General features: G+C 43.1%; 4 protein-coding genes across 4 annotated transcripts; 1 reads left to right on the forward strand and 3 right to left on the reverse strand.

Moving 5' to 3' along the window:
* Positions 1–21109: 21109 nt before the first annotated feature.
* Positions 21110–23425, reverse strand: LOC134658481 (uncharacterized). Its single transcript, XM_063514166.1, has one exon. It carries the CDS (start codon positions 23423–23425, stop codon positions 21110–21112), a length of 2316 nt encoding a protein of 771 aa, XP_063370236.1.
* Positions 23426–25705: 2280 nt separating this feature from the next.
* LOC134658482 (acyl-CoA Delta(11) desaturase-like) lies at positions 25706–31009 on the reverse strand. The gene is made up of 4 exons (XM_063514167.1): positions 30814–31009; positions 30138–30300; positions 26374–26547; positions 25706–26183 (listed from the first exon to the last, which is right to left on the reverse strand). The coding sequence occupies exons 1-4, from the start codon at positions 31007–31009 to the stop codon at positions 25706–25708; spliced, it is 1011 nt and encodes a 336-aa protein (XP_063370237.1).
* A 5981-nt stretch (positions 31010–36990) lies between these two features.
* Positions 36991–39172, forward strand: LOC134658483 (acyl-CoA Delta(11) desaturase-like). The gene is made up of 4 exons (XM_063514168.1): positions 36991–37194; positions 37561–37723; positions 38104–38277; positions 38710–39172. The coding sequence occupies exons 1-4, from the start codon at positions 37008–37010 to the stop codon at positions 39170–39172; spliced, it is 987 nt and encodes a 328-aa protein (XP_063370238.1). The 5' UTR covers positions 36991–37007.
* Positions 39173–48744: 9572 nt separating this feature from the next.
* Positions 48745–50536, reverse strand: LOC134658484 (uncharacterized). The gene is made up of 5 exons (XM_063514169.1): positions 50380–50536; positions 50083–50277; positions 49624–49731; positions 49142–49237; positions 48745–48812 (listed from the first exon to the last, which is right to left on the reverse strand). Exons 1-5 carry the CDS (start codon positions 50495–50497, stop codon positions 48745–48747), a joined length of 585 nt encoding a protein of 194 aa, XP_063370239.1. The 5' UTR covers positions 50498–50536.
* Between the last annotated feature and the right edge of the window lie 21553 nt (positions 50537–72089).

Here is a 72089-nt window from a genome sequence, read left to right on the forward strand (position 1 = left end):
CCTAACCTAACCTAACCTAACCTAACCTAACCTAACCTAACCTAACCTAACCTAACCTAACCTAACCTAACCTAACCTAACCTAACCTAACCTAACCTAACCTAACCTAACCTAACCTAACCTAACCTAACCTAACCTAACCTAACCTAACCTAACCTAACCTAACCTAACCTAACCTAACCTAACCTAACCTAACCTAACCTAACCTAACCTAACCTAACCTAACCTAACCTAACCTAACCTAACCTAACCTAACCTAACCTAACCTAACCTAACCTAACCTAACCTAACCTAACCTAACCTAACCTAACCTAACCTAACCTAACCTAACCTAACCTAACCTAACCTAACCTAACCTAACCTAACCTAACCTAACCTAACCTAACCTAACCTAACCTAACCTAACCTAACCTAACCTAACCTAACCTAACCTAACCTAACCTAACCTAACCTAACCTAACCTAACCTAACCTAACCTAACCTAACCTAACCTAACCTAACCTAACCTAACCTAACCTAACCTAACCTAACCTAACCTAACCTAACCTAACCTAACCTAACCTAACCTAACCTAACCTAACCTAACCTAACCTAACCTAACCTAACCTAACCTAACCTAACCTAACCTAACCTAACCTAACCTAACCTAACCTAACCTAACCTAACCTAACCTAACCTAACCTAACCTAACCTAACCTAACCTAACCTAACCTAACCTAACCTAACCTAACCTAACCTAACCTAACCTAACCTAACCTAACCTAACCTAACCTAACCTAACCTAACCTAACCTAACCTAACCTAACCTAACCTAACCTAACCTAACCTAACCTAACCTAACCTAACCTAACCTAACCTAACCTAACCTAACCTAACCTAACCTAACCTAACCTAACCTAACCTAACCTAACCTAACCTAACCTAACCTAACCTAACCTAACCTAACCTAACCTAACCTAACCTAACCTAACCTAACCTAACCTAACCTAACCTAACCTAACCTAACCTAACCTAACCTAACCTAACCTAACCTAACCTAACCTAACCTAACCTAACCTAACCTAACCTAACCTAACCTAACCTAACCTAACCTAACCTAACCTAACCTAACCTAACCTAACCTAACCTAACCTAACCTAACCTAACCTAACCTAACCTAACCTAACCTAACCTAACCTAACCTAACCTAACCTAACCTAACCTAACCTAACCTAACCTAACCTAACCTAACCTAACCTAACCTAACCTAACCTAACCTAACCTAACCTAACCTAACCTAACCTAACCTAACCTAACCTAACCTAACCTAACCTAACCTAACCTAACCTAACCTAACCTAACCTAACCTAACCTAACCTAACCTAACCTAACCTAACCTAACCTAACCTAACCTAACCTAACCTAACCTAACCTAACCTAACCTAACCTAACCTAACCTAACCTAACCTAACCTAACCTAACCTAACCTAACCTAACCTAACCTAACCTAACCTAACCTAACCTAACCTAACCTAACCTAACCTAACCTAACCTAACCTAACCTAACCTAACCTAACCTAACCTAACCTAACCTAACCTAACCTAACCTAACCTAACCTAACCTAACCTAACCTAACCTAACCTAACCTAACCTAACCTAACCTAACCTAACCTAACCTAACCTAACCTAACCTAACCTAACCTAACCTAACCTAACCTAACCTAACCTAACCTAACCTAACCTAACCTAACCTAACCTAACCTAACCTAACCTAACCTAACCTAACCTAACCTAACCTAACCTAACCTAACCTAACCTAACCTAACCTAACCTAACCTAACCTAACCTAACCTAACCTAACCTAACCTAACCTAACCTAACCTAACCTAACCTAACCTAACCTAACCTAACCTAACCTAACCTAACCTAACCTAACCTAACCTAACCTAACCTAACCTAACCTAACCTAACCTAACCTAACCTAACCTAACCTAACCTAACCTAACCTAACCTAACCTAACCTAACCTAACCTAACCTAACCTAACCTAACCTAACCTAACCTAACCTAACCTAACCTAACCTAACCTAACCTAACCTAACCTAACCTAACCTAACCTAACCTAACCTAACCTAACCTAACCTAACCTAACCTAACCTAACCTAACCTAACCTAACCTAACCTAACCTAACCTAACCTAACCTAACCTAACCTAACCTAACCTAACCTAACCTAACCTAACCTAACCTAACCTAACCTAACCTAACCTAACCTAACCTAACCTAACCTAACCTAACCTAACCTAACCTAACCTAACCTAACCTAACCTAACCTAACCTAACCTAACCTAACCTAACCTAACCTAACCTAACCTAACCTAACCTAACCTAACCTAACCTAACCTAACCTAACCTAACCTAACCTAACCTAACCTAACCTAACCTAACCTAACCTAACCTAACCTAACCTAACCTAACCTAACCTAACCTAACCTAACCTAACCTAACCTAACCTAACCTAACCTAACCTAACCTAACCTAACCTAACCTAACCTAACCTAACCTAACCTAACCTAACCTAACCTAACCTAACCTAACCTAACCTAACCTAACCTAACCTAACCTAACCTAACCTAACCTAACCTAACCTAACCTAACCTAACCTAACCTAACCTAACCTAACCTAACCTAACCTAACCTAACCTAACCTAACCTAACCTAACCTAACCTAACCTAACCTAACCTAACCTAACCTAACCTAACCTAACCTAACCTAACCTAACCTAACCTAACCTAACCTAACCTAACCTAACCTAACCTAACCTAACCTAACCTAACCTAACCTAACCTAACCTAACCTAACCTAACCTAACCTAACCTAACCTAACCTAACCTAACCTAACCTAACCTAACCTAACCTAACCTAACCTAACCTAACCTAACCTAACCTAACCTAACCTAACCTAACCTAACCTAACCTAACCTAACCTAACCTAACCTAACCTAACCTAACCTAACCTAACCTAACCTAACCTAACCTAACCTAACCTAACCTAACCTAACCTAACCTAACCTAACCTAACCTAACCTAACCTAACCTAACCTAACCTAACCTAACCTAACCTAACCTAACCTAACCTAACCTAACCTAACCTAACCTAACCTAACCTAACCTAACCTAACCTAACCTAACCTAACCTAACCTAACCTAACCTAACCTAACCTAACCTAACCTAACCTAACCTAACCTAACCTAACCTAACCTAACCTAACCTAACCTAACCTAACCTAACCTAACCTAACCTAACCTAACCTAACCTAACCTAACCTAACCTAACCTAACCTAACCTAACCTAACCTAACCTAACCTAACCTAACCTAACCTAACCTAACCTAACCTAACCTAACCTAACCTAACCTAACCTAACCTAACCTAACCTAACCTAACCTAACCTAACCTAACCTAACCTAACCTAACCTAACCTAACCTAACCTAACCTAACCTAACCTAACCTAACCTAACCTAACCTAACCTAACCTAACCTAACCTAACCTAACCTAACCTAACCTAACCTAACCTAACCTAACCTAACCTAACCTAACCTAACCTAACCTAACCTAACCTAACCTAACCTAACCTAACCTAACCTAACCTAACCTAACCTAACCTAACCTAACCTAACCTAACCTAACCTAACCTAACCTAACCTAACCTAACCTAACCTAACCTAACCTAACCTAACCTAACCTAACCTAACCTAACCTAACCTAACCTAACCTAACCTAACCTAACCTAACCTAACCTAACCTAACCTAACCTAACCTAACCTAACCTAACCTAACCTAACCTAACCTAACCTAACCTAACCTAACCTAACCTAACCTAACCTAACCTAACCTAACCTAACCTAACCTAACCTAACCTAACCTAACCTAACCTAACCTAACCTAACCTAACCTAACCTAACCTAACCTAACCTAACCTAACCTAACCTAACCTAACCTAACCTAACCTAACCTAACCTAACCTAACCTAACCTAACCTAACCTAACCTAACCTAACCTAACCTAACCTAACCTAACCTAACCTAACCTAACCTAACCTAACCTAACCTAACCTAACCTAACCTAACCTAACCTAACCTAACCTAACCTAACCTAACCTAACCTAACCTAACCTAACCTAACCTAACCTAACCTAACCTAACCTAACCTAACCTAACCTAACCTAACCTAACCTAACCTAACCTAACCTAACCTAACCTAACCTAACCTAACCTAACCTAACCTAACCTAACCTAACCTAACCTAACCTAACCTAACCTAACCTAACCTAACCTAACCTAACCTAACCTAACCTAACCTAACCTAACCTAACCTAACCTAACCTAACCTAACCTAACCTAACCTAACCTAACCTAACCTAACCTAACCTAACCTAACCTAACCTAACCTAACCTAACCTAACCTAACCTAACCTAACCTAACCTAACCTAACCTAACCTAACCTAACCTAACCTAACCTAACCTAACCTAACCTAACCTAACCTAACCTAACCTAACCTAACCTAACCTAACCTAACCTAACCTAACCTAACCTAACCTAACCTAACCTAACCTAACCTAACCTAACCTAACCTAACCTAACCTAACCTAACCTAACCTAACCTAACCTAACCTAACCTAACCTAACCTAACCTAACCTAACCTAACCTAACCTAACCTAACCTAACCTAACCTAACCTAACCTAACCTAACCTAACCTAACCTAACCTAACCTAACCTAACCTAACCTAACCTAACCTAACCTAACCTAACCTAACCTAACCTAACCTAACCTAACCTAACCTAACCTAACCTAACCTAACCTAACCTAACCTAACCTAACCTAACCTAACCTAACCTAACCTAACCTAACCTAACCTAACCTAACCTAACCTAACCTAACCTAACCTAACCTAACCTAACCTAACCTAACCTAACCTAACCTAACCTAACCTAACCTAACCTAACCTAACCTAACCTAACCTAACCTAACCTAACCTAACCTAACCTAACCTAACCTAACCTAACCTAACCTAACCTAACCTAACCTAACCTAACCTAACCTAACCTAACCTAACCTAACCTAACCTAACCTAACCTAACCTAACCTAACCTAACCTAACCTAACCTAACCTAACCTAACCTAACCTAACCTAACCTAACCTAACCTAACCTAACCTAACCTAACCTAACCTAACCTAACCTAACCTAACCTAACCTAACCTAACCTAACCTAACCTAACCTAACCTAACCTAACCTAACCTAACCTAACCTAACCTAACCTAACCTAACCTAACCTAACCTAACCTAACCTAACCTAACCTAACCTAACCTAACCTAACCTAACCTAACCTAACCTAACCTAACCTAACCTAACCTAACCTAACCTAACCTAACCTAACCTAACCTAACCTAACCTAACCTAACCTAACCTAACCTAACCTAACCTAACCTAACCTAACCTAACCTAACCTAACCTAACCTAACCTAACCTAACCTAACCTAACCTAACCTAACCTAACCTAACCTAACCTAACCTAACCTAACCTAACCTAACCTAACCTAACCTAACCTAACCTAACCTAACCTAACCTAACCTAACCTAACCTAACCTAACCTAACCTAACCTAACCTAACCTAACCTAACCTAACCTAACCTAACCTAACCTAACCTAACCTAACCTAACCTAACCTAACCTAACCTAACCTAACCTAACCTAACCTAACCTAACCTAACCTAACCTAACCTAACCTAACCTAACCTAACCTAACCTAACCTAACCTAACCTAACCTAACCTAACCTAACCTAACCTAACCTAACCTAACCTAACCTAACCTAACCTAACCTAACCTAACCTAACCTAACCTAACCTAACCTAACCTAACCTAACCTAACCTAACCTAACCTAACCTAACCTAACCTAACCTAACCTAACCTAACCTAACCTAACCTAACCTAACCTAACCTAACCTAACCTAACCTAACCTAACCTAACCTAACCTAACCTAACCTAACCTAACCTAACCTAACCTAACCTAACCTAACCTAACCTAACCTAACCTAACCTAACCTAACCTAACCTAACCTAACCTAACCTAACCTAACCTAACCTAACCTAACCTAACCTAACCTAACCTAACCTAACCTAACCTAACCTAACCTAACCTAACCTAACCTAACCTAACCTAACCTAACCTAACCTAACCTAACCTAACCTAACCTAACCTAACCTAACCTAACCTAACCTAACCTAACCTAACCTAACCTAACCTAACCTAACCTAACCTAACCTAACCTAACCTAACCTAACCTAACCTAACCTAACCAGTCGCGCGCCAAGCGCTCAGAGCGTACGCATCGTTTCCACGCCGCTCCGCGGTCGAAAAATCAAAGTTGTGGGTTTTTTAAACCAAATCATACTGTGTTATATATCAAATTGTGCGCGCTGACTCCATCTATCCTCTCGTGAAAGAATTTCGTAAATCGGACAACTTAGTGAAGTGTGGTGAGCGAAATAGTGCCCGACAACTTGATGCGGCCAAGGAAAACCCTTATAGTGATCATAATTTTAGTGCTAGGATTAATATTTTTGTTTTAAAATACTCTATAGTGATTGTGCTAACTAGTGGTAATAACAGTTTTAATCGGACACATACGACGTAAGTACATTCACTCTCTAAATCTCAAGTGCCGAATAAAATCAGACTAAAACGCGATTTATTGATAAACAAGATCTATAACATACTATAAACTATATATTGCCGTGTGTGTTTTGTTTAGTACTATAATCTGTGAAATTTTGAAAATTTTCCCATGTAAACCTATTGAGTTATTCATGAAAAACCGTAACTGCGCAGTTATTGAAAAACCCACTTCCCATATCGTGCGGCATTTTCTGGCAGTGCCATTACATGCCTGTGTTCATAAGAACTATAAAACAATTGTTAGAATATAAATAGCTACCATAGTTTAGATTTTATCCAATTTTTCCTGAAGTCATTGTCAAATTTCCGACAATAGTAATTTTGCACCTGTAATTTCTCGAGATTTTCAGCGACGACATATAGTTTTTCATACACCTTTCGATTCGTCGTTTAATGGACAATTAGTGTACCAAGTTTCAGATTTTTAGATAAGATAGTTTTTGTGTTAAGTAATTATAAGTAAAACAAGTCCCTTAAATTGCCCGATTTCTATAATTACGTCTTTTGAAACTTGACTTTTTTCCTATGTACATTTTCTAATATTTTTTGTTCTATTCTTGTGTATTATTGTTAAAAAATAGTTTCTGCACTAATTTTGATATTGTAAATAGTTTAGTTTTAGCACAAATGACATTTTAATTTTCAGACAGTAAAGTTAGCTTTTTGCTTTCAAAATCGAACTTATCACTAATTGTTTGTATATAATACTGTATAAGATACCTATTTCTATACTTTGCTATTATTCCTAATCTGTATATCACATAACCTAGACATAATTTGTGACTTTTTGTAAACTTTAACTTTGACCCCCATTTACTCGCAAAAAATAAGTGACGTCATATAGTTTCATACACCTTTCGATTCGTCAGTTAATGGACAATTAGTGTACTAAGTTTCAGATTTTTAGATAAGATAGTTTTTGTGTTAAGTAATAATAAGCAAAACAAGTCCCTTAAATTGCCCGATTTCTATAATTACGTCTTTTGAAAATTGACTTTTTTCCTATGTACTTTTTCTAAAATTTTTTGTTCTATTCTTGTGTATTAGTGTTAAAAAATAGTTTCCGCGCTAATTTTGATATTGTTAACAGTTCAGTTTTAGCACAAATTACATTTTAATTTTTAGACAGTAAATTTAGCTTTTCGTTTTTAAAATCTAACTTATCACTAATTGTTTGTATATAATACTGTTTGTTCTACCTATTTCTATATGTTAGTTATAATTCCTAACCTGTATATTGCATAACCTAGAAATAATTTGAATTTTGTAAACTTTGAAGTCTGACCCCCATTTGCTCGGAAAAAATAAGTGACGTCATATAAATTCAGACGCCGTTAGATCTGCCATCTAATGGACAACAAGTGTGCCAACTTATAGATTTTTTGGTCTAATAGTTTTTGTGGAAAGTAATATTAAGTAGAACAAGTCTTAAAAAACCATGTGATTGACGTAATTATCATTCTGAAATTCACTTTTTTATCTGTAAACTTTTTTAATATATTTTGATATAATTATATGAATACGTACTAAAAAATAGTTTTAAGCTACTTTTGAGTATATGTTAACCAATTACTTTTTGATTTATTTCAAACTAAAGTTTCTTGTAATTTTAAAATTTTTAAAAGTTTGTTAGATTCATTTAATTTGGCAAAATGAGTGACTCTGACGATGATGATGGTGTTGGAGACTTCGGAGGTGATTTCCTCAACTTAGACAAAGAGGCGTCGCCGCCACCCATTCTGGCTCCCCCGGACTTGTTCACGGAAATAAAGAACCTGTTACAGGAATACAAGGATGAGCTCGAGATGGCCGTAGACATGATTGACGAAAACCTGAAAACAGATAGGCAGCACAAAAGCGTCACTGTGGAAAATAAACGATACATCACCACAGCGGGCAAAAACATCAGGTCTGTAGCTTTAGACTACACGGACAACATTATAAAATTGTGCTCCAAGCTCAACCCCACCAAGCAAAGTAATTTTGGTACACAAACCGATTTTACTCCGCCTCTAGAACAAAGTCAAATTGGAAATAGTGACAACCACGTGTCTGCTGTAAGCGGCGTAACTAATCAGACAAGCGACATCAAAGCCATAATAACTTCGGTTATCAAGAAAGAAATTAACAGTTTAAAACAAGATTTAAAACTTACTAGCCAAAACACTACCACTAAGCCTTCCTACTCGTCGCTGGCAGCAAAGCCTAAACAAACATTGAACACTCCCATCACAGCCACTTATAAACCGGCAATAATTATAACTCCCAAGAAGGCCGACTCTGGTGCTGCGGCAACATTGAACGTTTGGAGGAAATCGGTAACCTTCCGAGACACAGATTTTGCTCCCATCTCGACGAAATTCATCTCTAACGGCAAGGTGAGAGTTGAATTCAACAACGTTCAACAACGAGACATCGCCCTCAGCAAGACAAACGACACAAACGCAGAAGTTACTGCGGAGACCTCCAAGACACTTCGGCCAATGGTCATACTTAAGGGCGTGTCTGCAGATGTCCCTGTAAACGAACTCACAGATATTATCATCAATCAAAACCAACCACTTCAAGATACAGTTAAGAACAAAACAGATTTAAAATTTCACTTTAAACGTGGGAATTACAAAAATACTCACCTCTATAATGCCGTTTTGATGACCACCCCGGACACTTTTAAAGTCTTACTAAAGTGCAACAAGATAAATATTGATCATCAAAGAGTGCATGTGGAGGAGTACGTCCCTGTTCTCCAATGTTACAAATGTTTGGAATATGGACACACTCGAAAACACTGTACATCACCGGACACCATATGTTCGCACTGTGCGATGCCTAACCATGAATACAAGGACTGCCCACACCGCCAAAATAACAATAAAGTTAAATGTCACAATTGTGACAAGGTAAATAAAGGAAACCAGCAAGAAAACAAATACAATAGTGCCCATAGCGCTACATCAAATTACTGCCCGAGAATGGTCTCCATGCACAACAGAATCAAGTGCCGCATCGATTATGGACAATAATAAACTACCGACTTATTTGCTATACATTGTAACTCTGCTTATTCTGTAACTAATTTGCATTTTATACTTTGTTAAACCTAAACAGTAAACAGTATTTTCTTTGTTTAACTTTGAAAATTTTGTGAATATGATTAGACTCTTAATTGTATATTGCAACTTGTAAGTTGTGAAATCAAAATTAATATTAAATTTCCATTATTTGCTCTGTCACTCACTCACCACATGAACACGTAAAAATAATTATTAATTACTTTATATTATCACCAATCTCTTGCAGGGGGGCGGTGGTCGGGCGACCGCCCGCACTCATGGACTTTTGTAATGAGGCGGGCGGTCGGGCGGCAGAACTAACCCCCCTCAAAATTCTTATTTAGGATAGCTGGCCAGATGTACACCATTAGCGTCTGACAGATATCCATAAATCCAAACCACAAACACCCCAGCAACACTAAACACACACTAAATCACTATATATCACACTATACACAAGTGGGGGAGGTTTTAGTCCGTAGGCGGCTGGGCTCCATTCCCAGCTGAGTCGGACATAACTGTCGGCCCGGGCTGACGGTATACATGAGTATTTCCTCCCTCACCGAAAAAAAAAAAAAAAAAAAAAAAAAAAAAACCTAACCTAACCTAACCTAACCTAACCTAACCTAGTCGCGCGCCAAGCGCTCAGAGCGTACGCATCGTTTCCACGCCGCTCCGCGGTCGAAAAATCAAAGTAGTGGGTTTTTTAAACCAAATCATACCGTGTTATATATCAAATTGTGCGCGCTGACTCCATCTATCCTCTCGTGAAAGAATTTTGTAAATCGGACAACTTTGTGAAGTGTGGTGAGCGAAATAGTGCCAGACAACTTGAAGCGGCCAAGGAAACACTTATAGTGATCATAATTTTTGTGATAGGATTAATATTTGTGTCTTAAAATACTCTATAGTGATTGTGCCAACTAGTGGTAGTAACAGTTTTAATCGGACACATACGACGTAAGTACATTCACTCTCTAAATCTCAAGTGCCGAATAATATCAGACTAAAACGCGATTTATTCATAAACAAGATCTGTAACATACCATAAACTATATACTGCCGTGTGTGTTTTGATTAGTGCTATAATCTGTGAAATTTTGAAAACTTTCCCATGAAAACCCACTGAGTTATTCACGAAAAACCGTAACTGCGCAGTTATTGAAAAACCCACTTCCCATATCGTGCGGCATTTTTTGGCATTGCCATTATATGCATGTGTTCATAAGTACTATAAAACAATTGTTAGAATATAAATAACTACCATAGTTTAGATTTTATCCAATTTTTCCTGAAGTCATTGTCAAATTTCCGTGAATAGTAATTTTGCACCTGTAATTTCTCGAGATTTTCAGCGACGACATATAGTTTTTTATACACCTTTCGATTCGTCATTTAATGGACAATTAGTGTACCAAGTTTCAGATTTTTAGACAAGATAGTTTTTGTGTTAAGTAATTATAAGTAAAACAAGTCCCTTAAATTGTCCGATTTTTATAATTACGTCTTTTGAAACTTGACTTTTTTCCTATGTACCTTTTCTAAAATTTTTCTTTCTATTCCTGTTTATTATTGTTAAAAAATAGTTTCTGCACAAATTTTGATATTGTTAACCGTTTAGTTTTAGCACAAATAATATTTTAATTTTTAGATAGTAAATTTAACTTTTTGCTTTCAAAATCAAACTTATCACTAATTGTTCGTATCTAATACTGTATAAGCTACCTATTTCTATACTTTGCTATTATTCCTAACTTGTTTATAATATAACCCAGACATAATTCGTGATTTTTTGTAAACTTTAACTTTGACCCCCATTTGCTCGTAAAAAATAAGTGACGTTATATAGTTTCATACACCTTTCGATTCGTCATTTAATGGACAATTAGTGTACCAAGTTTCAGATTTTTAGACAAGATAGTTTTTGTGTTAAGTAATTATAAGTAAAACAAGTCCCGTAAATTGTCCGGTTTCTATAATTACGTCTTTTGAAAATTGACTTTTTTCCTATGCACTTTTTCTAAAATTTTTCGATTTATTCTTGTGTATTATTGTTAAAAAATAGTTTCTGCACTAATTTTGATATTGTAAACCTTTTAGTTTTTGCACAAATAATATTTTAATTTTTAGACAGTAAATTTAACCTTTTACTTCCAAATCAAACTTACCACTGATTGTTTGTAGATAATACTGTATAGCTACCTATTTCTATCTATAAAAAATGTCAACAAAAATATATCGCACAGACGGGCGTTTCACGCGCGGCGAGCCCGCTGCCAGCCCTAGCACTTGTAATTCTAGGAACAGGCTTACTGAGCCTTCTGAAACGGACGGGCGTCGCATGAGCGGCGAGCCTGCTGCCAGCCCTAGCACTTGTAATTCTAGTAACAGGCTTACTGAGCCTTCTGAAACGGACGGACCTATTACGAGCGGCGTGCCCGCTGCCAGCCCTAGCACTTGTAATCCTAGTGCCAGGCTTAAGACAATGATAAGACGAAAAGCTGAAAAAATATACAGCATTTTTAAACATAGCAGAAGTGTCACCAAGGGTAATAAGGCTGAAATCATCGAATGTGTTAAGGAAATGCAGGAAATTGTAAACCAGCACAGTCTGGAGTGCGAACTAGTGGGCACAGAACGCCTGTTAGAGTCCAGTTTTTTATCTAGAACCAACAATCAGCCTGCGGTCAACAATGATGAAAACAGAAGCTCTAATAAACTCGATAGTGCGATTGCCAGCATACAAGAAGAACTAATAAGGATAAGAGAAGAACAAACCAAAATTGGCACCCTGGTCACCTCTGCGACGAGTGGCGCGCACCGACGTTCCGACGCCGATCTTGACTTTAACCTTGGCGAGGCTACTCTCGGAGAACCTGCTGAGCGCCCAACTAAACCCACGCATAACGAAACAGCCAAAAAGCCAACTTTTGATGTACCTAAAAACAACCCCGCCATGGTGGTTACAGTTGCCAACGCTCAAACCGGGCTGGAGGCGCTTTCCACGTTCAGGAATGAGATTTCCTTCAAGAACACAAACTACGCCCCTCAGAAAATCAAACCGATTTCCAACAATAAACTTCGCATAGAGTTTCAAAATAAAACACAGTTAGACGAAACGATCAGCCGAATCAACAACACCCTTAACATCAAGGCGGAACCTGCCCGACGCTTATCGCCCATGATTATGCTGAAGGGGATTCACAAAGATACCCCCTCGCAAGAGCTCGTGGATATCATCATCACACAAAACCCTACTTTGAGAGACGCAGCAATGAGTCATGATGCGATACAACATGTGTATTCAAAAAATAATAAAAATCCTAAGCTATATAACGTCGTACTTAGATGCTCACCTGGGACCTGGAGCGCGATGATGCAGCTCGGCAGAATCAACATAGAGCATCAACGAGTGCATGTAAGCGAACACTCACCATTCAAACAGTGCCTAAGCTGCCTGCAGTTTGGACACACAACAGTGCATTGTAAATCTATGATCAAGCCCTGCTCTTACTGTGCTGACCGCACCCATACTTACAAAACCTGTCCGAATAAAAGTCAGACTCCACAATGCTACAACTGTATTGGATGCAACCACAAGCACTCAACCAAACATAATGTTAATCACACAGCAATCAACCACATCTGCCCGTTGATTAAGGCAGTAAAGACTAACCTAAGACAAAAGATTGAATACGTCTAAGAACAATAAGTAGAGCATGTAATAATTGTTCGCCTGCCATGTGCTAAATTCAAATTCTGTTTATTGTAAGATGTTCATAAAAATAATGGTGATTATCGTTGAATAATATTGTGTAATAATTCTCTGCGCCAATTAATGCTCCAAATTGGAGCACGCCAAACTCTGCAAAGTTGTACTTAAATAATTTTTCTGTCTATTGTAACTTGATTATATTAAGAATCCTGATTATTGTCAATAATATTGTATAATATCTTGTAATATTCATCTACCTTTATGTCTGCTCGCCTGCGTCTGTTAGTCGGGACACTGGACTGGACTATACTTTTCCGGTGTCCCGGCGAGCAGACTGCAATTACTAATCATATTCCAAACTAAACTTTCACCTTCCCAAGCCGGTAAAATAAATCGCCCTAACAGTAATTTCCCACTACCTCAATCAACCGATCCATCATTCATCATATCCATCTTTTTCCCTGCAAACAAATCTTAACTCCTTGCTCACCCATATGTTGTACACAAAGCGTATACCGTTAGCGCTGCGTGTCCAATATATTAAACATCCTATACCCAAAGGGGGAGGTTTTAGTCCGTAGGCGACTGGCGATGGCATTCCATCCTAGGGCGGGATGCCATCTTCAGTCGAGTCGGGCATGCCATCAGGACCGGCCTGGTGGTATCCAATGAGGATTTCCTTCACCTTCGCAAAAAAAAAAAAAAAAAAAAACCTAACCTAACCTAACCTAACCTAACCTAACCTAACCTAACCTAACCTAACCTAACCTAACCTTTTTTTTTTTTTTTTTTTTTTTTTTTTTGTTGACGGAGTGGGGAATGCGTTTACGCATCCCTCCCCGGCCGTGGGGCAAGGCCATAATGGGGAGGGTATGTGGGACTCCCTCTCTCGACTCCCTCTCCTAGCGAGAAGGAGCGAAAGAGAATACCCACTAAACCCCACTCCGTTGTCCCCCTCTCAGACGTTGTATGGGGGCATCATGGGCTCGCGCATTCATTCCTCCATGATGCCCCCCGTCTTTTCCCGGTGTCCCCAGGGAACCCGCACTTTGGGAGGGGAGAATCAATGACCATTCTGATTCTCCCCCCAGACGTAGGGCCTAAATATCCATATTTTGTCCCTCACAGGCCCGTTGGTCGATATTACTCACTGGTGGGGCTCTTTGGGTCTTCGGAAGAGCCTCTTTGCCTTTTGCTGGTGGGGGCGTACAGGAAAAGCCACCCATTATGTGTCCCGCTGGGCGTTTGGCCGCATGACATACCGAGCAGAAGGCAGTCTCCGCCTTGCAGTCCACCCTCTTGTGGTCCGGCCTGCTACACCGGAAGCAGAGCCCGCTCCTGTCTACTGGCGACGGGCATAGTGCTCTGGTGTGCCCCGTGCCCATGCACCTGAAGCACCTCATCGGTGTTGGGTCCAGCGCCACTACCAAAGCCGAGGACCATCCTATTTGCAGTCGACCCGCTGCGGTGACCCTCTTGGCTGCCGTTATAGGGCACTGTGCCAGAGCCGACGCTGTCCCATTATATTGGGCCCTGATTGATCCCACCTTAACTTCATTCATTGAGCACTCTCCTAATTTAGCGATTGCTCCCGCGATCTCTTCCTGAGTGGCTGCCTCATCTAGGCCCGAAATGCGTAAGTCCGCCATTTTGGTGGGCCTGTATACTCGGGCTTCCTCTCCGATCACCTCCGTCATTTTTCGGCAGAGTTCGTCAGCCGCCCTACCATTGTCGGACCCGGACACCTCAAGTATCCTGGCTCCAGCAGCTGTTTTGCGGACCTTGACGTGCTCTACACCCACATCAGCAAGCTTCACCGATTTGGTGACCTTAAACAAAATTGAGGCGTATGTCGCCTCAGACTCCGGCTTCAAAGCCATCACGATCGCGGCCGTGGCGGGCACAACCAGCTTCCGTGGGCCCGCTGGTGCCGGTTTCCGAGCCGGGGCGGCAGGGGGGGAAGGGGTCTTGGCGGATTTGCCATTGCCCTTCCTGACAACCTGCGTCCAAGACTCAGCAGGCTCTTGTGTTTTTGTTGCCGGCTGCGAGGGTGGAGAGGCACTAGGCTCCTTCACCGTCTTCTGCCTAGGAGCAGAGTTAGCCCTCTTCTTGGTCGCTGGTGCCGAAGGCTGGGCCACAGGGGCCTTAGGCTGCCTTGTGGGCGGCGCACCTGTCACTGCCCTTGAGGGCGGCGCCCCAGAGAGAGGTTCCGGCTGGTTCGCAATCGTCTTATTCCTGTCCGCAGCGAGAGGAGGGCGGGGGACCGGCTCAGGGAAATGGCCCGTGCGGGCCGAGATCATGTTTCCCATGGTAATTGTAAGGTCCCGCTTCAGATCCTCCTTTAATTCCTTGAGGGCCTCTTTGAGGGCCTCAGAAAAGTCCGTCGCCTGGTCGCATTGGGCCGTCGGGGCCTGTGGGGGCTGGATCGTCCTCTCAGAGAAGGCTCTACGAAGGGCCTTCATCTCGGACTGGCATTGGGCAAGTTGCTCCCGCATTCGGTTATTATCCTCCTTTAAGGCCCGCAACTCCTCGTCCTCTACTCTATCCGCCAGAACGTCAGTCGCCGCCAGGATGTCCCGGCAGGCCTGGTTCAGTTTGCCCCAGACTTGTCCATTTAGGTTGCCGGATTTTCCGGCAGCCTCTAGGATAATATGGGTCGCCTCCCGCACTATTTCTATGTAGTCCGTCCCTGTGTATAGGGGCGGACTGCTTTCTGTCATTTCTTGACTTGGAGAAGGGGACGGGCTCACCATCCACGGCTCCTTATCCCCCTTCTTTTTGTTGTCCCCCTGGGACCTTCTCAGGAGTAAAGGGGGGACCACTCCCTTTCCCTTTCCCTCCTGGCTGTCCAGCACCTCCAAGAGCAAGTCCTCCTTATAGGCCTTCAGTCTGGCCTTGGCTGCTGCCAGGCCGGTAAAGTGGCCTATGGAGGCTTTCTTCGCCATGGCCTTGGCCCTACCCCTCAGCGAGGTGCTAACTTTAGGCCCGCTCCCAACGTGAGTCTCATAATCCAGGACCCGGTTTCCCTCATGGGGCCTCTTCTTGGAGGCGGCCTCAGCCCTGTCCTGGCCCTCCATAGGTTCCTCCCAGTCGGGCGAGGTCGAAGAACCCGCCCCTGAAGCCCCTTTATGGGGCCCAGTGATTGGAGCCATCTCCGGATTCCACCCCTGCGCGGGGTTATCCATATGAATACTACGCGAAGACCACCCCTTATGGGTGGAATTCGCCTAAAAAAGGTGAAAAACCAAAACACCTAACCTAACCTAACTATTTTGGTCAAGTGCGACTCGCAGCAGAACCAAAACAGCAAAAACAAACTTAAAATTATTTTATGCGACGGGCTGTAGCGTCACTCCTGGTTGAGCTACAAATCTCGAACCAAGGTCAAAAAAAAAAAAAAAAAAAAAAAAAAAAAAAAAAAAAAAAAAAAAATAGCTCTAAGTATGTGCTATTTACCACTAATTTTTTAAACTAAAAATATTAAATATTTTACAATTTATAAAATTTCTAAGACGAAAACCAACTTATGTTTGCGTTTACCGACGCCTGATAAACAGGAATAGCAATCCTTTAAAAAATTAATAACTACTAAACTATACCCTCTAAAAATATAATTCAAACGGATTTGAATTCCCTACAACTAGCTTAATCTAACTAACCTACTACAAAGAATTTATTTACACAAGAACAGAAGATATGATTTTTTGAAAGTGAAATCTCCTAACGTCGTCAACCGCAAATGGGGTAAACCTTTTACCGAACTCGTGAGATTTGAACTCCAATATCTCCCGAACCAGAGGTCGGATCGATATGGGGTAAAAAGCTCCGTGTAGAGCAAAATGCCGACCCAATTACAAAATTAACAGACGTAGGAAAAACACAAAGAAAAAGAAGATGTGAATTTTTCAAAGTGAAAAAGCGCCTGAAGAAAAAAGTGAATTTATATGTAAAGTGAAAGAATTTAAAAATACTATAGAAATCTAGGGAAAGGCTGGGAAAGAACAACGGTATAAAATAGAACTCAATTAGCTTTATCTCGCCACAAAAATTCGCAAAATTCCCTCAATTCTACCTCTCAAATTTACCTCAACCTTTTTTTTTTTTTTTTTTTTTTTCTCGTTGGAAAAATGCTTTATGCATACCCGCACACCCGGGGGAGGAGATGCGGGTTATGTGGGACTCGGCAAAGGTGCCGCTACCCACTAAAAAACCAACGGTATGCCTGCACGCCGCCGGTGGGGCGTGGCCACGGGTTCTCTAGAGTACGCAACCGCAGCCACGCCGGCGCCGCCCGCCTGTGCAGCGGGCCCTTCTCTTGTGGGGGGCTAGAGTGAGGCTTCTACCCCTGCCTTCTCAGAAGGCGCGTGGGCATACCACGCGCGCCCTCTCTGCGAGGCCTATGTAATGGGCAGCGACGCCCCCGCGCCGCTGCCCAGACCTCGCTAGGTGGGGGGGAGGAGATGGGCATACGCTCTCCTCCGGGCCCCTGTGCGCTTGCGGCGGATCGGGTGCGAGGCTGGGTTGGCCTCCCTTTCCCTCTCCGCCGCCTCCTTCTGCGACATTACATCCTCGCAGAAGGAGAGGACCGCTTTCCACGACCTCTCGTCGGCAACCATAGCCTTAACTACGGCTGGCAAGGAGAGGTCGTTCCCCACCACTGCCGCGAGTTCGCGGCGCTGCCCCTCCCAGGCTGGGCATTCCTCCAGGGTATGCTGCGCCGTGTCCTCGCCGCAGCCACACTGGTGGCACTCCGCCGTCTCCTCCCGTCTTGCGTACCGGTGCAGGTAGCTCCCGAAACAGCCATGCCCCGTGAGCACCTGCACCAGCCGGAAGGTTAGCGAGCCCCGCTCTCTCTCCAGCCAGTCTTGTAGGACCGGCCGGACCGCCTCGACAGTCCTGTGTCCTTCCTCGCGTCCAGCCAGTTGCTCCTCCCATTGGAGGACAATGGACTGCCGGACGAGGAGCTTTTGCGCCTCTACCTCCCTAGGCGCAGGATGGAACTCCCGCAGCCGGAGCTCCCTGCGCCACTCGTACAGAGACGCCTGGGCCTCCGCCTCCAGATCCCAAGGAGGCGTTCCCGCCAGCAAGCACGCCGCATCGTATGAGGTGGTGCGGTACCCGCGTACGACGCTGATGGCCATCGCCCTCTGAGCCTTTCTCAGCAGGGCGATATTTCGGGCCGCCAGATTCTCCGCCCAGATCGGCGCCCCGTACAGGGCCATCGATCGCACCACCCCCATATACAGACGGCGGCTCGCTACCTCCGGCCCCCCGATATTGGGCATCAGCCTCTTCAGTGCGGCCGATGCTGCCATTAGTCGGGGGGTCAGGCGGGCAAAGTGCTCGCGGAAGCTCCATCGGGAATCGAGGACAAGTCCAAGATATCTCATGTTGGACTTTACCTCGATTCGGGTGCCACCAACGATGATGCTGGATCCTGCAGGCGGCGCCTTCCGGGCTGCGTGGAAGCAGAGCGCCTCGGACTTGTGTAGCGCCACCTCCAGACCCAGCATCGTTATACGCCTCACCACCTGTGCCACCGTCACGGTGGCGAGGCGTGCTGCTTCCCGGTACGAGGTCCCCCGGGACGTGACCAGCGTGTCATCTGCGTAGCAGGTCACACTTGACCCCGGGAGAAGCTCCCCCCGCAGCACCCAGTCGTACCCAATGTTCCACAGGAGCGGCCCTAAGACCGAGCCCTGTGGAACACCGCACGTTGTCTCCCACCTTGTAAGCCCGCCACCCCGGACCGGATACTCCACACACCGCTCCGAGAGGTAGGACCCGACTATTTGGCACAAATAGGGAGGCACTTTGTGGTATTTCAGCGCCTCCCTAATGCACGACCACGGCAGGGTGTTAAAGGCATTGGCGATATCCAGGGACACCGCCAGGAGAACCCCACCGTGGTCAACCGCCTCATCCGAGAGGGCTTTGATGCGCGCGACCGCATCTACGGTCGACCTGCCCTCTCGGAATCCAAACTGATGCTCGGACAGGTCGGGTCCCACACCTCGGAGGTGCTCGACGAGGCGACAGCAGATGATGCGCTCGAAGAGCTTGTCAGCCTCGTCGAGCAATACGATCGGACGGTAGGCTGATGGAGATTCCGCGGGACGCCCATCCTTTTTTAGGAGGACGAGCCGGCCGGTTTTCCATATGATCGGAAATTGGCCGGACTGTAGACAGGCGTCCAGTAGCCCGCGGAATCTCTCCCCTAGGGACCGCAGCGCCAAAGCCAGGACGCGTCCTGGGATCCCATCTGGACCCGGTGCCGTGTTTTTGGCTTTTAGCCTCCGCACGGCTGCGTCTAGCTCTGCCTCCGTTACCGGAGGCACCCCGACTTCCGCACCCTCGAACCCTGCGAGCTGATGGGGAGGTGCCATTTCTGGGGGCTGGTGTTCCGGTCTGTTCGGAAACAAGTTGGAAACAACCACCCCCAGTAGTCGAGGCTCGAGACTCTCTGTCAAGGGGGGGGCCCAAGGGCGTAATTTACCCCTGACCGTCTTGTACGGCCTCCCCCATGGGTCTCGGTTTAGAGTCTCGAGAAGCTCCGCTCTGGCGCTCGCCTTTGCCTCGCAGATGGAGAGCTGCAGCGCCTTGACCGCCTCCCTGTAGGCACCGTACAGCCGCGTCTCCTCTTCAGCGTCTCGGTGTCTGCGTCGACGGGACCGTGTGTACTGGCGTCTCGCCCTGTTGGAGCGGGATCGGAGTTCCTCGATTTCTCGCGACCACCAGTACACTTGACGCTTCGGAGGCCGTGGCTTGGCTCGTGACATGCCTGCGTCACAGACTTGTGACATGGCTTCGCGGAACCAGGCTGCCTCCTCCTCGGTCTCCACAGGCCCAGGAGATGTTGTCCAGGCCTGGACGAGGGACGCTATCTCCACCGCTTCACGATCCAGGCTGTTCAGGGCCCAACGAGGGTAAGGGGTCGCAGCACGGCCATTCGGACGACGATCCGTGTCTGTCGTGCCTCCGGAGGAGGTGGAGACATCAAACCGGATGTACAAATGGTCTGATAATGTCTCCACCGTCTCCAGTACTCTCCAGCCCCGGACGCGGGTCGCGAGTGCCGGGGTCGCGAAAGTAACGTCCACTATGGACTCTCCCTGCCAGCGCACGCAGGTGCTGGCCGACCCTCGGTTCAGAACCGACATTCCGGTCATCGTCGCCCATTCCTCTAACAGGTCTCCGCGAATGTCGGTTGCGGGACAGCCCCAGGCCATGGATTTGGCGTTTAAGTCACCTGCGACAACTACCTGGCGCGGTTGGGTCTGCCCAACGAGAGCCGCCAGCTGGCCGAGGAAGGCTTCGAACTCGGAGACTCTTCTGTTGGGGGAGAAATATACCCCGATCAGGGTAATTTCGCCCCAGAGGACAGCCACATAGCCTCGACCCCTCGACAACGTGGAGGGGGGCGGTATACCCTCTACCCCTGCTTTTGTTATAATGGCCACCAAGCCATCCAGGTCCGCAGCCCAGTTGTGGCTGGGGGGGACGTAGTACGGCTCGGCGACCACGGCAACATCTATCGACCACTGCGCCATGGACTGCAGGAGGAGATCTTGCGCCCCGGCGCAGTGGTTTATGTTCGCCTGGAGGATCCGATTAGTTGACCTCGTCATTTGGCGCATTGCTAATCGGGCCCTCTTGTGCGGCCAGAGGCGCCGCCACTCCAGGAGTACCTGGTTTGCTGGTCGCCTTCCGGGACATGCGTTTTGGGGCTTTAGCCCCCATCGCGCAGGTACTGCTGCCGGCACTGTGGTCAGCAGGTTTGCCCGCTGCAGTGCACAGAGTGCAGTGGGGCGCGGCGGTGCAGTCCCTGGCCCGGTGACCGGATTGACCGCATCGGTAGCACTGGTCACTGCGGTCGATTTCTGAGGTGCACCCCTTCCTAACATGGCCAGGCACCAGGCAGCGGAAGCACCTCAGGGGTCGGGACTCCAGCAGCTTCACGTTTGCCGAAGCCCATCCGACGAGGAGTCGCCCCTCAGCCACTTTCTTGGCGGCTGCTACGGGGCAGCGAGCCCACGCTGTGCCCAGGCCTGTTGGCGTGCGGGAGATCCGGCCAACTTTCACTGCCTCTAGGGCACACCCTCCAACTTTCGCCACGGCAGCGGCGAGCTCTTCCTCTGTAACCGAGTCATCCAGGCCGGAAATGCGCATCTCCGCGCATTTTACCGGCCTAGAGATGCGGACGTCGGCCACATTAAGCGTCTCCCTCAGCTTGGCAGCAAGAGAGTCTGCTTGGTTGCCGCTGGTGGTGTCTGGGCCTGGGATCTCCAGGATTGCCGCCCCTGTCACTGCCCTACGGAACCTTAGACCGGTGATACCGAGCCCATCCAGGGAAATTTTGGACTTGGCCTCCGTGATCAACGTTCCGTAGGTAACGCCCCTCTCTTCTGCTCCCGTCTCCAGGGTGAGGACTACGGCGGCTGACCGCGGGGTGCGCAGTAGCGCCTTGGTCTTATTGCGACCCTTCCCTTCTTGCGCTTTCCGCGGTGCCGCCGGCTGTTGCGGCTTCGCAGTCGTCGCTGCTCCAACGGGAGACTTCTTTTTGTTCTTCTTACCCCGCTTGACCACAGTCGTCCATTCCTCTTCCGAGGCAGGCACTGTTGTCTGCAGCCGAGGCTGCCGGACTTGGGAAGCGGGGCCAGGAACACCCGTAGGACGCTTTTTGGGCCCCTCCTTCTTTTTATTCTTTTTCGCAGCCCGCTTCGCACCCGCTGGGTTGGTAGGAGCTGGAGTGTGACCGGGGGGAGAGCTTCCTGCTTTGGAAGGTGTGGGAGCAGACGACACATGAGTAGGTTGCTGTGGGAGCAGTTTCTCCTCCAGGGCGCTCAACCTTGTACCCATCATTTCAGTCACCTTGGCCACGATATTGCGCTCTAAGTCACCTTGCTCCCGAGCAGGTGATGTCGTCGTCTCTTGGCGCGTCCCTTCGAGGCGCTGCCCAAGGCTATTGCGCAAGTCGCCCATCTCCTTACGGAGCTCGGCCATTTCCGCCTTAAGGCGAGCGTTTTCGGCGGCGAGCCTCCTCGTCTCATCGGAGACAGTCCGGCCCCTCATCTCACCGACAGCTTCCCTGATCGCAGCCACAGCCTCCTTCAGGATTCGTTGGTACGTGCCCTTTAGGTTTTTGGACTTGGTGGCCACGTCCTTGATAAGCCCCAGACTATCACGCACCTGCTGGTTTAGGGCCAGGACAGTGCGGTTTTCTTCGTCGTCTGACCCACTTGTCGTCCCAAACGAATCCGGATGGCGGGCAAGCCGTCTTAGCGTCACCATTTTGGACGCGGCCATCAGGTCCTCTTCAGTTTGCAGCTCGAGCTCCCGGCGCTTAGCCTTTTCCTTGGTTAGCCCGGCGTGGCGCGCCGTGGATGGTTGGCGGCCTGTTCCTCGCTTGGAGGGCCCCGAGGCAGACTTTCCTCGCTCCGCAAGATCGGAAGCCTCGCCGCTCGGCGATGCTCCCGTGTCGCTACCACTGCTTCGCTGCCTCTTCCGTCCTGCGGCCATTTGGGCAGTTAGCGAAACGTCGGATTCGGCGGTTTCCCCGTCGGTTGGCACCGGAGAGAAAAATACTCCGTCCCCAGGGAGGTCACCCGTGTCTATTCTCATGGGGGAGAAGAACTCCTCCCTGCCAAGAGAGGGGACCCTTTCTGGCATGCGTTCTATTCGCACTACGGGTTGCCGTCTCTCACTAAGCCCCCTAGCGGGTTTGGGTGGGGAGCGTGTAGAATCCTCCGCTGTCCCCGGAGGCACGTCATCAACATGGAACACCCAGCGCCCCTGGGCGTCCAGAAGTGGCCGGAATCCATCTTTGGGGTGGCCAGTGGAGGCTCCTGCCTCCGCCGGACTGCTATTCTCCCCATCACCCCCTCCTTGCAGCCTCAATACCAAATCACTCTGCAAATCGGTGTCCATGAAGTGTTTGCTTGTGTTGTCGTTTCGGGATCGTGAGTGGTTTGCCCCCCCAGAATACGGAAGGCGGCATGTCGCCACAGCATGGGCAATTGCCCGTCCTGTGGCGACATGGAGGATTGGAACCTCCTGGGGTAGTTCTACATTTTCGTTTCCACTCATTTTGTGTGCTATTTTGAGGAGGTATGCCCCTCCCTGACGTTTGTGACTGGACTCCCTCCAGCCACGCATCCCATCGGCACGCCAGACACACCTTGGGATTGGGGTGATTTTTATAGTGGTTTTCTTCCACTTTTCCATCCACCGCGCTTGGTGGCCGGAGCCATCCCCCCTCCTCCCCCCGCCAGAGGTAATTTCTAATAGGGGACCTATTAGAAATTCCCAACAGGGACTTTGCAGCTCACACTGTGCCCTCTGCTATTCAGAGGGACACGCGGAGCCACCCGCCCAGCCACTCCTCAGGGTATCAATCAAGGAACTGCTCCTCGGGCAAAGATCCGGAATGTGACCCCCGGCAGCCGTCATTGGAAGCCAAAAGCCCCCCAGACGCACAACAGATCCGCGCGGCATCCGGTGCGCGATCCTCCCGATCCGCTAACACCGCCGACCCGCCCGGAGAAATAGATCTGCAATTGGGTTTCACAGAAGCCCAATGCACAATCCTTCCAGACAGCTAGGCAATGTCAGAAAAGCAGAAGGCTCTCCAATCCGGCAACCACCCACATCCACGACGCGTCAGGGAGCCCTCAGCCTCCTCCCCAGACGTCCGCGCGCGAAACAGTGACTTAATTGACACTACATACTACTCTCATAGCTCCTCCTCTTTGCTCGTCCACTGCGCCGTCTGCTTATTCAGAGGGACGCGTGGAGAGCCATTCTCGGGCACAGAGCCCCCCAAATCCCCCCCTGGTGTTTGGTTCGCGGGACTACGTCCTACCCCAGCACGACAACGGGCCGGGGCATTCCCCTATCCACCACCTGGGGACGCGCCACGTCGGGGTTCACCTCCCCGCCCACTCGGACACCCGAGCAGGTCCGTGGAAATTTACCTCAACCTAACCTAACCTAACCTAACCTAACCTAACCTAACCTAACCTAACCTAACCTAACTCAAAACCAACCTAACTCAAAACCAACCTAACTCAAAACCAACCTAACTCAAAACCAACCTAACTCAAAACCAACCTAACTCAAAACCAACCTAACTCAAAACCAACCTAACTCAAAACCAACCTAACTCAAAACCAACCTAACTCAAAACCAACCTAACTCAAAACCAACCTAACTCAAAACCAACCTAACTCAAAACCAACCTAACTCAAAACCAACCTAACTCAAAACCAACCTAACTCAAAACCAACCTAACTCAAAACCAACCTAACTCAAAAAAAAAAAAAAAAAAAAAAACCAACCTAACTCAAAATCAAAACTAACCTAACTCCGAACCTTACCTAACCTATGTATCAACCAAACGACCAGGCAATTTGTGGGAAAATCTTAACAGCGTGATCTCTTTTCGCTGCGTCTATAGGTCAGTGCCATCTATCGTCCTTATTGTTATTTAAGGGCGGCGTTATATATTTAGCCAAAAATTTGAACTATTTCCTTTGAAAATAAACATATCACACCTGTAACAAAAAAAAAAAAAAAAAAAAAAAAAAAAAAAAAAAAAAAAAAAAAAAAAAAAAAATACTAACTAGATCTCGTACAAACCAATTTTCGGTGGAGTTTGCATGGTAATGTACATCATAATTTTTTATTTATTTTTTTACTTTTATCATTCCCTTTTTTAGAATTTACAGAACAAAAATAAATTTTGAGTTTCAGTTCGAAGTATGGGAACCCCTATAATTTATTGTTTATTTTTTTATTTTATTTTTTCTATTTTTGTGTGAAAATCTTAATGCGGTTCACAGAATACATCTACTTACCAAGTTTCAACAGTATAGTTCTTATAGTTTCGGAAAAAAGTGGCTGTAGATCTCTTCTATACCGAAGATAATTATTTTCGCACCGGTTGCGGTGTTTCTACTCGCTAGGTGGCAGTAGCAGTACCTCTGTTAAAGAATTACAATAAAGAAGAAACTCCATAATAAAGTGTATGTACAATTTTTTTACTGTTTAATTAGAACAAACACAATGCCGGTGTACAAACAAAGTGCTCCAAACTGGTAGCTTAGCCAAGATGACAATCTTATATTCAAAAACGCTCGAACAGTTAAAATGTATCGTCATAGCTGTGACGAAAAGTCATATCATAATATGTGTCAACATTTTCATACATTATTTAAGTTTCAACCGTCCTTCGCCAAGACCGTCCTTCGCTGTCATAGGACACGGACGCGATCCATCTCCGGTCCTATGCGCTCGCTTCGCGACCATCTCGGGACTCGCCTGTTTCAAGTCGTACGCCCATCCGATCCGAGCGAGCAACTCGATCAAAGCCGTCGTATAATTTAAGTGATTCATTCCAAATTCAGAAAGCCGATAGTCGGAGGGGAAAGCATGGTGATAGTTATGGTGTCCCTCCCCATAGGTGAGCAGGTACAGGGCCGTGTTCTGCACGGGCGTGATGGTGGCGTCGTAGGGCCTGTTGCCGCGGGCGTGCGCGAGGCTGTTGACGCAGAACGTGACGTGCGAGCCGACCATCAGGGACAGCAGCTGCACGTGGTGCGCGTGGCTCCACCACTCGCCCCAGAACACCACTGGTATTAATACTGGTAGTATGAACGCTAGTAGAATGTTCAGAGGATAATAGTATCTGAAACAAATAACTATGTATTCAACATGAAGCCGCAGGACACGATTGAACACAACATAATGTACGTAGGTACAATGCGCCACTTTAGGAATAACTGATTTGCAAGACCGAAGTAATACCGTGTTTCGTGAGGGCTCTCTCTACTGGGACTGTGTTGCCTGCAGGACATCAATAACCTATAAGATCTTACTTCTTTTGGAACTGCAGCACCGGATTTCGTTGTAGATCTGCCATGTCTATCATGTCCCCCCTCCTGAGGACCTCGGGATGTTTCCGGAGCAGCAGCCAGCCGATGTGGGAGAAGAACAGGCCGCGGCGCGCGCTGTACGGGTCCGCGTCCGTGTCCACGTACTTGTGGTGCAACCTGGACCGAAACGTTCATTCATACTTATGTCATTTATCTACATGATATGTGTAATGTGTTCAGAAATTATTTATTTATTTACATTAAAAAAAAAAACCATTTACAAGTTAAAAAGGGGAATTAGAGTTAGCAGTAGCAGTGTTTACACGCACTTGTTTGAACACCTCACCCGCTTAGTGACTTCTGCTAACTGTAATAACAATGTTTACAATCAGTGACAATCACACACCTGGTCTAGGAGAAATGCAAGACTACTATCGCCATCTACCGTTGAGTAGAGGTAACACCATATTCAACACAACAAAAGTCAGAAATTAATAGAAATCTGGACATAAAACAATGAGACTGTAGGCGCGGCCCGATAGACACGAATATTCACTGAATGAATGAAAACTCTGAGCGCTAGCGACCTCCGGCGCCGAGTAGCGGAACTTCAAGTACATCTGCCGGGCAACAGGTGCCGCTAGCAATCCCCGTGAGCAAAGAGTTTTTGATTGTATTGTAATTCAGTTAAAAACTAATAGCCGTAACACACTACCGCACCGCACCGCACCAAGGTCGCGGCTTTAAGAAAAAACCATGCCTTCTAGTTTGACAGCAGAAGCAGATGGCGCAATACCTCTAAATGTCAACTTTTGAGAATCATAATTACCGCATGAGCCGTACACAGCGTCATCTCGTTACTCGTCTCGTAAACTGCGAAATTGGAACTTTTTAAGTTTTCTGTAAGTAAATATCACAAAACCTCGAAGGTGGGGTTCAAAATCTAAGTCTCAGTCAAGGGGAAAATTCTAATATCGTCAAAATACATAAACAGTAGGTACCTACTTAAGTTATTATTAATTTGCCCTTGTCTGTCCCAGTAACATTTGCGTTTGTTAGAAAGAGACAACACATAGGTACTTGTGGCTTGTGGTCGCGGACCCAGTTGATGACGCAGTGCTGGCACGCCAGGGTCTGCATGAGCACGAGCAGCGCCTGCAGCGGGCGGGTGGCGCGGTAGGCGCGGTGCGACCACAGCCGGTGCGACACATAGGTACCTACCTGTGGTCGCGGACCCAGTTGATGACGCAGTGCTGGCACGCCAGGGTCTGCATGAGCACGAGCAGCACCTGCAGCGGGCGGGCGGCGCGGTAGGCGCAGTGCGACCACAGCCGGTGCGACACATAGGAACCTACCTGTGGTCGCGGACCCAGTTGATGACGCAGTGCTGGCACGCCAGGGTCTGCATGAGCACGAGCAGCACCTGCAGCGGGCGGGCGGCGCGGTAGGCGCGGTGCGACCACAGCCGGTGCGACACATAGGAACCTACCTGTGGTCGCGGACCCAGTTGATGACGCAGTGCTGGCACGCCAGGGTCTGCATGAGCACGAGCAGCACCTGCAGCGGGCGGGCGGCGCGGTAGGCGCGGTGCGACCACAGCCGGTGCGACACATAGGAACCTACCTGTGGTCGCGGACCCAGTTGATGACGCAGTGCTGGCACGCCAGGGTCTGCATGAGCACGAGCAGCACCTGCAGCGGGCGGGCGGCGCGGTAGGCGCGGTGCGACCACAGCCGGTGCGACACATAGGAACCTACCTGTGGTCGCGGACCCAGTTGATGACGCAGTGCTGGCACGCCAGGGTCTGCATGAGCACGAGCAGCACCTGCAGCGGGCGGGCGGCGCGGTAGGCGCGGTGCGACCACAGCCGGTGCGACACATAGGAACCTACCTGTGGTCGCGGACCCAGTTGATGACGCAGTGCTGGCACGCCAGGGTCTGCATGAGCACGAGCAGCACCTGCAGCGGGCGGGCGGCGCGGTAGGCGCGGTGCGACCACAGCCGGTGCGACACATAGGAACCTACCTGTGGTCGCGGACCCAGTTGATGACGCAGTGCTGGCACGCCAGGGTCTGCATGAGCACGAGCAGCACCTGCAGCGGGCGGGCGGCGCGGTAGGCGCGGTGCGACCACAGCCGGTGCGACACATAGGAACCTACCTGTGGTCGCGGACCCAGTTGATGACGCAGTGCTGGCACGCCAGGGTCTGCATGAGCACGAGCAGCACCTGCAGCGGGCGGGCGGCGCGGTAGGCGCGGTGCGACCACAGCCGGTGCGACACATAGGAACCTACCTGTGGTCGCGGACCCAGTTGATGACGCAGTGCTGGCACGCCAGGGTCTGCATGAGCACGAGCAGCACCTGCAGCGGGCGGGCGGCGCGGTAGGCGCGGTGCGACCACAGCCGGTGCGACACATAGGAACCTACCTGTGGTCGCGGACCCAGTTGATGACGCAGTGCTGGCACACCAGGGTCTGCATGAGCACGAGCAGCACCTGCAGCGGGCGGGCGGCGCGGTAGGCGCGGTGCGACCACAGCCGGTGCGACACATAGGAACCTACCTGTGGTCGCGGACCCAGTTGATGACGCAGTGCTGGCACGCCAGGGTCTGCATGAGCACGAGCAGCACCTGCAGCGGGCGGGCGGCGCGGTAGGCGCGGTGCGACCACAGCCGGTGCGACACATAGGAACCTACCTGTGGTCGCGGACCCAGTTGATGACGCAGTGCTGGCACGCCAGGGTCTGCATGAGCACGAGCAGCACCTGCAGCGGGCGGGCGGCGCGGTAGGCGCGGTGCGACCACAGCCGGTGCGACACATAGGAACCTACCTGTGGTCGCGGACCCAGTTGATGACGCAGTGCTGGCACGCCAGGGTCTGCATGAGCACGAGCAGCACCTGCAGCGGGCGGGCGGCGCGGTAGGCGCGGTGCGACCACAGCCGGTGCGACACATAGGAACCTACCTGTGGTCGCGGACCCAGTTGATGACGCAGTGCTGGCACACCAGGGTCTGCATGAGCACGAGCAGCACCTGCAGCGGGCGGGCGGCGCGGTAGGCGCGGTGCGACCACAGCCGGTGCGACACATAGGAACCTACCTGTGGTCGCGGACCCAGTTGATGACGCAGTGCTGGCACGCCAGGGTCTGCATGAGCACGAGCAGCACCTGCAGCGGGCGGGCGGCGCGGTAGGCGCGGTGCGACCACAGCCGGTGCGACACATAGGAACCTACCTGTGGTCGCGGACCCAGTTGATGACGCAGTGCTGGCACGCCAGGGTCTGCATGAGCACGAGCAGCACCTGCAGCGGGCGGGCGGCGCGGTAGGCGCGGTGCGACCACAGCCGGTGCGACACATAGGAACCTACCTGTGGTCGCGGACCCAGTTGATGACGCAGTGCTGGCACGCCAGGGTCTGCATGAGCACGAGCAGCACCTGCAGCGGGCGGGCGGCGCGGTAGGCGCGGTGCGACCACAGCCGGTGCGACACATAGGAACCTACCTGTGGTCGCGGACCCAGTTGATGACGCAGTGCTGGCACACCAGGGTCTGCATGAGCACGAGCAGCACCTGCAGCGGGCGGGCGGCGCGGTAGGCGCGGTGCGACCACAGCCGGTGCGACACATAGGAACCTACCTGTGGTCGCGGACCCAGTTGATGACGCAGTGCTGGCACGCCAGGGTCTGCATGAGCACGAGCAGCACCTGCAGCGGGCGGGCGGCGCGGTAGGCGCGGTGCGACCACAGCCGGTGCGACACATAGGAACCTACCTGTGGTCGCGGACCCAGTTGATGACGCAGTGCTGGCACGCCAGGGTCTGCATGAGCACGAGCAGCACCTGCAGCGGGCGGGCGGCGCGGTAGGCGCGGTGCGACCACAGCCGGTGCGCGCCCGCCGTCGTGCCGAGCCCCGCCGCCAGGAAGGTGACCACGTCTGCAACCGGCACACGTTACTGATCACAACGACGTCTTTGGAGGTCATGAGTTTGGATTCGTTAGATAGACCTGTCTTGATCTTAATAAGTATAGCAGAGTAAAAAGGATAATGCGCATTTAAAAGGGATAATATTGTATTTTATTACACCTTTTTAAGTCGGTTTTTCTTTTTTTTAAGTAAACTTTTCGTTACGCATGTTCATCAATCTACGCAGACGAAGTTGCACATAAAAACTTAATTGTAGATATTTTCAATATACTTAAAAGTATAATTGTAATTTGAACTTTTTAAGTACTTGGTAATTCATCACAAAATTATATAGGTAGAACATAGCTAGGAACCACAATAAATGTTGATAAAAATGTTAAATATTTGATAACATGTTGTTAAATGTGACATTCAGCATAGTTATAGGTGTTGATTCTCCGTGTAATAGTTCTGCCCGCAACTAACGTCTGCGTAATATTAGTAGTAAGTAAGTACCTAATGAAAGTTAATTGTAATTCGTACTAAGCACTAGAGTGGCCCGGTGGGCAGAGGGCGCCAGGTACAGCCCGCACAGCGCGCCGAGGTGCCAGTACGCGAACTTGAGCACCACGCGGTAGCGCACGGTGGACTGTTGCGGCTCCGCTGTGGACGCCGCTGGCACTGGCGGCTCTGCTACGAGTAGCTCCACGTTGTCTGCTAGGGGCATCTTCTCTTTCATATCTGACGATATTCCTAGTAGTTAAATGTTGAGACTTCTTAGTTTAATTGTTTGATCATTTTATGCACGGCATGGTTTAGTTGCATTAATCGTAATAGTTTAAATATATAACCGTGGTTAAGGTTATTATAGGCATACCTAGTTAAATATAATAAGAAAAGATAGAACAAATACTCACCGTTAAGCCGTTATATATACTATGGCTCTGTGCCACCTTCACACTTTAGTAAACAATCCGTGTGACAAAATATTGTATTTATTATAGATAGGTAGGTACTTTAGGGATATGACAAGTTCAACCCCCCCGATGAATTGATAGGTATCATAAATCTAACAATACATGTGTCATTTATATTATGAATATCGTCATTGTTTACAAGAAATCTGTAGAAAAAACCTGGCCAAGTGAGTGTCGGACCTCGGGTACCTAATGGGTGGGGTTTTTCAAAAAACCTCATTAATGGAGCATCGTGTTAAATTCAAATCATTTTCGTGAAAAGTATTAAGTACTTAAGCTTTATTTTTACTATTTTTAGATTTACAAACCATTTATTGATTTAGGTAGGTGAAAGTATTTAATTTTATTTTATTTATCATTGTAGGTGTTTGCTGCTGTCTTAGAATTATTGTGTGCGGTAGGTACCTACATTAGGTACATCATTAGGTTTAAAATTCTCGCCTGGTTTTAAATATTCATTAATACACGTACATATTTTTAAATACCCATCAAACGATGTGCCACTTTTAGTTACATACATGTATGGAGTATGTACCCCTCCTAAAATATTATAAATATATATATTTATTTATTTTTACTGCTTAACTAAGTTGCGCCTTGCAGTTTGCAGAATACATCTAAGTACGTTCCAAATTTCATCTAAATGTACCTAATAATTTTCGAGTAATATGACTGCGACATACGGACGGACGGGACCCTAAAAACAATAATTACGTCCATAAATTGGTAATGGGGGGTGGAAACCACTCAGTCAGTGGTTCACGCCTCCGCCCCCGCCCGCGCACCTAGCTACAGGCACCTATATTGATTATACATATATCGTGGCCAGATCTTAGAATTGACAACTTCAAGATGTGGAGTGGCAATCATTTCATGAAATGATCGGTTGGCCGACCATATCATGAAAAAGTCAAACGTAACTACGAGTAGGTATATCATGAAATTCTGAATTATAGAATGGCATTTTATGGAATAAATTATATATTATGATTTGGCCACGACATACAGGCGTATTCTGATTTTAATAACGCTTATGAATTAGATCTGGATTATGGATATGATCTGTCAGTGTCAGAAGTGCCGTTTTTGGTTGAAGAAATGTTACTTTTGACACCGGTAGCTCTGCAGAATTGCAGATCCATTAATCCAGATTTTTTCCATTTGGGGTTCAGTGAGACTGAGACCCTGGGCCGGTGGGGTCCTTTTAATCCTAACGCTCTAAGAACTTTCTAAAAGACTGATCGACTTCACTGGTGACCGAAGAGCTGGCAGCTTCCTCGTAGGAACTGAGGTATTAATAGTATCGCAATACAGCTGGGAAATGTTGCCAGCATCCTCGGCACCTTATACTAAATAGGGGGCCCAAATTTTTTGATGTATTTTAGTTTTATGAAGAATTAGTTTTATTTTATAAATATACATACGTTAGTTTAAATACCTAGGTAGATAATTATTTATCCAGATCTTATTCATAACCTGTTGTTAAAATCAGAACAGGTACCTACGCGACACCTGCTAGACATATAAAGTGGACAAAACAAATGGCAAGCTCCCCGGTGCACGGCGCGGCGACGAGCGAGAATAAATTAATACATATAAGCTGACGGACAGACTGTGTCAGCTTCGCTAGAAATAAAACCGATTTTAAAAATTATTTTGTTTTCATATTCAATATGTCCCACACCACACACACGATGATTACACGATGATTTTTAATCGGTGATCAAGAGTAGAAAAATATTAATATCTAGCCCAAATTAAACTTATTAAGCTAGGTCTCACGCAATTATCTCATTATTTAATGAAATAAAAGTTAAAACATAATTTAAACTAATAACCACTAAATACATGGTTATCCTACATGAAATAACTACGATACGTCAAGTGCAATCGATATGGCGGGAAATTTGATGGATCTATGACTTTGTTTATGCATATGACAATGACAATGACAAGTTATTACTCATAAATTATCATTTGCCATTAAGTTTGTAAAGAGGCTCTCATAGATACCGATTAGTAGACTGACAAGGATTTTAGGATAAAATAGACCTCAAAATTAAAATTATGATTTAAAAAAAAACATATTTGTTTCCATGTAATTATGACTTCAACGTGATCTACTTACATCTTACTGAGTTAGAAAAAAATGTTCCTGATCACCGATTAAAAATCACCGTGTGTTTAAGCAACAGATTGCGTCAGCGCATCGCGCTGATCCACGCAGATCAATCTAGGGCATAAACCAGCAGAAACATATTGTCTTAGTTGCACTTTACACGGATGTAATACAAATAAGATTTACATATGTGTGCTATAGGTAAAGTTGTGTATATAAAGAAATGCAAATTGTAAATAAATCAGATACCAATTGTCCGTTGGTGTTTCACTACCTCTATACCCAAAAAACCTCTGCTTGCTCAGGGCGACACTCTGAGAGTAGAGGCTCCCATCCACCACCTTTTTACAGGAACCCTTGCTGTGGCATAAGACTCCTTCAGCCTTAATCGGTCGCTTGAGCCTGGGCGATCGGCATCAAGTATCCATCCAAACCACCTTGATCCCCCCCGTAGGGAATCCGTCTGTTACCGATAGGTCTCCCGGTACAGACATCCTTGTCATAGAATAAGTTAGGGCTAGGGAAGTAGGGACTTAGGCCAATAGGATCCCTTGCTATCGCCTCCCACCTTATTTTATGCAGTCTGTGCAGGCACATGCAACGCCTGAGTACTAGTTAATTCCATAACGGTTCAGTCCATTGAGTAATCCAGGTACTCGGCCTTAGCGTGTGGCTGTACACCGTGTATAAGGTACCTAAGGGCGGCACACCAGAATCAGTCGATCATGAATGGAGCGAATATAATGAGAGCAACGAAACTTAGACAGTTTTTGCAATACATAGGTAGGTACTAATCCTTATTCATGGAACCAGGCGTCTGGCAGCTGTTCATCGATGGACGCTAAGGAACGCAATGCAGACCAGTTGAAAACTTCAACTTCAACTTCAACATTTATTCAGCAAATAGGCCACAAGGGCACTTTTACACGTCAACATTGAATTTACATACAAGCAAAATAATTTTTACATCAACAATTATTAAATACAACTACAACTACCAAATCAAACTAACGTAATAATAAAAATGTATGTTTTCGAGTTCTGAAGCTGGTGTAGTATAATTCACATACTCGTAGGTAAAGGTACTACACTGCCAGGCGTTTCTGTTGGGAAAAATAAGAGCTAGGTGACATCTAACAACCCTGCTAACAAACAGTGTAGTTTCAATCAAACCAGAGACAAGTAAGCTCAAAAACATCAGCGTCAGACCCAACTGCAAGACAAATGCCGCAGGATCACCTCTAAAGGGTCTCATCCAACGATGTCCCCCGATGTTCACTACCTGCCCTACGGGTACATCATTGATGTTCTCATTCGTTTCGTAGTTCTTTTGTTTCTTCATATTAACTACGAGGGCTGTTTGATAAGTACCCGTTTATGAAAAAAATAATCAGTTGTTTTTGTTTATATGCATTTATTTTTCTTCATAGTCTCCTTTTAACTCTATACACTTGTTCCACCTATATTCAAGCTTCAATAAACCATCCAAAAAGTATGATTTCGGAAAGTCATTAAAATAGGCCTCTGTGGCGGCAATGACTTCGTCATTTGATCCAAATCGCTTACCACCGAGCCATTTTTTCAGGTTGGGAAACAAAAATAAATCGCATGGGGTCAAATCTGGAGAATACGGGGGGTAAGGCAATAGGGCGTAGCGTAATTGTGTTAATTTAGCCATCACAACTCTAGACGAATGAGCTGGTGCGTTGTCGTGATGAGACAGTACTTTTTTATTTTTTAAATGGGGTCGTTTGTCCTTCAACCCAGCCTCAAATTCATCCAATAAATTGGCATAGTACTGCCCTGTTATCGTTTTCCCCTTTTCTAAGAACTCAATATGTATAATACCCTGCGAATCCCAAAAAACGGTCGCCATGACATTTCCAGCCGATGGAACGATTTTTGCTATCTTTCGCGCAGGTTCACCCGGTAAAATCCACTGCTTCGACTGCCCTTTCATTTCCGGGGGGTAGTGGTGACCCACGTTTCGTCTACGGTCACGAAACGACGCAGAAACTCCTTCGGGTTACGTTTGAACACGGCCAAACACTGCTCCGAAGTAGTCAGTCGGTTCCGTTTTTGCTCCTCCGTGAGTAAACGCGGCACCCACTGTGACGTCCAGGCGCCGTTGTGTACTGGGTGACCAAATGAAACAACTGTTATCGCCCTCGCCGATACTGTCTTCATACCCAATTTTTCTTCAAATATGTTTTGTACCCGCTCGATTGGAACATTTACAGCATCAACGATTTCTCGAAGTTCAATTCGGCGGTCGGCTAAAACGATATTTTCAATTTTCTTAACCATATCGTCTGTAGTCACCTCAATTGGGCGGCCTGGGCGATCCTCATCAAAGACGGTTGTTCTCCCCCGCTTAAACTCGTTAAACCAGTATCTGACGGTTGTCATAGAAGGAGCACATTCATGGTAAACCGCTTGCATTCTTACTTTTATTTCATCACATGTTTTTCCTTCCAAAAACAAGAATCTAATTACAGACCGATACTGCTCTTTCTCCATTTTCACAATTTTAAGTTCACGCTTTCACTGAATCGCTGTCAAATGAGAAAAAAACAAAAGAATGCTTTTTTTTTTAAATTTTCCCACCTCTGAAAAATGGCTTAAAACGATTGTATACATATTTTCGGCCCGTGATATTAATACATTTGGAAAACGGGTACTTATCAAACAGCCCTCGTACATCTTAAGGAACGGTCCTTAGAAAATGTACGAAAGAGCCGTCAGGTCTGGCAGCCCTCAGCCATGTTGGCAGCCTTGGTGCACTTGGTCTTGGTTATTTGCGGCGGCGGCCGCGCGTGCCGACCTCCGACACGCCTTACACAAGAACAAAAGACTATGCACTTGAATTGCAAAGAGTTTAAACGATTAGCAATTTTATTATCCCATTATCTATAGCCTAGGAGCGCATGCGCGCTGCATTACCACCGCGGTGGCAAACAAGCAGATGGCCTTATTGCGGGCACCCTTATCTACTGGTTATAAATTCTAGGTTAAGTAGGTACCAACTTATTGTCTAATCTAATAAGTATAGGTAACCAAATAATCGCACATTCGCACACCACTTTGGGGCTCATTTCGTACGCACATTGCTGAGTTTGTTGATTGGGTTTGATGTAATCCGCGCGCATATGCTGATGAGAGTGATGAGTGAATCTTGTCAAGTGGTATATATGGTGTATCACAAAAACAATATTTGTACTAACTTTCCATATGTAGCAAAAACATTACCTCATAGTCTATGAGTATGTGAACAACGTAATACCGCTTCTCTTTGTTTATTTGGTAAGTATTAGTACACGGTAAATGCTTTGATAACGATGCAAGTTTTACTTGTGCGTTATCAACCAACATTAATAGCACTTCTTCCGTGAGCGATCAAACACAATACAGTCACTTTTCATAGTTTAACAGAACTGTGGGCAGCCTGGCATTATTCCTTTAGGTTGAGTTACAGTGAGACCAAGTGTTGCTCAACAGGGAAAACCACTAATAGTTAAATTAGACTGCCTCCATCTTTGGGATGCCTTAAGTTAGTTGGCATATGAAAATAGTGCAACCACAAAAGTATTCAGTATTCTTAAAATATGCAAAGCGTAGTATGTAGCCGATAAGCATGCCAAATGGCTCCTTACGAGAAAGACATGGATGCCCCCCTAACAGACGCCTCAGTAGTGGCACCGCAGGCCGCGTCTCGACGGTACTCCGTGGTGTATCCCGCCGTAGCCACCATGCTGTTCTGGCATTTAAGCGGGATCTACGGACTCTATCTGGGCGTCTTTTATGCTAAATGGGCTACGATTTTCTTTAGTAAGTGTAAGCTTAGCCTGGATGCCCTGAATCCGAGAGTACTGGTATATGGTAGAGGTTCTGGACTTTTACCAGGTAACCGCAAACATCAACAAGGTTACTGCTACTTCTAATAAATGTGTTTTGCACCAAACGTTAGACCGATTAAGCACGTAAGTGTGAACGCCGTCGCTCGGAGCGCTTAAGCGAAAGAACGTTTAGGACAGGGCCAGTTGGCGCGTCGTATTTACTCTTGGAGAGCAGTGGATTGGTAACAGACCAGCACCCATTTTATAAAGCCACAAATTTGCAGATGTAAAACTACGTTTGAGACGCGCTTGACTAATGGCGAGATATTGTAGAGTTGTAACATGTAACCTTTTGCAGATGTCATACTGTACATGTGCGCGATGCTGGGCATCACGGCGGGCGCGCACCGGCTGTGGGCGCACCGCTCCTACAAGGCGACCCTCCCGCTGCAGGTCTTACTGATGCTGTTTCAGAGCCTCGCCTACCAGCACTCGGCGCTTCGCTTCGCTCGGGACCACAGGTACACCCTCCGAGGCGACGCTGCCGCTGCAAGTGTTGCTCACGCTCTTTTCGAGCCTCATCTACCAGCACTCGGGGCTTCGCTTCGATCGGGACCACACGTACGACAGTCGAGTTAACAAACACGTTTAAGTAATTAAGAAAGCCGTCTTCATTGACCAATTACAGTAAATTGCCGTGAAAAGTCACTATTTTCTTAACGCGTATGAACTAATTATAGTACAAAAGAAAAAGTGCCCGAAGACCTCCAGTGGTCAAGAGGCCTGGGATCGAACCAGCGTAGTCGGTGTCATCGGGTCTCCTAGTGGTTATGGCGTTGGAAGCACTCACTTTTTATTAACATCTACCTATTTCAGTTTAGGATAAATAGTGTTTTCCCAGGGCCCACCACAAGTTCAGCGACACGGACGCGGACCCGTACAACCCCGCGCGCGGGTTCTTCTTCGCGCACATCGGCTGGCTGCTGGTGCGCAAGCACCCGCAGGCCATCACCAAAGGCAAGGGGATACACGTGGACGACCTGTACCGGAACCCCGTGCTGGTCTTCCAGAACAAGTAAGTAGGTGCGGAAGCTGCCAGCCATCACATAGGGGAGAGGGCGAACAGGGAGGGGTGCGTGGAAGAGCTTCGTGTTGCAGTTTCAAAAAGAATAAGTATAGGGATCACCATCATAATTATCTTGCCATCTTCATCCTAGGTCAGAGCGGTCAGATCAGAGCGCCGCACTAATCCAATAAGCAGTATTCGGTCTTCGCTATTTCACACGTATCGGCTCTATACTTAATAAATTTATAGTAACTACTCGTAAGTGTATTTGCTGACCTAAGTTCTGCCAGAAACTAAACTTATTGGCATTTGGAACGGATGGGGTTTGGGGTTGGATGGGTGTAAAACTATGTTTTATAAAGGAATAAATGAATGAATGAATGAATAAGCGGAAATCTATCGGCTCGCCAGAACCTGAATACACGAATATTCTTGTTCCAGGTACAGTTTCTGCCTCACCAGCTTACTCGCACTCGTGCTACCTGCGCTGGTCCCGACCTACTCCTGGCAGGAGGCCCTAGCCACCGCGCACCACGTGTCCGCGCTGCGCGTGCTCGCCGTCTGGCACGCCTTCTTCACCACCAACAGCGCCGCCCACGAGCGCGGCTACAGGCCTTACGATAAGCGCATCATGCCGACACAGAACCTTCCTGTGACCCTCATCACGCTCGGCGAGGGATTCCATAACTTCCACCATGTGTTTCCCTTCGATTACCGAGCGGCTGAACTTGGAAATAATTGTTTGAATCTCACAACGAAGTTTATAGATTTGTTCGCGTGGATCGGATGGGCATATGACTTGAAGCGTGCCTCTCCCGATGTCATATCGAGGAGATCGAACAGGACCGGAGACGGAACCGATCTGTGGGGGCGAGTCGAGGAGGATTTAGTGGGTTCTAGATAAATTTGAAGACGAGACATTAGAAGTAAGATGTGAGCTTGATACGGAAGAAGACTGTACTATATCTAATACACTTAATAGTGTTGTGGATACATTAAATGATCACATTCGCAACCGAAAAATGCCACATAATATGTGAGGAAACGACGAGGAGCTTGACTCGAACAGCAAATTGAAAAAAATACCCACCCACGCCAGTCTACAATTCATATTTTCTCGTCTGTATTTAAATTATAATATGTAGGTAACTACGAATGTCTAAAAATAACAGAAAAAAGGAGAAACAATAATATTTATTTATTTAAACTTTATTGCACAAAAGAAAAACTTATCGTACAAAAGGCGGACTTAATGCCAAAAGCATTCTCTACCAGTCAACCTTAAAGCAAAGCAGAGAGATTGTGGGCGGTGCAACTGCTACTACTATACTAACCAAAATTTAATATAAACCGCAAAGCTAATTTAAAAAAATTAACACACATAATATACACACATAATAAGTAGGTAACATACATGTTTAATACAATATGTTAATTTATTAAAAAATAAATCACATAACTTAAATACCAAAGTAGGTATGTATTTTTTCCGCCAGAGAGACAATAAGTGTTTAACAAAGACTGCCACAAAAGTTTAAGACTTTTTCGTTTACGTTGCGCTATCTACTTTACCTAAATACTAAAATCAATAAAAAGATATTTTATATGACTCACGTCTCTAGTTCATGGCGGGTATTTTCTGCTAAATTGAAATATCCCGTAAGACATCGAATCCTTCTTTAATCGCTCCATTCGTTGTTGGTGGTCGCGGTGCTGAAGTCCTGGCGTATTCGGTTTCGCCACATTCAGTTTGGGTTATCATTTTCCTCTGTGGGTTTTCGTTTTACGTAAAATTTGATATTCTTTTTTTCTAACAATTTTCTGCTGATCACTTTAATTTTCTTCAGCTGTCGCACCGTAGACTTCTCGGTGTCAGGTTGAATTTGTTTATGTGTTCTGTTAGGATCATTGTTTCGTTCCGCACTGGCTGTAGAGTTTAGTTTTTCGGATGCGTATTGTATGTGTGTGGAAGCGTTTCCGGTGTGGTTTCTGTCGTCGGGGCGTGTCCGGACATGGGTTCGCTTGATGACTCGTGGAAGGGGGCACCGGTCGTCGCTCGGCTGGAAATTAAAGAAATATACCTAAAGTTATACAGATACGGTGCAGAAACACTTTCCATTTTTTATAGGTTACGAGTGAAAAAACTGTTACGAAATCATGTTTTCAAAAATATCATAAATTATTTGGGTGGATCAACTCGTTCGTGTCGTATTCTATCTCTAGTGTCCCTACCTGTTATAATAACATGCTTAGTAAATGAAACGGCTTATGAATACATAGGTAGAAATTCACGTCTGATAAATTTAATAACTAAATAAATAAATATTATAGGACTTTCTTACACAAATTGACTAAGCCCCTCAGTAAGCTCAAGAAGGCTTGTGTTGTGGGTACTCAGACAACGATATATATAATATACAAATACTTAAATACATAGAAAACAACCATGACTCAGGAACAGATATCTGTGCTCATCACACAAATAAATGCCCTTACTGGGATTCGAACCCGGGACCGCGGCTTCACAGGCAGGGTCACTACCCACTAGGCCAGACCGGTCGTCAACTATCATAAAATTGTATTTTAAGAGTTACGTCCTATAAAATAAACGGCTTACCTCACCGGCTACTCTCGATCCGGCACTGTTCCCGACGCGATCAGGGAAGTAGAGGCCGTGCGACCGCGACATCGAGAACCACTCCTCGTGCTGTTCTCTGGACCGGTCCGGCGAGTACCTGACACTGGACCGAATGCCGGCCGAGAGGCGCACGTCCAGCTCGCTCGGGTCGGGGGTGTCGAGCGCCGAGGGCGGGAAGTCCGCGAGGCTTAGACATTTCCCAGCGATACAAACCGGGAGGGTGATCGACGTGCAGTCGTCGGAAGGTCGGTAATCGATTAATTCGCCGTCAGCTTGCGCGTTTGATCGATAGACTTCGGGTGGTCGACGGTCTCTCGAGATCGGTCGGTCGGCCCCGAGTTTACGTTTACGTCGGTATTGTCTATGTAGATCAGTACTGTCCTGATTTGTTGAATGTTTTTCTATTTCTTTATTTGGCCTAGAGTCGATCGTCCGCGTTTGTCTAAGCGGGTCTAAATCGGGCAAGGAGTTCCTTGAATTTTCTACATCAAACCAGCGTCGGTCTTTTCGGTTAGACGAATGTTGCTCGCGGTTTTCCTGGTCAGATAAACAGTGGTCTAGGTCTCCTTGATCAGATAAGCGTCGGCCGGAGTCTTCTCGGTCCAGCCGGTATTCGTCATGATCCTCTCGATCCGACAGTTGTTCCGGCGGGTGTATCTGTTCAGACGCTCGTCGGCGTAAGTCCGGCAGGTCGGGCGAGGCGTCTACGTGTAGAGCGTCCAGACAGGCGCGATAGTCCGGGTCGTCCCGGTCGGAGTCGTGCTCGTCGGAGTCGCGCAGCGGGTCGGCGGCCGCGTCGGCCGGCTCCGTCTTCACCAGCGGCTCCTCGCCGCCGCCGCCGCCGCCGCACAGTTCCACGCTGGAACATTTCACATTTTTAATTAATACCTACCTCCAAATACACGTTCGTTTGTAATCGATCGAGACGAGACTGAACGACCGCTCCAAAATCGCCATTTCATACAAACATAGTCCCGTTAAATTAAAAAAATTAAAAATGTTTATTTACTTTCACAATAATCATCTTAAACTTAGTGATTGGAACCTCCTTTTAAGCTTTAAAGCCTGTGCCAGGAGGTACCGCTCTTCCTTATCTGGAGAATGTTAATAACAATTGTGCTACATTTATGAGTAGGTATGTTAAAAGGTAAGTATTTCATTTGCTTAATTTAAGTTTCAATTAAAATACTGAAAAGCTATATACAGAACATGCTAAAGAAAAGACAGATCAATATAAAAACGTAAAAATCCCCCGTGGTGTGTGTGTGTGTGTGTGTGTGTGTGTGTGTGTGTGTGAGTGTGTGTGTGTGTGTGAATATAAGTAAAGCTGTGCGTATTTTATGTTGGATAGGTTAGTCGAGTGAGTAATTCTTCGGTTTCCTCGTAGGTTTGTGTCATAAGCCAAGCCGGTATAATCTTTTTGCACTCATAATAGTGTTTACTGTATATATTGAGTTCTTTATTAAAATAGTTATATAAGTGTGCAGAAAGTGCTACGTAATGCCGTTTTGCAAATTTAGTTTTATTTTGGGGTGCAGTAGCAACTTTATACATTCGTCTTTTATGTGTGCAAGTGTCATCATATGGTAATAATTTGTGTTTTCTCAGAACTATGTGAAGAATAAACAATCTTCTTATGGAAAGAAGATTTGTCATACTATATAGTCTTTCAGTGGGAAATCTTATTCTCTTAAAATACATGACCTTTAGTAGGCTGCGCGGCGCACGTTATAGTTGCAAGAAACGCGTTTTGGCCGCGCCTCCTCAGATAGGTATACAGTAAATTATGACAGACTGTACCAAAGCAATATATATTTCTTTTAGTAGATCTTTGGCAGAGTCTCTAGATCCATCCACTCCCCTTGGCACCACATACCTCAAAGTTTTGAAGATCCAGATTAATTTTCTTATTCGTGAGGAGACATATTCAAGGTGTGGATACCAAGAGAGCCGCTGATCCATGACAACTCCCAAATATTTGGCTTGTGCAACTTTTTGGATGATCGGACAGCTACATATTTCTGGGGTCAAGGTATCTTCGCAAGTGTGTATCTTGATAGTAAAATTACTGCTAGGTTGCGTGTTGTTAGACATACTAAAGCAAGCGTAATTTGTTTTTGCTGTGTTAAGCGTAAGTATATTATTATGCAACCATTTCCGAATTTGCCGTAATCCTTGCTCAGCGTGAACTCTAACTTCATCCCAAGTCGCCCCTGTAAAAACGACAGCGGTGTCGCCGGCATATGAGAAGATTTTAGCGTTAGTGGTTTGCATACCGCAGAGATCGTTAATGTAAACTAGAAATAAGGTTGGACCAAGAACGCTTCCCTGCGGTACGCCGTAAGTGATTTCCTGAAGCCCCCCTGTACAGTTTTCTAGTTTTACTTTTTGTTTTCTATCAGATAGGTAGTCCTTAAGTAAGAGAAGCGGTGTTCCTCTTATTCCAATTTTTTCTAGTTTATATACAAGGATGGGAACAGAGACGGTATCGAAAGCTTTTTTCCAGTCCAGAAATACCGACATACACTTTTGTCGGTTATCTAATTGCTCTACTACCAGTGAGGTTAACGCAGCTACCGCATCCTCGGTTGATTTACGTTGCCTAAAACCAAATTGAGTGTTTGATAAGATATTAAATTGGTTTAAGTAAGCTATTAATCTAGAATTAAGCAATTTTTCAACAATTTTGGAGATTGCCAGTAGCACCGATATTGGTCTGTAATTGCTAATATCGTCTCTGCTCCCTCCCTTGTAAACTGGCGTGATAACTGCCTGTTTAAGCGGAGCAGGAAATATTCCTTTCTCAAAACAAAGGTTTATAAAATGTGTTGACACGGGAACTATTTCTGCATTTGCCATTTTTAGGAACTTTGTAGGGATATTGTCCCAGCCAGGAGCCGTATTCCTCTCTAGATATTAACATCGTTGAAAATACTTTGCCACGTTTTGATGTACCTATCTTAATCACGGCTATGATTGTTTCGAATGTTTAATTAGTTTAATTACTATTTTATTAGAATTAGGAGCATCTAAAAATTTGTATGGAATTTGTGTTTTGCTTTTGCTTCAAAATAATATCGAAAAATATAATGTGGTGATGTAGTGACCCGTTGTGGTCGACGTGTCTGACGACATCTCGCGGCGTGAACAGCTCCTCGGCGCGCAGGTGCTGCATGATGGCCGCGATCACCACCCGCGTCTGTTCCTGTACAACACACACACACACAGCTACAACACGTGTCTGTAGTGACTGACCCGTTGTGGTCGACGTGTCTGACGACATCTCGCGCAGTGAACAGCTCCTCGGCGCGCAGGTGCTGCATGATGGCCGCGGTCACCACCCGCGTCTGTTCCTGTACAACACACACACACACAGCTACAACACGTGTCTGTAGTGACTGACCCGTTGTGGTCGACGTGTCTGACGACATCTCGCGCAGTGAACAGCTCCTCGGCGCGCAGGTGCTGCATGATGGCCGCGGTCACCACCCGCGTCTGTTCCTGTACAACACACACACACACAGCTACAACACGTGTCTGTAGTGACTGACCCGTTGTGGTCGACGTGTCTGACGACATCTCGCGCAGTGAACAGCTCCTCGGCGCGCAGGTGCTGCATGATGGCCGCGGTCACCACCCGCGTCTGTTCCTGTACAACACACACACACACAGCTACAACACGTGTCTGTAGTGACTGACCCGTTGTGGTCGACGTGTCTGACGACATCTCGCGCAGTGAACAGCTCCTCGGCGCGCAGGTGCTGCATGATGGCCGCGGTCACCACCCGCGTCTGTTCCTGTACAACACACACACACACAGCTACAACACGTGTCTGTAGTGACTGACCCGTTGTGGTCGACGTGTCTGACGACATCTCGCGCAGTGAACAGCTCCTCGGCGCGCAGGTGCTGCATGATGGCCGCGGTCACCACCCGCGTCTGTTCCTGTACAACACACACACACACAGCTACAACACGTGTCTGTAGTGACTGACCCGTTGTGGTCGACGTGTCTGACGACATCTCGCGCAGTGAACAGCTCCTCGGCGCGCAGGTGCTGCATGATGGCCGCGGTCACCACCCGCGTCTGTTCCTGTACAACACACACACACACAGCTACAACACGTGTCTGTAGTGACTGACCCGTTGTGGTCGACGTGTCTGACGACATCTCGCGCAGTGAACAGCTCCTCGGCGCGCAGGTGCTGCATGATGGCCGCGGTCACCACCCGCGTCTGTTCCTGTACAACACACACACACACAGCTACAACACGTGTCTGTAGTGACTGACCCGTTGTGGTCGACGTGTCTGACGACATCTCGCGCAGTGAACAGCTCCTCGGCGCGCAGGTGCTGCATGATGGCCGCGGTCACCACCCGCGTCTGTTCCTGTACAACACACACACACACAGCTACAACACGTGTCTGTAGTGACTGACCCGTTGTGGTCGACGTGTCTGACGACATCTCGCGCAGTGAACAGCTCCTCGGCGCGCAGGTGCTGCATGATGGCCGCGGTCACCACCCGCGTCTGTTCCTGTACAACACACACACACACAGCTACAACACGTGTCTGTAGTGACTGACCCGTTGTGGTCGACGTGTCTGACGACATCTCGCGCAGTGAACAGCTCCTCGGCGCGCAGGTGCTGCATGATGGCCGCGGTCACCACCCGCGTCTGTTCCTGTACAACACACACACACACAGCTACAACACGTGTCTGTAGTGACTGACCCGTTGTGGTCGACGTGTCTGACGACATCTCGCGCAGTGAACAGCTCCTCGGCGCGCAGGTGCTGCATGATGGCCGCGGTCACCACCCGCGTCTGTTCCTGTACAACACACACACACACAGCTACAACACGTGTCTGTAGTGACTGACCCGTTGTGGTCGACGTGTCTGACGACATCTCGCGCAGTGAACAGCTCCTCGGCGCGCAGGTGCTGCATGATGGCCGCGGTCACCACCCGCGTCTGTTCCTGTACAACACACACACACACAGCTACAACACGTGTCTGTAGTGACTGACCCGTTGTGGTCGACGTGTCTGACGACATCTCGCGCAGTGAACAGCTCCTCGGCGCGCAGGTGCTGCATGATGGCCGCGGTCACCACCCGCGTCTGTTCCTGTACAACACACACACACACAGCTACAACACGTGTCTGTAGTGACTGACCCGTTGTGGTCGACGTGTCTGACGACATCTCGCGCAGTGAACAGCTCCTCGGCGCGCAGGTGCTGCATGATGGCCGCGGTCACCACCCGCGTCTGTTCCTGTACAACACACACACACACAGCTACAACACGTGTCTGTAGTGACTGACCCGTTGTGGTCGACGTGTCTGACGACATCTCGCGCAGTGAACAGCTCCTCGGCGCGCAGGTGCTGCATGATGGCCGCGGTCACCACCCGCGTCTGTTCCTGTACAACACACACACACACAGCTACAACACGTGTCTGTAGTGACTGACCCGTTGTGGTCGACGTGTCTGACGACATCTCGCGCAGTGAACAGCTCCTCGGCGCGCAGGTGCTGCATGATGGCCGCGATCACCACCCTCGTCTGTTCCTGTACAACACACACACACACAGCTACAACACGTGTCTGTAGTGACTGACCCGTTGTGGTCGACGTGTCTGACGACATCTCGCGCAGTGAACAGCTCCTCGGCGCGCAGGTGCTGCATGATGGCCGCGATCACCACCCGCGTCTGTTCCTGTACGTGTACAATTTTATTAAATATTACGCATTCAGCTACAACAGAACATCCGCCCGGTAGGTACAAACGGACACTCCTAACCGTAACCTATAGCGCGCTCGTACTGCGTGTACCAGGGAGCGAATGGTGCGCAAGCGGTGCAATATTTGGATTTAGGTACATGAACTTTTAGACACCGTGTAGCGTGCTCCACGTTCCCGACTAGGGCTTGCAATTCGAATATTCGAATTTGTCGAATATTCGACCTGTTTTGATATTCGAATATTCGGCCGCTCAGGTTTCGAATATTCGAATATTTTTTATTACTATAAAAAAAATCTATGTCATCCGCTGTAGTTACAGTTTCTGTGTGTTTTACGGGTATTTACAGTGAATGAGGAACGGTAGGTACCCAAATACGAAGGAAATAATATTTTTACTGTATTCCTCTCGATAGATTTCGTGAATACAGTGAAACCTAACTCAATTTAAAAGAAAACGAAATCAAAAAGTATGTTATTTTTACGGTGCGTAAGTTTTAAGTTAAAGGGTCATTCTGTTTATTCAGTACATACGTTAACGCGCTACGTCGCGCAAAAATACGCTACGTTAAGCGAATTTTTGAAGTCTAAACCTTGCCACTTATCGCAATTCTCAAATTTAATCATACCAAACCTGCCCAACTTGGTAATCTAACCATGCACCTTTAGCTGACGAATAATCCACCCAGTACTCAACTAACTTTTTCCCTTAAATATTCCAATATTATATAATTAGCCGACCATTAGGAATAATAACTTGCCAAAACAAATAAAGTCAATAAAGATTCAAAATACAATGAAATTAAAGGCCTTTTTACAGGCCTCTGAGTGATTACAAGTTAATTTAAATCGGAAAATAATTACCCACTAAAAAAATATCTTACATACCTAGGTGTTTGGATGGTTAAAGTTATATTATTTCACGCAACGACGCATTTATAATAAGTTTTATCTAGAAATATTAAATACGTCTAATTTTGGCGTTTTACTTGTTTTTATAAATGTGGGCATCTTATAAATAGTAGGATGATAAAATCTAGTCAATTAAGTGGATTTCTGCCAAATATCATTAGTTTTAGCAATATGTGTAAAAAGCTTTTGAATAAAACGATAATAAAACGATTTGTCGTTCCTTTTCTTATTTTTTATAATATTCGAATAATTATTCGAATATTCGAATACATCGTCAGAAAAAGTCGAATATTCGAATATCTGAAAGTTTCGAATATTTGCAAGCCCTATTCCCGACACACCCACACTCCAATACGGTGTTCAATTAAGGTATGATAACGGTGCGGCCTCACATAATACCTAATCGAATACCTACCTTTTGTTGTGCCAGTCGACGACGAATTGTTAATAAAGGTCTTGTTATTACATTAGAATATGTTTTCCCCTCGCAGCGCGCAGGTAGGGCGGGAGGTACTCACATAGCCGGCGTGCAGCGGCGCGCGCAGCAGGAAGTGCGGGCGGTGCGCCATGCGCAGCGCGCAGGCGCCGCAGCGCGCGCCGCACGACACGCACCACCACTGGAACCTGCCCACCGCGAGGTCAATCGTCTATCAATTAAACTGTCGAATCCCACGATATGACGTCACCATAAGCGTTCTGGCTCATATATGAGCCGTGGGAGCTGACAGATTAAACTGATATGGGATGGATTTTCAACCCTTAGACAGATTTGGCGACGTGAATATGTACAACGGTCGAACTGAGAATCTTTTAATATAGGACCGGCTCCGGCACCGAAATCTGTACTTATGTACATTTTTTTGAGACAGATTCGAGCCGAACGCTCTCGCTCTAATTTGAATATCTGAGAGAAAATGTAATATATTACCGACGAGAGACGGGAGCGGGAGGCGGAAGACGAGAATTATACGCTGTCTTTATAAGGCCGTCCACTGAGGCGGAGCGGAGCGGAGATGTGGTGTAAGGTGATGCTATCCAATAGCATTGGTTGATTCCCCACATCTCTGCTCCGCTCCGCGCCGGTGAACGGGTAGCCTTAGAGAAGGTAGTTAGAGAGTTTAGGAAGTGTGTGACGGTGTTTCCGAAATAGACTTCAGTTCTTAGTAAAGCTACATACGTTACTCACCCTTTCATCGGTTTGAGGCACTCCGCGCACTGGGGACTCTGGACGACTTCCACGTCGTTCACATCTGGAAACGAGAAGTGGAACGCATATTTTATAATTGTTATAGGTCCATAGTATGTCTCGGAGACGTATCAATTTAATTTCTAGCTGTCCATAATCTAGAATATAGTATGAGGCTGACGTGTCTTTGGTAATCGTAGAAATACAATAGAGACAGAAAAAAATGTTACTGACATTATAAAATAGTATACTTACATAGTAAAAAAACATATAGATAAACAAGAACTGTAGGTGCAAGTATCACAATAATATGGTTTCACTTTCATCTCATTTGTGAACCATTTAATTATTTATGAGATACTTATTGGTTTAGTAGATAGCCATGGTAGTTACCTGTAGTCCTGTCTGTTTTTGTTTGTTTCGTGTAGAACCTCAAGGGCACCTGCACCTGGAACTGGTGATGGTCTGAGCCTGGGTCTGCTAACAAACCTAAAAAAGCCTTTATTGTACCAATAACAATAACAAATACATTTTACATTTAAATGTCAAAGAAACTAGAAAGAAAAATACAACTACATAGTTAACAACCGGTCATCTTACTGCTGTAAAGCAACCACCCAGAAATTATTTATTAATTACAAAATGTTATTTAAAACTAAAATCTTTATAAATTGTGAATAATGTGTTTGACTTGATTTAAAGTTTGTGGCACAGAATACAGGAAACAATTAAATATTATTTAGAGAGATTTTCATGCTTTTAGGAGTGTCCCCACAGTGAATCAAAGTCAAGAATGCCCATAATCGAATGATAATAATATCTAGAGCATTACACATTGTTCAATATTCACTACTGTCTTAGTACAAAGGCATTACCCGGTTCAGAGGCTTCTTCAGCCAATGTGCAGTCTTGGAACAAGCACAAGTCTTCAGTGTTGGCCGGAACTTTTCTATAGCGACCTCCGCTGCTACTGGTCTGATATTCTGCAGAACAAGAGGTTCATCATCAGTTGGATCAAATTTGACATACCTACTTACAGGTACTAAGATAAAGATTTTACAAGTTGGTATATTTCAATGTGCTTATGAACGTCAAATAAAGCTACGCCGGCTCTAACTCTACACCTCTGACCTGAGAAGATTTTAATCCCTCCTAAATTGTAGGAGTGCATCCATTTATAAAGTGTTAATTGAGTCTGTTTTCTGTTTGTATTATTTGTACTTATTAAAATGTTTTAAAAATACAATTTTAATTCATACAGAATTCACAAAGTAACAAAGTACTTTGCTTGTATATGTAGAAGTAAGTGAAATAAAAATACACCACAGATTAACCTTGGGTTGTGGGTGCCGCAGGTAGATCAGTGAACAGCTTCGATGCATCCCATTCATAAGGTATAGGCACAGCGTCTTTGCTCAATCTCTTACGTTGCCCTCCTTCATTTCTAATGAACTTCTGTTCAAAATGATCAATGCAGATATATTTAGCCTTGAGGGCATCTTTTGAATATTTTGCTATGCGGGGATTACCTAAAAAAGATTTGTAAATACTTAAAATTATTTGTTTAAAACTTGTAAATTTCTAAAGTCGCACATCTAGTGGAGTAAACATAAAGGAACCCATAAACTTACCACAGTTTTGAATCCATTCTTCTAAACGCTTTGGATTATTGACAGGGAAACGAAACAGTGACTTCTTAGATTTACACACCTCAGTCTTGCACTGAAAATACATGCATCTAACCGGCATTCTGCAGGAAGCCTGCTTCAGATGAAGTTCACTTGATGAAGTTCACATTCAAAATAGAGATGTGTGGAATGTTTGGGTTACAAACAAATTAAAGTCGCTGCTACACTACCAATAAGTTAGTGTTCAATTATTTTAAGATTTAGGTATTTTTATTTTCCGATTACAGTTTAAGCTGGCATAATATATGAAAATAAAATGATAATTATTATTTTACCACAAACAAACCAAATCGACACTACTATCAACAGCAAGTTGTCATGGTATAATAATATACTCCGCCTGGTACTCTCTTCCGAGATTCGCGAATGACCTAACTGTCACTTGCCTACGTCATCATGCTGTTTACAGGTTCTCAAACTTTAAAATGTGGGAGAATTTTAACCAACGGTGAAAATTATTTTAACGGCATTAATTTTAAGTTATTCATGTAGAAACATAGTAAAATAAAACAAATCTATACTGCACTTTTCACTCCTACTCTTACAGTTCCGAATAGAGCAGCCAACCATTTTCGTAACAAAACATTAATTACGAAGCTTACGACGGGAAAAGTTTGGAAAACACTGCGACTGCTGACACTGAGCGAGAAGGAAATAACAATTAACACGCGTTCGACAAGGACGGTCGGCCAGGGACAAAATGGCGGATTGTCAAATGTGACAGCGCTATCCTGTGTTGCCAGTAGTGTAAACAGAATTACCCGAACGTCTGAAATTTCTTTCGTGAATCGGAAGATATTGCTAACGAATAATTAAAAATGTAAGTCGCACGTAACCTGATGTAACTAACTTGTAATGCAATCTTGCAAGTTAAATTTGATCCACTTCCCAATTTCCGATTGAGCTGAAATTTTGCATACACACGTAAGTCGGGTGACAATGCAATATTATGGTACCATCGAGCTGATCTGATGATGGAGACAGGAGGTGGCCATAGGAACTCGACTAACTTGTAATGGAATCTTGCAAGTTAAATTTGATCCACTTCCCGGTTTCCGATTGAGCTGAAATTTTGCATACACATGTAAGTCGGGTGACAATGCAATATTAGGGTACCATCGAGCTGATCTGATGATGGAGACAGGAGGTGGCCATAGGAACTCTGTGATAAAACAACGCAACCTAATTGTGTTAGAGGTTTTTAGAATTGTCTCGATGAGTATTAGTTGTCCATCGTAAGAAAAGTACAGTCAGCGATAAAAGCTTGTACCAAAAATGAAATTTTTGTCAAAAACTTATTATCGTAAAATGTAATAATTGTAACTTACCTGTGAAAATATATTCCACAATCAGCATAGCTTTCACTTCTACAACCACAGACCTATATCGAGTAGACGGAAAAAGTGTAGGTATGTACCTCGCGTGCCGAAAAGACGATTATAAATCGTCTTTGCTCGCCGCGATGCTCAGTCCGCTCTCGCCCGCTTTCCGCGTGTGGCGTTTGGATGTGATAACAAAATGGCCCCTTGCTCGATAATAAACTGTTCAAATACCACCAAAAAAGTAGGAGCTATGAATCGAGACATTTTCTTTCATCGGTAATTACTCTTTGCCCTAAAATATCTGTTATTATTTAAAAAATAATTTATTTTGTTGCTCAGTATTAATTTCATAAATTCATATAAACAGTAGCAGGCGACTCTGTGTCTAATGCTACTTTTCCATTGCGGCTTTAATTTGACGCGCCAGATTTGGCAAGCATTGAAAACCAGCAACGAAAATAAAACAATCCAAACTTGTCGAGACGCATTCAAGGTTGATTTCTCATTCGTCTGACAAAAGTAAGATATAGTGTTGTACCCTGCGAATTTCAATGCCGAATTCTTAATCGATTAAAATCGATTTTGAAGACAGAAAAAATGATAATTATTTTTTAATCCTACTATTTATGTAGCCGTGTGATGCAATAGTAGTCAAAATGAAATATTATTGCCGAAAGGATAATAATTATAGTTATATAGATAATTTAAAAATATAGTTACTATATTGCAATTTTGTTTTAGTTTTTCGGAAGATCCTTGTAGCATAAAAAATAAATGGATTGAAGCAACGGGACGCAAAAACTAGTCCCTACAAAGCATAGCCGGATTTTTTCGATACACTTTCACGAAGATACCTTTACTGGCCCATCAAAGTTTACAATTCTATAGTACATACATTATTTTGATCCATCTAGTCAGACTTAGGGCGAGCCCAAACGAGCGTAATTTCGGTCGCGTAAATTCTGCTGCATTCGGTTTCATACAAAAGTCTTGTTTGATTCACACGGCGACGCAAAATGAGTTGTCATTTTCTATGCAACATAATTACGCGAAAAGTATGTATTTTACAAGTAAACTGACTATTACTCGTAAACTTGTAAAGCCGTGATAGTGTTCCTATAATGATTATAGTATAATCCATTATTTGTACTACTATCGTGAATTTTTGACACCCCCAATCCCCCAAAATTAGTCATTTAGCCGGCAGAAGGGGGACTCTAACAAAAATTTACACTTTAAAGATTAATATTTCACAAACGCACCCCTTAATCGAAAAATCCTTGTGAATGGCCAGGTCAAGAGTTAACCGACCGACGAGCGTGAATGTAGAATATCATGAAAGTAGATATGAAGCATCGGGCTATACCTATACTACGGACTAACAGAAATTAGCTTACAAATTCACATATATTTTTATTCTCATTTTTCTGTCAAGTGTCAAAATCGATTCCCAATTCGATTTTATGAAATGTTTTAACTACCTACTTAGTTTCTATTTATATTTATGACACGATTGGAAACGATTCTGTTTATGTTGTGCACATCACTAAATGACTCGCGTGACGTCAAAATACCTACTCAAAATCTTACACGCTCGGTTCTCATATAAATCGACGAACTCTTTTCTTCTATCTCGATTATTGTTTTGTGTCTACAACCCCTCACACAACATTTTCTAACCATTTTTTAAAATATTTTCCGAATAAATCCTGAGCGGCGCCATTTACGTATTTTAAAAATACACGAAAAGTTTGGGATACCAAAAGTTACTACAATTTCTACGCATTGTGTTTTTCGCGGCGCTGGGCACAAAAAGTGCCCAGCGCCGCTAAAGAAGTTTTCACTTCAAAAAACGAACAATGAAATCAAAATCAGTTTAAAGTTCGATTTGGAAACTAGTCCGTGGTGTTCACTTAATTATACGGCAAATGATGATGATGGAATTTCCTATTGCAGAGTTGCTCCTTTTGACTCACAGATTGACTTAGGTTAGGGGAGCCAATTGAATTCTTAATTGCATCTTTGAGTTATCGAACGAAACGAACGAAGAACGAAAATATCGATACCACATAGCAAAATTTTATTTTTTACAAATTTCGGGGGGCACCCCCCCCCCCCTTAAGTCAATGTTGCATCAGAAATTCGGTTGGCTCCCCTTCCTAAATTAATCTGTGAGTCAAAAGGAGTAACTGTGCAAAAGGAAATTCTATCATCATTTCCCGTAAATCGTACTTTTTAGGGTTCCGTAACCAAATGGCAAAAAACGGAACCCTTATAGATTCGTCATGTCTGTCTGTCTGTCCGTCTGTTTGTCCGTCCGTATGTCACAGCCACTTTTTTCCGAAACTATAAGAACTATACTGTTGAAACTTGGTAAGTAGATGTATTCTGTGAACCGCATTAAGATTTTCACACAAAAATGAAAAAAAAAACAATAAATTTTTGGGGTTCCCCATACTTCGAACTGAAACTCAAACATTTTTTTTTCATCAAACCCATACGTGTGGGGTATCTATAGATAGGTCTTCAAAAATGATATTGAGGTTTCTAATATCATTTTTTTCTAAACTGAATAGTTTACGCGAGAGACACTTCCAAAGTGGTAAAATGTGTGTCCCCCCCCCCTGTAACTTGTAAAATAAGAGAATGATAAAACTAAAAAAAATATATGATGTACATTACCATGTAAACTTCCACCGAAAATTGGTTTGAACGAGATCTAGTAAGTAGTTTTTTGTTTATACGTCATAAATCGCCTAAATACGGAACCCTTCATGGGCGAGTCCGACTCGCACTTGGCCGCTTTTTGTCGTTAACACCACGGACTGTAACATCTCGTCCACCTACTTATCTATCACTCAGGTTCGATTCTGGTTCCGGTTCCGTTTTCGGTTCTGTTTCTGGTTCCGCTTCCGTTTCCGATTCCGATAAACTAAACTGAAAACATCTGTTTCCGTTTTCGGTTCCGATAAAACCACATCCGTTACATCCCTGGTATAAGTACTCGTACGGTGTCGGGTACACAGATACAAAACTAAGGTTTTACATTATGGGTTGTGAATTTGGTGTGCTTCTTATGTATTTTTTAGGTATTATAAATAACAACATAAAAGAGGGTCAAACAATGTTTTTTTCCTAAAATTTGTGATTATTTTAACCAGCGTAATAAAGGTACTTACGCAAAATAAATTACAAAGACAACCCCAAAAACAATAATTAAAACAAAACCCGTACAGACGGGCGATTAAAAACAAAAGAGAAACACTTTTATAGCAATTCATTTTAAATGCTGAATTTAATAAATGCTTGAGTGGAGCACTGTTTCCTTTGAGACGGCCAAAGAGAATGCTGAAGAAAAATGGGGCCCCCCGGGTCCGGGCGGCCACCCCGAGGAGGTTTGAATAAAGAAAAGTTAAAATTTTCTTAAAACCCCTCTCGGGCGGGGCGGGGTGGCTCTATCTATCTTCGTTTAAGTATTGGCAAAAATGCCCCCTTCGCCTCTCGCTCGCACCCGCCGATGTCATTGGTCCGTTTTTAAAAGAGACAAATTAAAAGTGAAGCGGCTTTTGCTGTATCGAGGGTTTTTGATGAGAATTTTCCTTTTGTATATTTTAAGGAATATTATTCGTTTATTCTTAGACGTATTTTAAGACACTTCTATATCATAAAAATAGGTACCTAATTGTAAAACACGTGTCAAAATGTGAACATTTAATATGATCCTTTATATTAAGTAGACGTTAAAGTTTGTTTTGCATTTTTCTTACTTTTATTATTCACGTCGGTGAAGTACCTTCGTTATACCTAATTTCTGGAATACTGGGAGCAGGCAAGGCAGGCAAACCGGAGGTCGCAGGTTCAACCCCGGTTCGTATCATTTGCAAAATGTGTCATTTCATATTTATCAGTAGATTTCCGATGAAGGAAGATATCGTTAGAAAAGCTGCATAAATTCAAAGCTATTAGGTCTGTACTTATATTATAAGTAAATTACCAATTCGCATTTGAGCAGGGACTAATAATAGTCTAAAGCACTACCATGAGTTCCGTAAATGACAGTCGACAGTGAGAACGTTAAGGAAAATGTATGGAGTATTTGTACAGTGCCTCTACCGGTCACTTAAAGAACTAAAAATTTCAACTGGTACCATGAGTTCCTAACGTTTTTACGTAAGTTTTCTATCCATGCCTAACTTCACACCTAAAACGCTCTCTTTCTAACTATATAAAGAAAACTGAGCCAGAATTATACAAGTTAATTACTTTACGCCGTTTACGCGATTTGTTAGATGTATTTTCCGATATATTTTTTTTCTTGTATAATAAATTCCGATCGTCTTTTTTCCCTGTATAAAAATTTCCGCACGCCTTTTTTCCCTATAGATATATTTCCTGGTATATTTTTTTCTTGTATATATAAATCTGAACGCATTCTTTCCGTAAGTTATCTACACGTATAAACTGTATAGAGGATTAATAGGCGTACTTCTGTCAAGTGCCTAACTAAGTACAACGTTTCACTCGTTTGATTTGATTACTGATTGGTAAAATTCCTTTAAAGATAACTAACCATGATACACAAAATATTCCACACAAGATTGCAAACAGGGTCCAAGCAAATAAGAAGTTTTGCCCCTAGTAAAATGAATGACCATGAAATTTTTCGTTAAACAACAAAAATACAGGGAAAGAAGGCGTTCAGATATTTGTGTATAAGAAAATAAATCTATCGGAAAATATGTCTATACGGAAAGAAGGCGTTCAGATTTATATATACAAGAAAAAAATATACCAGGAAATATATCTATAGGGAAAAAAGGCGTTCGGAAATTTTTATACAGGGAAAAAAGACGATCGGAATTTATTATACAAGAAAAAAAAAATATCGGATAATACATCTAACAAATCAGAATTTTAACCAACGGTGAAAATTATTTTAACGGCATTAATTTTAAGTTATTCATGTAGAAACATAGTAAAATAAAACAAATCTATACTGCACTTTTCACTCCTACTCTTACAGTTCCGAATAGAGCAGCCAACCATTTTCGTAACAAAACATTAATTACGAAGCTTACGACGGGAAAAGTTTGGAAAACACTGCGACTGCTGACACTGAGCGAGAAGGAAATAACAATTAACACGCGTTCGACAAGGACGGTCGGCCAGGGACAAAATGGCGGATTGTCAAATGTGACAGCGCTATCCTGTGTTGCCAGTAGTGTAAACAGAATTACCCGAACGTCTGAAATTTCTTTCGTGAATCGGAAGATATTGCTAACGAATAATTAAAAATGTAAGTCGCACGTAACCTGATGTAACTAACTTGTAATGCAATCTTGCAAGTTAAATTTGATCCACTTCCCAATTTCCGATTGAGCTGAAATTTTGCATACACACGTAAGTCGGGTGACAATGCAATATTATGGTACCATCGAGCTGATCTGATGATGGAGACAGGAGGTGGCCATAGGAACTCGACTAACTTGTAATGGAATCTTGCAAGTTAAATTTGATCCACTTCCCGGTTTCCGATTGAGCTGAAATTTTGCATACACATGTAAGTCGGGTGACAATGCAATATTAGGGTACCATCGAGCTGATCTGATGATGGAGACAGGAGGTGGCCATAGGAACTCTGTGATAAAACAACGCAACCTAATTGTGTTAGAGGTTTTTAGAATTGTCTCGATGAGTATTAGTTGTCCATCGTAAGAAAAGTACAGTCAGCGATAAAAGCTTGTACCAAAAATGAAATTTTTGTCAAAAACTTATTATCGTAAAATGTAATAATTGTAACTTACCTGTGAAAATATATTCCACAATCAGCATAGCTTTCACTTCTACAACCACAGACCTATATCGAGTAGACGGAAAAAGTGTAGGTATGTACCTCGCGTGCCGAAAAGACGATTATAAATCGTCTTTGCTCGCCGCGATGCTCAGTCCGCTCTCGCCCGCTTTCCGCGTGTGGCGTTTGGATGTGATAACAAAATGGCCCCTTGCTCGATAATAAACTGTTCAAATACCACCAAAAAAGTAGGAGCTATGAATCGAGACATTTTCTTTCATCGGTAATTACTCTTTGCCCTAAAATATCTGTTATTATTTAAAAAATAATTTATTTTGTTGCTCAGTATTAATTTCATAAATTCATATAAACAGTAGCAGGCGACTCTGTGTCTAATGCTACTTTTCCATTGCGGCTTTAATTTGACGCGCCAGATTTGGCAAGCATTGAAAACCAGCAACGAAAATAAAACAATCCAAACTTGTCGAGACGCATTCAAGGTTGATTTCTCATTCGTCTGACAAAAGTAAGATATAGTGTTGTACCCTGCGAATTTCAATGCCGAATTCTTAATCGATTAAAATCGATTTTGAAGACAGAAAAAATGATAATTATTTTTTAATCCTACTATTTATGTAGCCGTGTGATGCAATAGTAGTCAAAATGAAATATTATTGCCGAAAGGATAATAATTATAGTTATATAGATAATTTAAAAATATAGTTACTATATTGCAATTTTGTTTTAGTTTTTCGGAAGATCCTTGTAGCATAAAAAATAAATGGATTGAAGCAACGGGACGCAAAAACTAGTCCCTACAAAGCATAGCCGGATTTTTTCGATACACTTTCACGAAGATACCTTTACTGGCCCATCAAAGTTTACAATTCTATAGTACATACATTATTTTGATCCATCTAGTCAGACTTAGGGCGAGCCCAAACGAGCGTAATTTCGGTCGCGTAAATTCTGCTGCATTCGGTTTCATACAAAAGTCTTGTTTGATTCACACGGCGACGCAAAATGAGTTGTCATTTTCTATGCAACATAATTACGCGAAAAGTATGTATTTTACAAGTAAACTGACTATTACTCGTAAACTTGTAAAGCCGTGATAGTGTTCCTATAATGATTATAGTATAATCCATTATTTGTACTACTATCGTGAATTTTTGACACCCCCAATCCCCCAAAATTAGTCATTTAGCCGGCAGAAGGGGGACTCTAACAAAAATTTACACTTTAAAGATTAATATTTCACAAACGCACCCCTTAATCGAAAAATCCTTGTGAATGGCCAGGTCAAGAGTTAACCGACCGACGAGCGTGAATGTAGAATATCATGAAAGTAGATATGAAGCATCGGGCTATACCTATACTACGGACTAACAGAAATTAGCTTACAAATTCACATATATTTTTATTCTCATTTTTCTGTCAAGTGTCAAAATCGATTCCCAATTCGATTTTATGAAATGTTTTAACTACCTACTTAGTTTCTATTTATATTTATGACACGATTGGAAACGATTCTGTTTATGTTGTGCACATCACTAAATGACTCGCGTGACGTCAAAATACCTACTCAAAATCTTACACGCTCGGTTCTCATATAAATCGACGAACTCTTTTCTTCTATCTCGATTATTGTTTTGTGTCTACAACCCCTCACACAACATTTTCTAACCATTTTTTAAAATATTTTCCGAATAAATCCTGAGCGGCGCCATTTACGTATTTTAAAAATACACGAAAAGTTTGGGATACCAAAAGTTACTACAATTTCTACGCATTGTGTTTTTCGCGGCGCTGGGCACAAAAAGTGCCCAGCGCCGCTAAAGAAGTTTTCACTTCAAAAAACGAACAATGAAATCAAAATCAGTTTAAAGTTCGATTTGGAAACTAGTCCGTGGTGTTCACTTAATTATACGGCAAATGATGATGATGGAATTTCCTATTGCAGAGTTGCTCCTTTTGACTCACAGATTGACTTAGGTTAGGGGAGCCAATTGAATTCTTAATTGCATCTTTGAGTTATCGAACGAAACGAACGAAGAACGAAAATATCGATACCACATAGCAAAATTTTATTTTTTACAAATTTCGGGGGGCACCCCCCCCCCCCTTAAGTCAATGTTGCATCAGAAATTCGGTTGGCTCCCCTTCCTAAATTAATCTGTGAGTCAAAAGGAGTAACTGTGCAAAAGGAAATTCTATCATCATTTCCCGTAAATCGTACTTTTTAGGGTTCCGTAACCAAATGGCAAAAAACGGAACCCTTATAGATTCGTCATGTCTGTCTGTCTGTCCGTCTGTTTGTCCGTCCGTATGTCACAGCCACTTTTTTCCGAAACTATAAGAACTATACTGTTGAAACTTGGTAAGTAGATGTATTCTGTGAACCGCATTAAGATTTTCACACAAAAATGAAAAAAAAAACAATAAATTTTTGGGGTTCCCCATACTTCGAACTGAAACTCAAACATTTTTTTTTCATCAAACCCATACGTGTGGGGTATCTATAGATAGGTCTTCAAAAATAATATTGAGGTTTCTAATATCATTTTTTTCTAAACTGAATAGTTTACGCGAGAGACACTTCCAAAGTGGTAAAATGTGTGTCCCCCCCCCCTGTAACTTGTAAAATAAGAGAATGATAAAACTAAAAAAAATATATGATGTACATTACCATGTAAACTTCCACCGAAAATTGGTTTGAACGAGATCTAGTAAGTAGTTTTTTGTTTATACGTCATAAATCGCCTAAATACGGAACCCTTCATGGGCGAGTCCGACTCGCACTTGGCCGCTTTTTGTCGTTAACACCACGGACTGTAACATCTCGTCCACCTACTTATCTATCACTCAGGTTCGATTCTGGTTCCGGTTCCGTTTTCGGTTCTGTTTCTGGTTCCGCTTCCGTTTCCGATTCCGATAAACTAAACTGAAAACATCTGTTTCCGTTTTCGGTTCCGATAAAACCACATCCGTTACATCCCTGGTATAAGTACTCGTACGGTGTCGGGTACACAGATACAAAACTAAGGTTTTACATTATGGGTTGTGAATTTGGTGTGCTTCTTATGTATTTTTTAGGTATTATAAATAACAACATAAAAGAGGGTCAAACAATGTTTTTTTCCTAAAATTTGTGATTATTTTAACCAGCGTAATAAAGGTACTTACGCAAAATAAATTACAAAGACAACCCCAAAAACAATAATTAAAACAAAACCCGTACAGACGGGCGATTAAAAACAAAAGAGAAACACTTTTATAGCAATTCATTTTAAATGCTGAATTTAATAAATGCTTGAGTGGAGCACTGTTTCCTTTGAGACGGCCAAAGAGAATGCTGAAGAAAAATGGGGCCCCCCGGGTCCGGGCGGCCACCCCGAGGAGGTTTGAATAAAGAAAAGTTAAAATTTTCTTAAAACCCCTCTCGGGCGGGGCGGGGTGGCTCTATCTATCTTCGTTTAAGTATTGGCAAAAATGCCCCCTTCGCCTCTCGCTCGCACCCGCCGATGTCATTGGTCCGTTTTTAAAAGAGACAAATTAAAAGTGAAGCGGCTTTTGCTGTATCGAGGGTTTTTGATGAGAATTTTCCTTTTGTATATTTTAAGGAATATTATTCGTTTATTCTTAGACGTATTTTAAGACACTTCTATATCATAAAAATAGGTACCTAATTGTAAAACACGTGTCAAAATGTGAACATTTAATATGATCCTTTATATTAAGTAGACGTTAAAGTTTGTTTTGCATTTTTCTTACTTTTATTATTCACGTCGGTGAAGTACCTTCGTTATACCTAATTTCTGGAATACTGGGAGCAGGCAAGGCAGGCAAACCGGAGGTCGCAGGTTCAACCCCGGTTCGTATCATTTGCAAAATGTGTCATTTCATATTTATCAGTAGATTTCCGATGAAGGAAGATATCGTTAGAAAAGCTGCATAAATTCAAAGCTATTAGGTCTGTACTTATATTATAAGTAAATTACCAATTCGCATTTGAGCAGGGACTAATAATAGTCTAAAGCACTACCATGAGTTCCGTAAATGACAGTCGACAGTGAGAACGTTAAGGAAAATGTATGGAGTATTTGTACAGTGCCTCTACCGGTCACTTAAAGAACTAAAAATTTCAACTGGTACCATGAGTTCCTAACGTTTTTACGTAAGTTTTCTATCCATGCCTAACTTCACACCTAAAACGCTCTCTTTCTAACTATATAAAGAAAACTGAGCCAGAATTATACAAGTTAATTACTTTACGCCGTTTACGCGAATAAACGTGACAGATGTCATCGAAAAATACGTGCGTTTTCGACGTTACATTTCTGTCAACTTGTAAACACAACAAATAAACATATTTTTCACGATTATCTTTGCAATTTTCAACGTAGTATGTATTTATTTATAAGAGTTACGTGAACTCCAGGCAAAACTAATACGGAATAAATCAAATAGTAGCTCGAAAAAAGGCTGATTTGATACAAAGGTAATGAGTTATATTTACTCCTATTTCTACTGTTTAGTTAAGTACATTTGCAAAGATCACATTACTTACGAGCAGTTTTTGCTTTTAGGCATGAACCTATGATTGAAAACAACATTTCCATACAAACCCGGATGGCATCCAGCGGTACATGCGTGCAAGCAAATCGTTCATTGTTGTATGCATTGTAGAAGTGATTAGTTGGCAAGTGGCTAAATGCCGGGACAACAACTTGAGGAAGATGATGATGTCAAGGAGCGGTACATAGACATGTTGTGTTGTTGTTGCCGGGTGCACATACCACATAGTAACACAATATACATACTTACTGCAAGACCTGTTGTTTATATGTACACAGAGAGAGTTCCTACGTATTTTTTATATTATTGCCTATTATTTTATATCTTAAATAAAATAAAACATACAAATGTTCTGTGAGTTTATTTATTTTTCTTTACTACCTATATATTATTTCCCGATGTTCAAGTTCAGTTCGATGTTTCATGTGTGTGGTGATGATGTTTCATGTCTCGTCAGTTTGGCAACAGGAAATATAAAACTTAACATTTTTTGCTGGTAGTTCACAATCTGAAAATTAAAATAAGGTTTAACACATTCACTGCCCAAAAACCCGCTGAGTGGGTTCATTTTGTATTGGGAAGGGGCGCTTGGCACTGAAAGTGCTAAGATCGAGATCATTTAGGTACCATAAAATTTAGATCGCTGTTAAGGCCGTATAATGTTACTTACTTAGTACGCCGGCACGTACAGCAACCTACACAAAGCGAGGCCAGGGCAAGACCTAACATATATACATACCTATTTTAATACAGATTTCTTATCACGTGTGTACTATTTTCAACATAAGTACATAATAATCTTATTTATGTAGCCAAAAGTAGCCCGTATAATTTGCTTCATATTTTTTAACACGCAAAGGTATAATTCTAACACGATTATTAATGGTGTTTACGTATTTATCATATATTATTTTGCATTTTTTTCTTGAACACAGCACTGTTTATACATTGTTTACTAACATTGATATGTTTAATATTTTCGTAACTATGGCAACGTCAAATCTTTAAATATTGTAAAATGAATGTTGAATCCACAGACTTGTCATTTTCGCGCTCGCGCTTGACAGACAGCTGAAGTGTGCGAAAGGGAAGCCATCACGTATATGAACATACCATGAGTGCGAAAGAGTCAGACTACCAATGAGAAAACGTGACCACTTTTGACTTTGACGACGGCCGCGGACGGCCAAGAGCGTATCACAGTAATTTTCAAATTGAAAAATATACACGGATTAGGACGAAAAGTATTAAATAAAGTAATTCAGTGAAGATTGCGTCTTGTAGTGTGCCGGATTTCAGTGTTACAGTGCCAAATAATCCAAGCAAACACAAATTTCAGAGGATTTATGATATTCCTAGCGAAATTTTCATAACGATATTTTGTCAAAATAACAGCGTAAAAAGTGTAAGAAGCCGGTTTATAAAGTTTATTATAAGTTTTTCTTCCTTTGTGTGCTAATATTTTATCATATTAGTCTATAATTTAAAATATTTTGTGTAAAAACATAACCTGTTACTTTACGCTAGGGCTTGACAAAATGTTCATATGACAGTATCGATAACTTGTCGGTATATTAATAGCTATGTAATTATTTCTTCACAAGACATCATTAAGATATTAGCTTTTATAACCGACTTCAAATAATAACGATTGTTATACCTTTTTGAAGGTGCTCATGTTTAGCGGTAAATTTAAACTTCACTTTCCAACACAGTAAGAGTTACATTAAGATAAGTCTGCAACGATTTTGATAGTACACGCAGTGCAAGTGTTATTTATACGTCATAATGTCGTAGAATTTTAACGTTTAAAATAACACATTTGAAAAAGTAGTCGATAAAGCAATCAAACATCGACAGATTATTAATATGTTGTAACATCACTATTTTCGATCTCACATAGACAATTTACGCACACACTTGCATTTCATTTTTGGTCGCACTTTTGAAGATTGACAGTTGTTCTAGTCATATTAATTCTATGGTTGAATCTGTAAAAAGTGACACACACAAATTCAAGAATGGCGGGTAGCGTGTCAAGCCAAGTTTAAAAGAGAACTGGCGACTCAGCGGCTATGTGTTATATTAACTAGAAATAATTGTTAAATAGAAATAAATGTTAGTTTCGAAATCAATTATGATGAATACTAATGATTTCTGTACAAAAAGTAATCATAATGCATCAAAAACATAAAATAATTTGAAATGAAAGTCAAGTTCAATACTAGGTACTTATAAAAAATATGCGTCGTTGTTGACTTCGCCGGAAAACGAATTGAAATCTTTACCTATACCGGGTATTTTTCCAGTTACTGGCCCTAAACTAAAAATGAATTATATTCACGTATAAACAGAATTCATTTTAGTATTAGGTGGCCAGTTATTGAAAGCTGACCAGTTATTGAACCTATACTACATTGAGTTCATTTTATAGATGAATAGAATTCATCATTAGTTTAAGGTGGCCAGCTGGCCAGTCACTGGCGAATTACCCTGGGTGCAAGTCCTAGTTCGCTTGGGATGAAATTAAAGTTCAGGATTTGTCTTGTCTAGTTTTTATACCAACAAACTAAATTCTTAAAAAAGTAACATAGACAAATATAATATAGCGTGTACGTAAAAACTAGTCAAGTAAAATCCTGAACTTTAATTACATCACAAGCGAACTAGAACTTGGCACCCATATAGATATCAATTCTTTTTTCCGCAAAATCAACACCGAGGCATATTCTAAATATTGGACTTGGCTCTCATTTCCCATTTATGTTTTTGATCACCCTATTAGAAACCATAGAAACAGCTAAAACATTTCACAGTTCGCAATATGCGGGCATGCTTCTCTTTTACTCTAATTAAGGAGTAATTAGACTGACAGAGAAAGATGCCCGCAATTTGCAAACTTCGATGTTTTCGGTAGGTTACTTTGATATTTAGTTCTTTAGGTGACTCCTAGGGGCGCTGTACAATCCTCCGATATAATTCTTGCACTGTTTTTAGTATACTTAGAAAGGGACAGCATCGTTTCTAGTGGAGTGAAGTTAGGCACATTAGACCGTAAAGAAACGTAAAACGTGACATAAGGCACGTTTATTCACATAAAGTAAGTGAGAAATACTCAGGCAACTGATGGTAGAGGCTCTATTGCCAGTATTGCCCAAACCTTCCTGTGCGTGGTAACTCAGGTGACAGGTGCTCAGCAGTGGGACGTATGTAGGTACAGCTTAGGGGGCTGAAAAATTGCATGGAAACTATATAGGAATGATTCATTCATAAAATGGCCATGAAATTTTGCGGTGTACCTACCTGTATACCTATATGGTAAAATATTGCGATGACTGGGGCACCTTTATTAAAATGCAATATAAATCCGTTGATACTTACGACGACATGCATTTAGGAAACTTCTGTACATTACGGAGACTTAAACTACTACTACTACTACTACTCATTATAAAAACCCAAAAATCATATGTATTTTTAAACTATGTTTTTCATTTACTTTGAATGTCACGGGGGTTGTTATAATATAAAAGGTCACACGTGAGAGAAACTGAGTCTGATTAGGTAATACTACCCTACATTACATATTTTACATACTTATATCTATATATATAAATGCAAGTGTCCTGACTGACTGACTGACTGACTGACTGATTCATCAACGCAGAGCCGAAACTACAAAAGCTAGAAAGTTGAAATTTGCACACTAGGTTGCATTTATAAAGTGTACACGAGATAAGAAGCGATTTTGAAAAATTCAACCCCTAAGGGGGTTAAAAAGGGGATGAAAGGTTGTATGGGGTACAAGTTTTATTTTAAGCTAGGAATTTGAAACTTTGTAAAAATGTATTATATTAAAAAACAAGGAAACTAATTTCAGCGTATTCGAAAATTCATCCCCCAAGGTGGTGAAAAAGGGGTTGAAAGTTTGTATGGAGATCAAATATTTTTGTGAGTGTGGGACTTGAAACTTTGTAATTGAGGATATTATTATAAGACAGGAAAAGTAATTTCAGCGTTTTTGAAAATTCATCCCCTAACAGGGTTAAAAAGGGGTAGAAAGTTTGAATCCATTACAAATGCTTTGAAACTTCTTAGAAAGGCATAATAGCCGATTACAAAAAAAAGTAATTGCGACGTTTTAGGAAATTCAACCCGTAAGGGGGTTAAAAAGGGGATGAAACTTTGTCTTGGGGTGCAAATTTTATTTTAAGCTAGGACCTTGAAACTTCGCAAAAAGGTATTAAATTAAAAAAATAAGAAAACTAATTTCAGCGTTTTTAAAAATTCATCCCCCGAGATGGTGAAAAAGGGGTTGAAAGTTTGTACGGAGATCAAATATTTTTGAGAGTGCGGGATTTGAATCTTTGTATAAAGCCATATTATTAGAAATCAAGAAAAGTAATTTCAGCGTTTTTAAAAATTCAACCCCTAACGGAGTTAAAAAGGGGATGAAAGGTTGTATGGGGTACAAGTTTTATTTTAAGCTAGGAATTTGAAACTTTGTAAAAATGTATTATATTAAAAAACAAGGAAATTAATTTCAGCGTATTCGAAAATTCATCCCCCAAAGTGGTGAAAAAGGGGTTGAAAGTTTGTATGGAGATCAAATATTTTTGTGAGTGTGGGACTTGAAACTTTGTAATTGAGGATATTATTATAAGACAGGAAAAGTAATTTCAGCGTTTTTGAAAATTCATCCCCTAACAGGGTTAAAAAGGGGTTGAAAGTTTGAATCCATTACAAATGCTTTGAAAATAGCCGATTACAAAAAAAAGTAATTGCGACGTTTTAGGAAATTCAACCCGTAAGGGGGTTAAAAAGGGGATGAAACTTTGTCTTGGGGTGCAAATTTTATTTTAAGCTAGGACCTTGAAACTTCGCAAAAAGGTATTAAATTAAAAAACAAGAAAACTAATTTCAGCGCAGGGACCGGAAAACCCCTTTTAAAGATTAATCGTATCGATAAAGTAACCCTATTAAATGCTTACCCAGAGGTCATGGTTACCCTATCGTTTGGCTTACCCTATCGTTATGGAAACCATTTTCAATATGATTAATCATGTTAGATGTGGTTTCCAAATTAAATAGGGTGTAGATAAGGTAGTTAAGCCTATAATATTTACCGCTTACCCCTTAATAGGGTAACCCTTTTCCCGTCTCTTTTCTACGTAGGCAGCGATTCTACCTTTCTCGTTTTAAATTGAACAGGACAGAATAGGCGATGGAAGCGGAACAAATGGAGTAAATGGTTGCTGTTATGTAGGTATTTATTCTGGAGTAGTGATCAAAAATAGTCGGGTTTTGACCGATTTGTTTGTTCGATCGTATAATTGTGACGCTATATATGAAAAGGACCTTATTGTCGATGGCTTTGTTATTGTAAAGGAATCTAGTTACGATATAATAATATGCAAATTGCAAAGTTATATTTACTATTTTTTTACACGAAAAACAAACCTTACATCAAGTTTGAAAATTAATGCCGATAATGACGCTGCATAGAAATATTTTCCATTTGTTGGAGCGATGACCTCACTGGAGCGGGGATAAATGCGAACACACTAATAAGGAATGTATTCCCATTTGTCCCCGCCGGGAACAGATGGGAATAGGCGCTGCATATAAAACGTTCCCATTTGTCTCTGCCTCACGTATGGCAGCAGTGTTGTAGGGCGGGAACAAATGGGAATACATAAATATTGGTTGTATTCCCATTTGTTCCCGCGGGGACCATTGGGGAAAAAACGCTGAAGAGAAATCTTTTTGATTTGTCCCTACCTCATTTAGGCGGGGATAAATAGGAACACACCAATATTTAGTGTTTTCCCATTTTTTCCCGCCGGGAACAGGCGCGGCATAATTATAAAATATTCCCATTGTCCCCGCCTCATGTATGGCATAGGTCACGTGGGTCGGCGACAAATGGGAATCCATACTAATCCATACTAATATTATAAATGCGAAAGTGTGTCTGTCTGTCTGTCTGTTACCTCTTCACGCTTAAACCGCTGCACCGATTTAGTTGAAATTTAGTATGAAGATAGTTTGAGTTCCGGGGAAGGACATAGGATACTTTTTATCTCGGAACTCACCCCTTAAGGGGGTGAAAAGGGGGTGGAAATTTGTATGGGCAATCAATAACCGCTGAACCGATTTAGTTGAAATTTGGTACCTATGGAGATAGTTTGAGTTCCGAGGATGGACATAGGATACTTTTTATCTCAGAACTCACCCCTTAAGGAGGTGAAAAGGGGGGTGGAAATTTGTATGGGCAATCAATAACCGCTGAACCGATTTAGTTGAAATTTGGTATGGAGATAGTTTGAGTCCCTGGGAAGGACATAGGGTAGTTTTTATCCCAAAAATCTCCCCTTAAGGGGGTGAAAAGGGGGGTGGAAGTTTGTATGGGGAATCGTTAAAATGCAGATTGGGTAAAAATAAGCTACCCAAATTTAGTAATTTGGGTACCCTCCCACGGTTTTGGGTGGAGTTAGTACTCCACGCAGACGAAGTCGCGGGCAAAAGCTAGTATTATAAATGCGAAAGTGTCTGTCTGTCTGTCTGTTACCTCTTCACGCTTAACCCGCTGAACCGATTTAGTTGATATTTGGTATAGGGGTAGTTTAACTCCCGGGGAAGGACATAGGATACTTTTTACCTCAGAACTCACCCCTTAGGGAGATGAAAAGGGGGGTGAAAATTTGTATGGGCAATCAACAACCGCTGAACCGATTTAAATTAAATTTGGTATGGTGATAGTTTGAGTTGTGGGGAAGGATATAGAATAGTTTTTATCTCCGAAATAATCCCTTAAGGGTGTAAACAAGGGGTGGAAATTTGTATAGGGGTTCAATAATTTCTTGAAAAGGGACATGCCTTTTATCCAGGGACCGGAAAACCCCTTTTAAAGATTAATCGTATCGATAAAGTAACCCTATTAAATGCTTACCCAGAGGTCATGGTTACCCTATCGTTTGGCTTACCCTATCGTTATGGAAACCATTTTGAATATGATTAATCATATTAGATGTGGTTACCAAATCAAATAGGGTGTAGATAAGGTAGTTAAGCCTATAATATTTACCATTTACCCCTTCATAGGGTAACCCTTTTTCCGTCTCTTTTCTACGTAGGCGGCGATTCTACCTTTCTCATTGAACAGAACAGGATAGATAGAGATAGGTAGGCGGGGGGCGGGGGGGCGGCAGCCGCAAAAGCGAAACAAGTGGAGTGAATTGGAGCAGTCACATCACATTCTGGAATCCTCTCTAATTACTCGTGTTACTCGCGTCCTGAGTTTGGTGACACGACGTCATGGAATATACAGGATGGATTTTCTTTTTGGGTCAGTGAGGGCAGCTACCAGATCCCGTGCTGCTACGAGAAAACGGTCTAAGAAGACCTTCCCTCGATTTCAAATTAATGAAGATTGGCTTTTACAGGTTTTGGAAAAAACATACAGGGTGAGAGGAAAAGGTCATTTTTGACAAACTTTTTTTTTGATGCCAATCGATCCAATTCCCATTAAGGATCAAAAGCTTGTATGGAACCAAAAAAAAATTTCCGGCTAGAAAAGCCACAAATTGAGGAAAACTTTTCCCATACAATTTGTATGAAAATGAAAACTTTTATTTTTCAGATGCTATTTTTGTATGCCAATCGATTCCATTCCTATCCAGTATCATTCGTTTCCTAGGGGTCAACTTACGGTAATGTACTAAAAAGCCACAAATTAATAAATACTTTTTCCATACATTTACTATGGATATTTTTTTGGTTCCATACAAGCTTTTGATCCTCAATAGGAATGGGATCGATTGGCATAAAAAAAAAGTTTGTCAAAAATGATCTTTTTCTCGCACCCTGTATGTTTTTTCCAAAATCTGTAAAAGCCAATCTTCATTAATTTGAAATCGAGGGAAGGTCTTCTTAGACCGTTTTCTCGTAGCAGGACGGGATCTGGTAGCTGCCCTCACTGACCCAAAAAGATCCTGTATAAATGCAAGTGTCCGGACGGACTAACTGATTCATCAACGCAGAGCCGAAACTACAAAAGATAGAAAGTTGAAATTTACACACCAGATTACATTTATAAAGTGTACAAGAGATAAGAAGCGATTTTGAGAAATTCAACCCCTAAGGGGGTTAAAAAGGGGAGGAAAGTTTGTATGGGGTTCAAGTTTTATTTTAAGCTAAGAATTTGAAACTTCGTAAAAAGATATATTATTATAATACAAGAAAACTAATTTCAGCGGTTTTGAAAATTTATCCCCTAAGGTGGTGAAAAAGGGGTTGAGAGTTTGTATGGATATCAAAAATTTTTTCGAACGCGGGACTTGAATCTTTGTATTTGGGGATATTATTAAAAGACAGGAAAAGCAATTTCAGCGTTTTGTAAAATTCATCCCCTAACAGGGTTAAAAAGGGGTTGAAAGTTTGAATCCATTACAAATGCTTTGAAACTTCTTAGAAAGGCATAATTGCCGATTACAAAAAAAAGTAATTGCAACGGTTTTGGAAATTCAACCCCTAAGGGGGTTAAAAAGGGGATGAAAATTCGTCTTGGGGTGCGAATTTTATTTTAAGCTAGGAACTTGAAACTTCGCAAAAAGGTATTAAATTAAAATACAAGAAAACTTGTTTCAGCGTTTTTGAAAATTCATCCCCTAAGGTGGTGAGAAAGGGGTTGAAAATTTGTATGGATATCAAACATTTGTTTGAGTGCGGGACTTGAACCTTTGTATTGGGGATATTATTAGAAGACAGGAAAAGTAATTTCAACGTTTTGTAAAATTCATCCCCTAACAGGGTTAAAAAGGTTTTGAAAATTTGTATGGGGTTTAAATTTTATTTTAAGCGAGGAACTTGAAACTTCCTAAAAGGGTATTATTTCAAAACGGCAAAAAACTAATTTCAGCGTTTTTGAAAATTCATCCCCTAAGGTGGTGAAAAAGGGGTTGAAAGTTTGTATGAAGATCAAACATTTTTGTGAGTGCGGGGCTTGAATCTTTGTACAGAGGCATATTATTAGAGTACAAGAAAAGTAATTTCAGCGTTTCTAAAAAATTCTTCCTTTATAAGGGTTAAAAAGGGGTTGAAAGTTTGTATGGAGATCAAACATTTTTGTGACTGCGGGGCTTGAATCCTTGTATAAAGGCATATTATTAGATAACAAGAAAAGCAATTTCAGCGTTTTTAAAAATTCATCCTTTAAAAACTTTTTACAAAAAAAATAAAACCGACTTCAAAAAGGATGAAATAAAATATTATCCTTTTTGAAGTCTATGCGTTACCAACTGATATGTTTGAAGTCGGTGCCAAGCCAAGTAGTAACAATACCAGTTAAAAATGGGATTTATAGCCGTAAAGCTGATTATTTTTGACTGGTATGGTATTGTTACTACTTGGCTTGGCACCGACTTCAAACATATCAGTTGGTAACGCATATACTTCAAAAAGGATAATATTTTATTTCATTCTTTTTGAAGTCGGTTTTATTTTTTTTGTAAAAAGTTTTTATTTTTCCATTTTTAGTTTTAACTCATTGTTAATAGCGCGACACATGAATGAAAAAAATCGGACTACTCTGTAAAAAGTTATGCGTGGTCATACTCATACGTTACAATCGGTGAGTGAAAAATCAATCATCCCCTATTTTCCTACCCTTAAGGTTGGATTTTTTTTTCCAAATTTATATGGGACCAACTTCGGGGTATACCAAATCCAATAAAAAATAATTATCAAAATCGAACTACTCTGTAAAAAAAAATGTGATCATACATAAAAAAAAATACGCGTCGACTTGAGAACCTCCTCCGTTTTTTCGTCAGTTAAAAAGGGTTAAAAAGGCGGGGGTTGAAAGTTTGTTTGGGGTTCAAATTTTATTTTAAGCTATGAATTTGTAACTTCGTAAAAAGTTATTTCATTAAAAAAGAAGAAAACCTATCTCAGCATTTTTC

This window comes from Cydia amplana, chromosome 22 (genome assembly GCF_948474715.1).
Source record: "Cydia amplana chromosome 22, ilCydAmpl1.1, whole genome shotgun sequence".
Taxonomy (NCBI): Eukaryota; Metazoa; Arthropoda; class Insecta; order Lepidoptera; family Tortricidae; genus Cydia; species Cydia amplana.

Coding starts and splice junctions, on each gene's coding strand:
- LOC134658481 (XM_063514166.1), bottom strand. CDS start 23,425: ATGGACACCGATTTGCAGAGTGATTTGGTATTGAGGCTGCAAGGAGGG.
- LOC134658482 (XM_063514167.1), bottom strand. CDS start 31,009: ATGAAAGAGAAGATGCCCCTAGCAGACAACGTGGAGCTACTCGTAGCA. Junction 30,301..30,813: donor CCGGGCCACTCTAGTGCTTA/GTACGAATTACA, acceptor TGCCGGTTGCAG/ACGTGGTCACCTTCCTGGCG. Junction 26,184..26,373: donor GTGCTGCAGTTCCAAAAGAA/GTAAGATCTTAT, acceptor TATTTGTTTCAG/ATACTATTATCCTCTGAACA.
- LOC134658483 (XM_063514168.1), top strand. CDS start 37,008: ATGGCTCCTTACGAGAAAGACATGGATGCCCCCCTAACAGACGCCTCA. Junction 37,195..37,560: donor ATGGGCTACGATTTTCTTTA/GTAAGTGTAAGC, acceptor AACCTTTTGCAG/ATGTCATACTGTACATGTGC. Junction 38,278..38,709: donor GTGCTGGTCTTCCAGAACAA/GTAAGTAGGTGC, acceptor TTCTTGTTCCAG/GTACAGTTTCTGCCTCACCA.
- LOC134658484 (XM_063514169.1), bottom strand. CDS start 50,497: ATGCCGGTTAGATGCATGTATTTTCAGTGCAAGACTGAGGTGTGTAAA. Junction 49,732..50,082: donor TGCGGCACCCACAACCCAAG/GTTAATCTGTGG, acceptor CTTGTTCTGCAG/AATATCAGACCAGTAGCAGC. Junction 48,813..49,141: donor AAAAACAGACAGGACTACAG/GTAACTACCATG, acceptor TCTCGTTTCCAG/ATGTGAACGACGTGGAAGTC.